General features: G+C 45.6%; 2 protein-coding genes across 35 annotated transcripts in view; both read right to left on the bottom strand.

Annotated features, from left to right (window-relative positions):
• CYFIP1 (cytoplasmic FMR1 interacting protein 1) overlaps nucleotides 1-481 on the bottom strand; it is a 120,247-nt gene extending 119,766 nt beyond the window's left edge. For all 3 annotated transcript variants that reach the window (XM_045395148.2, XM_073995246.1, XM_073995242.1), the window contains exon 1: nucleotides 376-481. The gene's annotated coding sequence lies outside the window, so the exon portion shown is untranslated. The remainder of the gene's footprint in view (nucleotides 1-375) is intronic.
• A 22,682-nt stretch (nucleotides 482-23,163) lies between these two features.
• Nucleotides 23,164-68,147, bottom strand: TUBGCP5 (tubulin gamma complex component 5). 32 transcript variants are annotated; one of them, XR_012414632.1, is made up of 24 exons: nucleotides 67,973-68,147; nucleotides 65,431-65,484; nucleotides 65,224-65,332; nucleotides 60,715-60,811; nucleotides 59,954-60,033; nucleotides 58,577-58,712; nucleotides 54,264-54,381; nucleotides 53,496-53,585; nucleotides 51,515-51,608; nucleotides 49,806-50,052; nucleotides 47,785-47,987; nucleotides 44,028-44,143; nucleotides 42,575-42,843; nucleotides 35,771-35,969; nucleotides 34,589-34,777; nucleotides 33,327-33,509; nucleotides 32,877-33,191; nucleotides 30,911-30,995; nucleotides 30,691-30,811; nucleotides 30,064-30,242; nucleotides 28,135-28,260; nucleotides 27,128-27,216; nucleotides 24,562-24,662; nucleotides 23,164-23,842 (listed from the first exon to the last, which is right to left on the bottom strand). XR_012414632.1 is itself a non-coding variant. In XM_005558905.4 (23 exons), exons 1-23 carry the CDS (start codon nucleotides 68,116-68,118, stop codon nucleotides 23,796-23,798), a joined length of 3,078 nt encoding a protein of 1,025 aa, XP_005558962.2. In that variant the 5' UTR covers nucleotides 68,119-68,147; the 3' UTR covers nucleotides 23,164-23,795. The 32 variants fall into 32 exon arrangements, 29 of the variants coding, with proteins under 29 accessions (XP_005558962.2, XP_045251076.1, XP_005558963.2 ...); XR_012414633.1 differs by having other exon boundaries at nucleotides 54,264-54,378; XR_012414634.1 differs by having other exon boundaries at nucleotides 60,719-60,811.
• Between the last annotated feature and the right edge of the window lie 3,098 nt (nucleotides 68,148-71,245).

Below are 71,245 nucleotides of genomic sequence, written 5' to 3'. Positions count from 1 at the left end.
TCCCGGGGCGGGGGCTCTCCCGGCTCGGCCTCTTCCTCCCGGCGCTCCTCCCTCCCGGCCGCGGCCCCGGCCGCTCCCTCCTCCCGGCGGGGCGTCCCCGGCCGGCCGCTTCCCCCACGCCGGCCGCCGAAGGTGTCCTCCCAGGCGGAGCGCCCCTGGCCACCTGCCGGCCGGCGCCACCTCAGCCTGCGCGGGACGACGGGGTCGGGGCGGAGCGGGCGTGAGGTCCTCCCGCGGGTCCGTCCGGCTCGGAGCGCGGAGGAACGGGGTCCGCACGCCGTCCCGGGGCTCCGCCGGGAAGGGGCTCAGGGGGACGCCCCGGGTGTCCTGTGGCGCCGCCCCGTGGCGTCGCCCCGCCTGGCAGGAGGCGCTCACCTGCGCCCGTCGGCGGTTCCAGGAGCGGCAGGTCGGCGCGCAGACCCAGCTGGGGACCCCCACCGGCCCCCGCGGGCCCGTCGCCCACGAGAGCCGGGGCAAATCCGAGCGCCGACCTGCCGGAACGGGAAGGAAACCCGATTTGAGCTCGTGCCAGAAAACAATCTTGAAAGGCCGGCGAAGTAACAGACCCTCACGCGGAAACGCTGAGTGGAGTGAGCCGCTCACAGGCGCGCTTAGGAAAACTGCCCTAAACCCCTGCTCGGCCCCAGCAACCTCACTGCCCTTCACCCGCGACCCCTGCTTCTCACGGAGAACCGTGAGGATGGGCATCAGGTATTCTAGTCCGGCCTCTAGATGATGAAGGTTTGGCTACGCCCGCCTGTGCTCTGCGTAAGGCAAAAAGCAGCAAACGACTCCTGACCAGCGGATTGAGACAATCTACCAGCTGACTCAATATTCAGATAACACTTTCTCACATTCCTGCAAAACGGGGGTTTGGATGACATTCTGGTTCCCAGTCCACACATTTTCAAATCAGCAGATTACTGCTTTTCTGTGCCTAGGGTGGAGTCTCAAAATTAGATTCCAAATGTTTTTACATTGTAGATGACAAGACAGAACCCAAATTCAAGTTATACTGTGATAATTTAAAATATGTAATCCCGGCCAGGCGCAGTGGCTCACGCCTGTCATTGCAGCACTTTGGGAGGCCGAGGTGGGCGGATCACCTGAGGTCAGGAGTTCGAGACCAGCCTGGCCAACATGGCAAAACCTTGTTTCTACTGAAAATACCAAAATTAGCTGGGTGTGGTGGTGGGCGCCTGCATTCCCAGCTACCCGGGAGGCTGAGGCATGACAATTGCTTGAATCCAGGAGATGGAGGTTGGAGTGAGCCAAAATCAGGCCACTGCACTCCAACCTGGCAACAGAGAGAGACTCCATATTAAAAAAAAAAAAAAGAATAAAAGAAAAATTTTTTTTAAAAAATGGTACTAGAATAACTGCATAACGATGTGGAAAAACTGAAACTCAGCCTCCTCCCCAACAGCATGTACAAAAAGTAACTGACTGTGTATGGATCACAGACCTAAATTTGAAAGCTAAAGATACAAAGCTTCTAGAAGAAAACATAAGAGAATAATTTTATAACTGTAGAGGTAGGCAAGATTTCTCAAAAATATAGGGTTAGTACCTTTAGAAAAAAATCATAAATTGATTTGATCGAAATTTAAAATTTCTCATCAAAAGATAATGTTAAAAGAGTGAAAAGGCATAGACAATATTACCAGACAATACTGCAGTACATGTGACAGAGAGCTTGTGTCCAGAATATGTAAAGAACCCGGGCAACAATACAATGACAATGCAGGAAAAATAGGTCCAAAGACTCACACTTTAGAAAGAAACCACTTTGGAAGTCTTTTATAAAATTCAACATATATTTATTCAACATATATATCTCCTATGACGGTGATTCTACTTCTCTCTCTTTTTTTTTTTTTTTTTTTTTTTTTTTTTTCACAAAGAATCTCGCTGTGTCGCCCAGGCTGGAGTGCAGTGGCGCGATCTCAGCTCACTGCAAGCTCCGCCTCCCGGGTTCACGCCATTCTCCTGCCTCAGCCCCCCTAGTAGCTGGGACTACAGGCGCCGCCACCACGCCTGGCTAATTTTTTTGTATTTTTAGTACAGACGGAGTTTCACCGTGTCAGCCAGGATGGTCTGGATCTCCCGACCTCGTGATCCACCTGCCTCGGCCTCCCAAAGTGCTGGGATTACAGGCGTGAGCCACTGCGCCTGGCCCGATGGTAATTCTACTTCTAAGTATTTACCTAATAGAAATACAAATTAATCTCTGCACAAAAACTTATATAATGACTATTCTTTTTTGTCTCTTTTTTTTTTTTTTTTTTTTTTTTTTTGAGACAGAGTTTCATTCTTTGTCGCCCAGGCTGGAGTGCAATGGCCTGATCTCCGCTCACCACAACCTCCACCTCCCGGGTTAAAGCAATTCTCCTGCCTCAGCCTCCCGAGTAGCTGGGATTACAGGCATGTGCCGCCACTCCTGGCTAATTTGCATTTTTAGTAGAGACGGGGTTTCTCCATGTTGGCAGGCTGGTCTCCAACTCCCCACCTCAGGTAATCTGCCCACCTAGGCCTCCCAAAGTGCTGGGATTACAGGCATGAGCCACCGCACCTGGCTGTATAATGAATATTTTTACCAGCTTATTTATAATCGAAAAAAACTAGAAACAACCCAAAGTGCACAAATAGGAGAATGGATAAACAAATACGGTTCATATAATGGAATATTACTCAGCAATAAAAAGGAAAGAACAAATCAAAAGGATTTGTTCTTGTGTTCTTCCATTTCACACTCACCAGGATGCCTACTATCAACAAGGCCAGGAGTAGTAGTTCATGCCTGTAATCCCAGCTACTTGGGAGGCTGAGGCAGGAGACTTGCTGGAACCCAGGAGGCAGAGGTTGCAGTGAGCCAGGATCCTGCCACTGCACTCCAGCCTGGGTGACAGAGTGAGACTCCATAATAATAACAATAATAATAATAATAAAATAAAAATAAAGTAACAAGTGTTGGCATGGATATGATTAAATTGGAACTCTGTACTCTTAGTGGGAATGTAAAATGGTGCCACTATGGAAAACAATATGTTTCCTAAAAAAATAAATAAGCAAGATACATACCAAAAAAATTGAAAACAGGATTTTGAAGAGATATTTGTACACCCATGTTCATAGCAACATTTTTTTTTTTAACAGAGTCTTGCTCTGTCACCCAGGCTAGAGTGCAGTAGCATGATCTTGGCACACTGCAGCCTCTGCCTTTTGGGTTCAAGTGATTCTCCCGCCTCAGCCTCCCAAATCCTGGGACAACAGGCATAGCAACAGTCTTCATAACAGCTAAAATGTGGAAGAAGCCAAGTGTCCACTGACAGGTGAATGGATAAACAAAAGGCAGTTTATCCATATGATGGAATATTATTCAGATTTTAAAAGTGGAGAAACTGTCACATGCTGCCACATGGACGAACCTTGAGGACACTGTGCGAAATGAAATGGGCCAGGCACAAACAGAGACGCACTGTGTGACTGCACTCAGATGAGGTGCCTAGGGAGTTACATTTGGGAGACAGAAAGTGGGATGGTGGTTGCCAGGGTCCGGAGAAGGGGAAATGGGAGTTGTGTAATGGGTACAGGGTTTCAGGTCTGCAGGATGAAAAGATTTTTGGAGATGGATAGCGGTGGCAGTTACACCACTATGTGTTTTTTGTTTTGTTTTGTTTTTTTAGAGATGGAGTCTCGCTCTGTCGCCCAGGCTGGAGTGCAGTGGCACCATCTCGGCTCACTGCAAGCTCCCTTCCTGGGTTCACACCATTCTCCTGCCTCAGCCTCCCGAGTAGCTGGGACTACAGGCGCCCGCCACCACACCCAGCTAATTTTTGTATTTTTAGTAGAGACGGGTTTTCACTGAGTTAGCCAGGATGGTCTTGATCTCCTGACCTCATGATCCGCCCACCTCGGCCTCCCAAAGTGCTGGGATTATAGGCATAAGCCACCGCACCCGGTCTACACAGCAATGTAAATAGACTTAACTATGCACTGAAAATGGCTAAGATGGTAAATTTTATGTGTATTTTACCACACAAAAATCAAAACATTAAATACTGAAAAAAAGTTTTTAAAAGGGGAAGAGAATGGATATACAAGTAGTATTATAAAACAGATGAACCTCAAAATTATTCTGTAATTTTCCACACACAAAAGACAACGTACATATTGTGGGATTCCATCTATATGAACTTCCATGACAGACAGCACTACTCACTGATGACAAAAGTTAGAAATTGGCCGGGCGTGGTGGCTCACCCCTGTAATCCCAGCACTTTGGGAGGCCGAGGCGGGCGGATCACTTGAGGTCAGGAGTTCCACACCAGCCTGGACAACATGGAGAAACCCCTTCTCTATTAAACACAAAAAATTAGCCGGGTGTGGTGGTGGGTTCCTGTAATCCCAGCTACTCAGGGGGCTGAGGCAGAAGAATCGCTTGAACCCAGGAGGCGGAGGTTGCAGTGAGCTAAGATCATGCGACCGCACTCTAGCCTGAGTGACAGAGTGACACTGTCTCAAAAAAAAAAAAAAAAAAAAGGAAGTCAGAAAGTGTTTGCTTGGGTGAGGTGGTCTGCAGGGAGTAGGATGGACTGAAAAGAGGCGTGTGGTGGACAGGCCAGGTGCAGTGGCTCACGCCTGTAATACCAGCACTTTGGGAGGCCGAGGCAGGCTGATCACGAGATAAGGAGATCGAGACCATCCTGGCTAACACGGTGAAATTTCGTCTCTACTAAAAATACAAAAACAAAACAAAACAAAAAAACTAGCTGGGCGTGGTGGCGGTACCTGTAGTCCCAGCTACTCAGGAGGCTGAGGCAGGAGAATGGCGGGAACCCGGGAGGCAGAGTTTTCAGAGAGCCGAGATCGTGCCACCGCACTCCAGCCTGGGCGACAGAGCAAGAGTCCGTCTCAAAAAAAAAAAAAGAAAGAAAAGAAAAATAAAAGAGGTGTGTGGGAAACTTCTGGGGACTTGGAAATATTCTGCATCTTTGTCAGGCTGATATTGACACAGGCATATTATGTCAGTCAGGGTTCAACCAGAAAAGCAGAATCAGTAGGAGATTTACTGCAAGGAATTGGCTTATGCACTATGGGGGCTGGCTCGGCCAGTCTGAAATCTGGAGGGCAGGCTCTCAGAAAGTTACTGTCCTGTGGCTGGGGCAGTGGCTCACCCCTGTAAACCCAGCACTTTGGGAGGCTGAGGCGGGTAGACCACCTGAGGTCGGGAGTTCGAGACCAACCTGACCAACATGGAGAAACCCCGTCTCTACTAAAAATACAAAAAATTAGCCGGGTGTGGTGGCACATGCCTGCAATCCCAGCTACTTGGGAGGCTGAAGCAGGAGAATTGCTTGAACCCAGGAGGCAGAGGTTGTGGTGAGCCAAGATCACTCCATTGCACTCCAGCCTGGGTAACAAGAGCAAAACTCCATCTCAAAAAAAAAAAAGAAAAAAGATACTGTCCTGTTTTTAGGTTTCTGTCATGGTCACGACAAATTACTACAAATTTAGTGGCTCTGGTAAACTGAAAAAGCATCCCCCAGGCTGGGCGTGTGGCTCACGCCTGTAATCCCAGCGCTTTGGGAGGCCAAGACAGGCGGATTACGAGGTCAGGAGATCGAGACCATTCTGACTAACACGGTGAAACGCCGTCTCTACTAAAAATACAAAAATTAGCCGGGCGCGGTGGTGGGCGCCTGTAGTCCCAGCTACAAGGGAGGTTGAGGCAGGAGAATGGTGTGAACCCGGGAGGTGGAGCTTGCAGTGAGTGGAGATCGTGCCACTGCACTCCAGCCTGGGCGGCAGAGCGGACTCTGTCTCAAAAAAACAAAAAAAAGCACCCCCGGCAAATACCTGTGTCAAATCCCTAGAACTTGTGAATGTTACTACTATGTTGAAACCCCATCACCAAGGTGATGGTATTAGGAGGCAGGGCCTTTGGGAGGTGACAGGTCACAAGGGTAGAGTCCTCATGAGTGGGATGTGTGCCCTTATAAGAGACACCCCAGAGAAATGCCTTGTCCTTTCTGCCATGTGAAGACACAGCCAGACAACAGCCACTGAGAACCAGACACTGGGCCCTCACCAGACACCGACTCTGTGGTGCTGTGATCTTGGGCACTCAGCTTCCAGAACTGTGAGTAATACATTTCTCCTGTTTATAGCCACCCAGTCTATGGTGCTTTGTTATAGCAGCTTTAACAGACTAAGACAGTTACCTTATATGAAGAAAAAGGGTCTTAGCAGATCTAACTTCTTGAGATGGGATCATCTTAGATTATCTGAAGGGGCCCTAAATCCAATAAGCAGTGTGCTTACAAGAGACACTCAGAGAGCAGACCCAGAGAAAGAGGCAGTGTGAACACAGAGAGGGGAGTGAAGCAGCCACACAGCCACAGTCATAGAATGCTGGCAGCCCCCAAAACTAAGTAGGTAAAGAATGGTGGAGGCAAGGCCCTATTGCTGCCTTGAATTTTGGCCTTCCAGCCTCCAGAACTTCAAGATAATTAATATCTAGTTTTTTGTTGTTGTTGTTTGTTTGTTTTTTGAGACAGAGTCTTGCTCTGTTGCCAGGCTGGAGTGCAGTGGCGCGATCTCACCTCACTGCAACCTCCGACTCCCTGGTTCAAGCGATTCCCCTGCCTCAGCCTCCCGAGTAGCTGGGACTACAGGTGTGTACCACCACGCCTGGCTAATTTTTTGTATTTTAATAGAGATGAGGTTTCACTATGTTGGCCAGGATGGTCTCGATCTCCTGACCTCGTGATCTGCCTGCCTCGGCCTTCCAAAGTGCTGGGATTACGGGAGTGAGCCACCACACCTGGCCTATCTGTTGTTTTAAACCACCAGGTTATGATAATGTGTTACAGCAGCCAGAGGCAACAGTGGCTTAAAATGATGCAAATTTATTCTATTACACTTCTGCAGTTCAGGAGTTCATCTGAGTCTTGCTGGGCCAACACTGACATGTCAGCAGGACTGCGTTCCTTTCTAGAGGTGTTAAGACCACGTCTGCTTCCCTGTCTTCCCCTTTCCCAGCTTGTTGTTGTTGTTGTTGTTGTTGTTGTTTTGTTTTTTGTTTTTTTTTTATTGAGACAGAGTCTTGCTCTGTTGCCCAGGCTGGAGTGCAATGGCTCAATCTCGGCTCACCACAACCTCTGCCTCCAAGGGTCAAGCGATTCTCCTGCCTCAGCCTCCCAAGTAGCTGGGATTACAGGCATGTGCCACCACGCCTGGCTAGTTTTTGTGTTTTTAGTAGAGACGGGATTTCTCCATGTTGGTCTAGAGGCCACTCACATTCCTGGATCCTGCCTCACTCCCTTGACTTTCTCCATCTTCAAAGCCCACAGTTGGCACTGCTGTCAGGTTGCTCTGGCCTCACACCTTTCTCTTGGACTGTGCTCCTGTCCCCTCTTCTACCTTTAGAAGTCTGTGTGACAACATCCCTGTCCCCCAGATAATACAGGGTAACGTCTCTATCTCAAATCAGTTGACTAGCAGCCTTAATTCCATCTGCAATTTTAATTCTCCTCTTGCCATGTAAACTGACATAGTCACACGGCCCAGGGATTACGAAGCAGACAGCTTTGGGGCTACCATTCCGCCTTCTCTCAGGAAGCTGGAGCTCTGCCTCAAGGTCCTCCAACTCATTGAATCAGGCCCAGCTGGCCTGTCTGGCATCATCTCCTTTACTTAAAGTCAACTGATATGAAATTTAATCACATCCAGTAAATACCTTCTAGCAACACGGGGTGTGTGTTTGATAGAACAGCTGGGACAGTAGCCTCACCAGGTTGACACAATAAAAAGACCACCACAACCCACCCTTTGTTAACTTGGCACCCATACATATCCCCTTAAATCACACTTGTCTTGGTCTGTTTTTTAAATTTATTATTTATTTATTTCCCTAGAGACAGGGTCTCACTTTGTTGTCCAGGTTGGCCTTGAACTCCTGGCCTCCAGGGATCCTCCCACCTGGGCCTACCAAAGTGCCGGGAGTACAGGTGTGAGCCATGTGCCCAGCCAACCAGGAGGAACTTTAATTCCTGCTCAGCTGATCCCGCCATTCCACAGTAGTATGATCTCAGCTGCTATATTTGTACAACCTGATCTCTTACTTCTTGCCACACCTTGTTCAAGCTGGAGTGGGCACCTGACCTGAGCTGACTCGCCCTGGGAACCTTGGTTGGGAGTTTAGAGTTGGAACTTTCTCACTCACATCACAGCCTATCTTCAGGACTTTGGTTTCTTCTGCAGTGAAAATACGTGGACTCCAACCAAGAACCCAACCGCAGGTCTCCCTGGTGCCCGCCTGGATCTCTCACCTCCTGCCCTGGGGCTTCCCTGTCACCAGGAGACACCAGAGTCCTCTGAAATCACACATGACCCATGCGGTTGTGCAGAGACTTAACATTCCCTGCACCTTTGACCAACGAGAGGCACTCACAGGCAGATTCCTCTTTCCTTCCTGATGCAGTCCACATGGCTTCTAGGGACATGCCGAGAGGCGGGGCAGGCACACTGAGCAGTGCCAGCTTACTGAGATGGCCCCACATCCATCAGCTCTCCCCCTCCTCCCCCTCCTCTTCCTCCTCCTCCTCCTGCTAGAGCACTCTCTGACTCCCACTACGGGCACCGCGCCCTATCTCGGAGTGGAGGCACCTATGGCTTTGTCTCAGGTTGTATTTCTGGGGAACCCAGGCCAAGGCTAGAGCCAAGAACTGGTCACGTGCGTTTGGAATCTGTGAGCATCCACCTTCCAACCACTACAGGAAAAGCACAGCAAGGAAAGGTGAGAAAGCAGAAGTAACAGGCAGAGAAACAAACACCAGCGGAACAGGGAGACGGCTCTCCTCCAGCGTGCAACACAGCGTGCATTTTTGGATTCAAATTCTCTCATTCCCTCACCAGACACCAACTCTGTGGTGCCGTGATCTTGGGTGCTCAGCTTCCAGAACTGTGAGTAATACATTTCTCCTGTTTATAGCCACCCAGTCTATGGTGCTTTGTTATAGAAGTCCTGACAGACTTAAGAGTTACCTTACGTGAAGAAAAAGGGTCTTAGCAGATATGACTAAGTCATTGAGATGGAATCATCTTAGATTATCCGAAGGGGCCCTAAATCCAATAAACAGTGTGCTTACAAGAGACGCGCAGAGAGCAGACCTAGAAAGAGGCAGTGTGAACACAGAGGGGAGTGAAGCAGCCACACAGTCACAGTCACAGTCACAGTCACAGAATGCTGGCAGCCCCCAGAAACTGGGGAGGCAGAGAATAGAGGGGGCACGGCCCTATCGCTCCCTTAAATTTTGGCCTTCAGGCCTCCAGAACTTCAAGAGAATGAATATCTGTTGTTTTAAGCCACCAGGTTTATGGTAATGTGTTACAGCAGCCACAGGCAACAGTATAAGGACTTCCTTATAATAAATTACTATTTTTTTTTTGAGACGGAGTCTCGCGTGGTCACCACGCTGGAGTGCAGTGGCACGATGTCAGCTCACCGAAACCTCCGCCTCCCGGGTTGAAGCGATTCTCCTGCCTCAGCCTCCTGAGTAGCTGGGATTACAGGCATGCACCAACATGCCCGGCTAATTTTCTATATTTGTAGTAGAGACAGGTTTCTCCATGTTGGCCAGGCTGCTCTCGAACTCCTGACCTCAGGTGATCCACCCGCCTTGGCCTCCCAAAGTGCTGGGATTACAGGCGTGAGCCACCACACCCGGCCAAACTACTCTTTCTTAAGGATGCCACGAATTGATATGGTGGCTTTGCAGCACGTGGAGCTGGCTAAGCTGACCTGCGTTTACTAGAGTTCTTCTTCCTGTGTTTCCGGAAGACCAGGAGGGAGGCATTGGCCGAGGCTTGGGGAGAGGCAGGGAGCTGTGGCTGTGTTTGTCCGACAGCTTACACTGTTACCACCACCATGGCCAGGACACCACTACCGCCGCCTTCTTCTTCTTTTGAGATGGGAGTCTCTCTCTGTCGCCCAGGCTGGAGTGCAGTGGCACAGTCTCGGCTCACTGCAACCTCCGCCTCCCAGGTTCAAGCGATTCTCCTGCTTCAGCCTCCCGAGTAGCTGGGATTACAGGTGCCCGCCACCACGCCCGGCTAATTTTTGTATTTTTAGTAGAGATGGGGTTTCACCTTGTTGGCCAGGCTAGTTTCAAACTCCTGACCTCAGGTGATCGTGCCCGGCCTACAGATGTCAAAGAACAGAGGTCAGTGTTCCAAAGTGTAGATGTTTGGGAATGCTTATTCAGACAAAGGTTAGGCAAGTGTACCAACATTTGAACCTCTCTCTCTGTCAGACTTCATGCACAGTTATGAGGATCTGATTAGTCAAGTTGGTCTTTTTCTTCCTGGCAAGGCGTATTTAACATTCCGCATGGAAGAGGTACTAGTGATAGCGTCTTGAGCACCGTCTGGTCCGCGTCAGATACAGGACAGGAAAGAGGCAGTTCATGTATAACAAAACTAGTGGTTGGAAGCGGGGAGGTCTGGTCTCTGGTCCCTCTTAGCCATTTACAGAACAAGAACAATGAGGAAGGGCCGGGCGCGGTGGCTCAAGCCTGTAATCCCAGCACTTTGGGAGGCCGAGAAGGGCGGATCACGAGGTCAGGAGATCCAGACCATCCTGGCTAACACAGTGAAACCCCGTCACCACTAAAAATACAAAAAAAATTAGCCGGGCGAGGTGGCGGCGCCTGTAGTCCCAGCTACTCGGGAGGCTGAGGCAGGAGAATGGCGTGAACCCGGGAGGCGGAGCTTGCAGTGAGCTGAGATCCGGCCACTGTACTCCAGCCTGGGGGACAGAGTAAGGCTCCGTCTCAAAAAAAAAAAAAAAAAAAAAAAAAGAACAATGAGGAAGAGAGTGAATCTGAGAACTGCAGTGATGCAACCTGACAGTCTCTAGGGCTCAACTTCCTCCCTGGCACAATAAATCAGACAGTCTGAAGTTTTATTTTCGTTGACTCTCTGGATCCTCTGGCTCCCGAAGGAGGCCTCTGGCTCGTCGTCACGATGAGAGGCCCTAGGCTCTGCAGCACCTCCACACTACCAAGGCCAGAAGCAGCAAGAACGGAGGCAGGTTTGGGTCCCGGCTGCGGGGCCCCAGCACACAATGGGCATGCCAGCTTGTTCCTTCCTCTCACTTTACATCCATCTTCCTTTCCTGACACAAGCCTTGTGGACAGCAGGCTCCAGCATCGAATGCAGACAATAGGCAGCCCTGTGGACACGGATTAATCAGTTTACACAATTAACTGTGTAAGAGCAAAGCCCGCAGCAAGTCCACGATTACCAGTATCTATGGGTGGTACATATACACACACATATACATGTATGTATGTCTCACACACATGCATATTAATGGCTCTGCTCTTGGACACACAGATTTCGGTACAGAGAGGAGATGCTGCTGCAGCAAAACCTAAGTGGGCGTGGCTCTGGGACCGGGTTTGAGGAAGTGGGCGTGGCTCTGGGACCGGGTTTGAGGAAGTGGGCGTGGCTCTGGGACCAGGTTTGAGGAAGTGGGCGTGGCTCTGGGGCCGGGTTTGAGGAAGTGGGCGTGGCTCTGGGACCGGGGTTTGAGGAGAGTGTTGATGACACGAAAGTGCTTTGAACACACTGTTCTTAGACTTTGGACTTTGAGGACATTGCTGAAGAAGGCTTAAAAGAAAGTGAGAAAAATGTTACTGGAAATTGAAGGAAGACTTTCACTAAGTAGCAGCAGAAATTTGAGCCCTGCTGTTATTTGAAGTTACGTGGATAGGACAGAATATACCTAATAAGGCCGGGCGCGGGGGTTCACGCCTGTAATCCCTGCACTTTGGGAGGCCGAGGCAGGTGGATCACGAGGTCAGGAGATCGAGACCATCCTGGCTAACACGGTGAAACTCCGTCTCTACTAAAACTACAAAAATTTAGCCGGCACGGTGGCAGGCGCCTGTAGTCCCAGCTACTCGGGAGGCTGAGGCAGGAGAATGGCGGGAACCCGGGAGGCGGAGCTTGCAGTGAGCTGAGATTGCGCCACTGCACTCCAGCCTGGGCGACAGAGTGAGACTCCGCCTCAAAAAAAAAAAAAAAAAGAATATACCTAATAAGTGGGGTGACCTAGCTAATGAGATTTTCCAAGCAAAGTATTGAAGATGCTGCCTAGTGTCTTCCTGCTGGTTATAGTAAAATGTGAGAGGAGTGCATTAACTAAGAGAAAGATTTTAACCAAAAAGGAGACAGAATTAATGGTTTCGAAATGTTTTAGCCTCCCCATATGGCAAATGATGCTAAAATAAGAAAATGACTGTCGAGCAAGGATAAACTATATGGCACTGCCAAGAAAATGTGTTCTAGAGACGATGCTCAGGATGTGATTGGAAACTTTTTTTTTTTTTGAGAGAGTGTCTCGTTCTGTCACCCAGGCTGGAGTGCAGTGGCGTGATCTCAGCTCACTGCAACCTCCACCTCCCAGGTTCAAACGATTCTGCTGCCTCAGCCTCCTGAGTGTCTGGGATTACAGGCGTGCACCACCATGCCTGGCTAACTTTTGTATTTTTAGTAGAGGCGAGGTTTCACCATGTTGGTCAGGCTGGTCTCGAACTCCTGACCTTGTGATTCGCCTGCCTCTGCCTCCCAAAGTGCTGAGATTACAGGTGTGAGCCACCGCGCCCAACTGGAAATTCTTTTTGTTTTGAGACATGAACTCACTCTGCCGCCCAGGCTGGAGTGCAGTGGCACAATCAAGCTCACTAGAGCCTCTCCTGGGCTTAAATAATCCTCCCACCTCAGCCCCCGAGTGGCTGGGACTACAGGTGTGCGCTACCAGGCCTAACTTTTATTTTCTCTTTAAATTGAGACGGAGTCTCACTCTGTTGCCCCAGGCTGGAGTGCAATGGTGTGATCTCGGCTCACTGCAAGCTCTGCCTCCTGGGTGCAAGCGATTCTCCTGTCTCAGTAGCTGGGATTACAGGCGCGCACCACCACGCCCAGCTAATTTTTGTATTTTTAGTAGAGACAGGATTTCACCACGTTGGCCAGGCTGGTCTCGAACTCCTGGGCTCAAGTGATTCTCCTGCCTCGGTCTCCCAAAGTGCTGGGATTACAGGTGTGAACCACTGAGCGTCTGATGTCAAAAAAATGGTGCCTCAGAGTACCCGTTAGCGACACTAAAGGCTCTGTGGATAGATTAAGGGTGTGTCTCACAGAATCTCTCCAACAGTAGGTTTTTTTCCTTCTTCTTTTTTAGGATGAAGTTTCGCTCTTGTTGCCCAGGCTGGAGTGCAATGGTGTGATCTCGGCTCACTGCAACTCTGCCTCCCAGTTTCAAGCGATTGTCCTGCCTCATCCTCCCAAGTAGCTGGGATTAGAGGTGCCCACTACCACGGCTGGCTAATTTTTTTTTGGTATTTTTAGTAGAGATGGGGTTTCACCATGTTGGCCGGGTTGGTCTCGAACTCCTGACCTCAAATGATCCGCCTGCCTTGGCCTCCCAAAATGCCGGGATTACAGGCGTGAGCCACCGCGCCTGGTCCCAGTCCATTTTACACACAGGATAGGGCAATATGCAGCATGGCCTTAGCTGTTCCATGCACATGAGCAAAGGAACAGCTTTGTTACATTCAGTGTAAAGATGTCTTCTCATTCAGAAAACTCAAGCAGTTTGAGACTCATCCAAGTTGTTACAAGGTCCTGTTTCCTTTCTGCGCAGTGTTCCACTGGGTAACTTGAAGCTGTTCATTCATTCACCAGTTGACGGTCATGTGGACCGTTTCTAGTTTTGGCACTTATTCGTAAAACCACTACAAACATTTGTGTACAGGTTTCTGTCTGAATATACATTTCATTTCTCTTGGGTAAACACCTAGGAGTGAGATTGCTGGGTGAGAAGTTGTTTAACACTGTAAAAATATGTTTAATACAGATATGTTTAACAGTGTAAAAAACTGAAAAACTCTTCCAAATTGGCTGTACCAAGGCTGGGCACAGCAGCTCACACCTGTAATCTCAGCACTTTGGGAGGCCAATGCAGGATTGTGCTTGAGCCCCAAAGTTTGAGACCACCTCGGGCAACATAGCGAGACCCCATCTATATTTTAAAAATAAGGCCAGGGGCGGTGGCTCACGCCTGTAATCCCAGCACCTTGGGAGGCCGAGGTGGATGGATCACTTGAGGTCGAGTTCAAGAACAGCCTGGCCAACATGGTGAGACCCTGTCTCTGTTAAAAATACAAAAATTAGCTGGGCATGCTGGCGTGCATCTGTGGTCCCAGCCACTCAGGAGACTAGGGCAGGAGAATCACTTGAACCCGGAAGGCAGAGGTTGAGGTGAGCTGAGATTGTGCCATTGCACTCCAGCCTGGGCGACAGAGCGAGACTCTGTCTCAAAAAAATAAAATAAAATAAAATAAATAAAACAAAAATTTTAAAAATAAAAGAAATACAAATTAAAAGATCATGCAGATGCTGTTTTACTTATTCAATTATAAAAGCAGAATTGACCCCTGGATTCTGTTGGGAAGCACCGTGCTGGTGTCCAGCTCCACTTTGTTCATGGCCCCCATCGGAGGGCACCTGGCCCAAAGCCACCTGCAGCTTTAGACATTGTGTGGCCTAAGAAACCTCCTGGGATGTGCTGCTAGGAAAAGTCATCCGAAAACACACTCCAGGTGAGACTGCACCACTGCAATCCAGGCTAGGTGACAGAGGGAGGCTCTGTCTCAAAAAACAAAACAAAACAAAACAAAAAAACAACAAAAAAACCCCAACAAAACAAAAACCAAAAAAAACCAAATTGGCTGTACCATCTGCATTTCCACCAGTAATGTAAGAAATTTCCAGTTGTTGCTGGGCGCGGTGGCTCACGCCTGTAATCCCAGCACTTTGGGAGGCTGAGGCGGGCAGATCACAAGGTCAGGAGATCGAGACCACGGTGAAACCCCGTCTCTACTAAAAATACAAAAAAAAAAAAAAAACTTAGCCGGGCGTGGTGGCGGCGCCTGTAGTCCCAGCTAGTCGGGAGGCTGAGGCAGGAGAATGGCGTGAACCTGGGAGGCGGAGCTTGCAGTGAGCTGAGATCGCGCCACTGCGCTCCAGCCTGGGGGACGGAGCGAGACTCTGTCTCAAAAAAATAAAAATAAAAATAAAGAAATTTCCAGTTGCTCCACACCCAGCCCCACCCTTGATAGAGTTCAATAGTTTTGTCACATGCATGTACCTGTGGAACCAATTAAGACACAGAATGCCCCCATCACCTGCAGAAATTTCCCCCTAACCCCCTTTCAGGTAACACATCATGGCCCAGAGACAACCACTGTTGGAATTTCTATCACTGGAGACTAGTTTTACCAGTTAAATAACGGATCCTTTTAAGTCTGGCTTTTTTTTCCGGCATAAAGTTCCTGGAATTCCCTTATGTTGTTATGTGGATTTGCTGTGCGTTTTCACAGCTGAATTGCATTCCACTGCGTGCATATACTTCATTGTTGATCCATCTACCTCTTCACGGTCATCAGAATGTTTCTAGCTTTTAGCTCTTATGAATATTCAGATACAAATCTCTGCGTGGACACATTAAAAAATTCCTCTTGGATAAATACCTAAGGGTGAACTGCTGCTTCTCAGGGGTAGATACATGTTAACCTTGGTGAGAAAATGCCATATAGTTTCCCCAAGTGCTTGTACCATCTTGTAATTTCCAGTTGCTCTAAATCCTTGACAATTATTTGACATGCCGGTCTTTTTTTTTTTTTTGAGACGGAGTCTTGCTCTGTCACCCAGGCTGGAGTGCAGTGGCCGGATCTCAGCTCACTGCAAGCTCCACCTCCCGGGTTTACGCCATTCTCCTGCCTCAGCCTCCTGAGTAGCTGGGACTACAGGTGCCCGCCAACTCGCCCGGCTAGTTTTTTGTGTTTTTTAGTAGAGATGGGGTTTCACCGTGTTAGCCAGGATGGTCTCGATCTCCTGACCTCGTGATCCGCCCGTCTCGGCCTCCCAAAGTGCTGGGATTACAGGCTTGAGCCACCGCGCCCAGCCACATGCTGGTCTTTTTATTTTAGCCATGCCAGAGGCTGTGGTGCTCGTGTGGTTTAATTGTGCCTTCCTTGACTCTTTGTGCTCATTAAAAAAATGTCTTGGGCCGGGTGCAGTGGCGCACACCTGTAATCCCAGCACTTTGGGAGGCTGAGGCCAGAGGACTACTTGGGCCCAGGAATTCAGATCAGCCAGGGAACATGGTGAGACCTCGTCTTTTTTATTTTTTTCTTTTTCAATCAGAGTCTCACTCTGTCACCCAGGCTATAGTGGTGTTGTGTGATCTTGGCTCACTTCCACCTCCACCTCCCAGGTTTAAGCAATTCTCATGCCTCAGCCTCCCCAGAGTAGCTGGGACTACAGGTGCCTGCCACCACACCCAGCTATTTTTTGTGTTTTTAGTAGAGTTTCACCATGTTGGCCAGGTGGGTCTTGAACTCCTGGCCTCAAGTGATCGGCCCGCCTCGGCCTCCCAAAGTGCTAGGATTACAGGCATGAGCCACTGCACCTGGCTGAAAACCCATCTCTTAAAAAAAAAAAAAAAAAAAAGAGAGATTGGCCGTGTATGGTGGTGCATACCTGTAGTCTCAACTACTCAGGAGGCTGAGGGAGGAGTGCTTGAGCCCGGGAGGTCGAGGCTTCAGTGAGCCAAGACTGTGTCACTGCACTCCAGCCTGGGCAACAGAGCAAGATCTTGCATCAATGAAAAAAAAAAAACGCGTGTCTTACTAATTTTAAATGCCTTCATACACTCTGAACATGGTTACTGCTGGATACCCTGGGCAACAGTGGTTGCCTCTGGGCATGACATGGTTCCTGAAAAGGGGTAAGGGGAAATGTTCTCTCCCAGTGTATGGCCTGTATTACCATTTTCCTAGCAATGTTTTTTGGTGATGTCTAATTCACCAATATTTCTTTTTTTTGAGATGGAGTCTTGCTCTGTTGCCCAGGCTGGAATGCAGTGGCGTGATCTCGGCTCACTGCAACCTCTGCCTCCTGGGTTCAAGCGATTCTCCTGTCTCAGCCTCCTGAGTAGCTGTGACTACAGGTGTGTGCCACCACACTTGGCTGATTTTTGTATTTTCAGTAGAGACAGGGTTTCCCCATATTGGTCATGCTGGTCTGGAACTCTTGACCTCAGGTGATCCATCCACCTTGGCCTCCCAAAGTGTTGGGATTACAGGCGTGAGCCACCGTGCTCGGCCCCTTTTTTGAATTCATGTAAGAAATCTTTGCCTACCCCAAGTTTGTGGTGTTACTTTCCCATGTTTGCTTCTAGAAGCTTTCTAGTTCTAACTTCCACATTCTGTTGTTTCCAGTTCCAGCTTTCATGTATTTTTTTTTCTTTTTCTTTTTTCTGAGACAGAGTCTCACTCTGTCGCCCAGGCTGGAGCGCAGTGGCACTATCTTGGCTCATTGCAAGCTCCGCCACTCAGGTTCAAGCAATTCTCTTGTGTCAGCCTCCTGAGTAGCTGGGATTACAGGTGTGTGCCACCACACCCGGCTAATTTTTGTTTTTAGTAGAGATGAGGTTTCACCATGTTGGCCAGGCTGGTCTCGAACTCCAGACCTCATGATCTACCTGCCTCGGCTTCCCAAAGTGCTGGGATTACAGGCATGAGTCACTGTGTCCGGCCCTTTTTTTTTTTTAAAAAAAACAATCTCACTCTTGTTGCCCAGGCTGGAGAGCAGTGGTGTGATCTCGGCTCACTGTAACCTCCACCTCCTGGGTTCAAGTGATTCTCCTGTCTCAGCCTCCCCGAATAGCTGGGATTACAGGCATACTCCCGGCTAATTTTGTATTTTTAGTAGACATGGGGTTTCGCCACGTTGGCCAGGCTGGTTTCGAACTCCTGACCTCAGGAGATCTGCCCACCTTGGCCTTCCAAAGTGCTGGGATTACAGGTGTGAGCCACCGTGCCCGGCCCCAGCTTTCACATTGAAGTCCATGGTGCATGTCAAATTAATTCTTGTTTATGGTATGAGGTAAAAGTTCACTTTTCTTTTACAGTTATCTAGTTCCAGCACTAGTTAAACATTTTCCTTTCTCCAGTACATTTTTTGGTGTCTTAGTAAAAAGAAAAACCTCAATTGACCGTGTATTTCTGGACTCTATTCTGCTTAATTGATCTATTTGTGTATCGTTTTGCCAGTACCATACTATATTGATTACTCTAGCTTTAAAAAGCCTTGAAATCGCCAGGCGTGGTGGGCTCACGCCTGTAATCCCAGCACTTGGGGAGGCTGAGGTGGGTGGATCACGAGGTCAGGAGAATCGAGACCATCCTGGCTAACACAGTGAAACCCTGTCTCTATTAAATACAAAAAATTAGCTGGGCACGGTGGCGGGTGCCTGTAGTCCCAGCTACTAGGGAGGCTGAGGTAGGAGAATGGTGTGAACCCGGGAGGCGGAGCTTGCAGTGAGCCGAGATCCTGCCAGTGCCCTCCAGCCTGGGCGACAGAGCGAGACTCCATCTCAAAAAAAAAAAAAAAAAAAAAAAAGCCTTGAAGTCAGATAATGTAAGTCCTCTAACATTGCTCCTGTCCTTCCAGATTACTCTGGCTACTCTAGGTCCTTCATATAACCATATATGGCTAATTTTTTTGGTATTTTTAGTAGAGATGGGGTTTCACCATGTTAGCCAGGATGGTCTCGATCTCCTGACCTTGTGAGCTGCCCGTCTCGGCCTCCCAAAGGGCTGGAATTACAGGTGTGAACCATCGCACCCGGCCCGGTGTTTTTTTTTTGAGACCAAGTTTCACTTGCCCAGGCTGGAGTGAAATGGTGCAATCTCGGCTCATTGCAACCTCCGTCTCCCAGGTTCAAGCGATTCTCCTGCCTCAGCCTCCCAAGGAGCTGGGATTACAGGTGCCTGCCACCATGCCTGGCTAACGTTTGTATTTTTAGTAGAGATGGGGTTTCACCATGTTGGCCAGGCCGGTCTTGAACTTCTGACCTCAGGTGACCTACCCGCCTCGACCTCCCAAAGTGCTAGGATTACAGATGTGAGCCTATTTTGGTCTTTAATCTCTGAGTAATGCTTTGTGGTTTTCTTCATAAAGGAATTGTATATATTGTACCAAATGCATTCTAGAAAATAGGTATTTCCAATGTCATGTTAATTTTTGTTTCTCTTCTTGGGAAGATGGGAATCACAACGTACAGGCTTCTTACATGCCTGTCTGGAAAACCACTTACAATTTTAAAAAAAGGTCTTTAGAAGGTCAAATAGAGCCATAAGAAAAATGGAGTGAGACCCAATCCATTTTACACATACGATAGGGCAATGTGCCGCACAGCGCCAGCTTCTCCAGACACACGAGTGACAGCTCTCGGTCAGATTCACTGTAAAGATGTCTTTTCACTCAGAAAACTCAAGTGGCACTTGATGAATGTAGCTGACATGATGATGTGACGTCCAGAGCCCTCCACGTGGGACTGCCAACCCCTCAGCCCCTCCGCTGCAGAGGCACACTCTTCCCAGGGCCCTTCAGCCAGTGACAGAATGAGGGGTAGACAGGCCTGGCCATCTCGGTCCTACACAGGACCACCTGATGGCCAGTTCTGCTCCCCTGCATTGTGGACACCCTCAGCTCCGGCCCATCGCTCTGTGCTGTCTGCAGGGCCCTGCTCCACATCTCATTCCATCTCAGCATTGGTGCCAGTGTGTAGTCTGTTCTTCCCCAGTTTAAACTTGCTAATCTTCACTTGAGAGCTCTAAGTCTCAAGAAAAGTGCAAATACAGGTACAGAATGAAATCTTAGTTGAGGTAACAACAAATTACAAATACTAATTTTTTTAAATGAAAATATTTCCTTTCCTCAAGCTGGGCGCGGTGGCTCACGCCTGTAATCCCAGCACTTTGGGAGGCCAAGGCGGGCGGATCACAAGGTCAGGAGATCGAGACCACGGTGAAACCCTGTCTCTACTAAAAATACAAAAAAAATTAGCCGGGCGCGGTCGTGGGCGCCTGTAGTCCCAGCTACTCGGGAGGCTGAGGCAGGAGAATGGCGTGAACCCGGGAGGCGGAGCTTGCAGTGAGCTGAGATCCAGCCACTGCACTCCAGCCTGGGCGACAGAGCGAGACTCCGTCTCAAAAAAAAAAAAAAAAAAAAAAAGAAAATATTTCCTTTCCTCAACATCCAGTAAACTTTTCTATCCCAGGTTTAGAAAACCCCGATAATTGCTTATGAAAGAATGTGTTTTGGTAGTTTGATGTGATGATTTTTGTTAAGTATAAAAAGCTTTACCAGAAGAGCCAGATTATCATTTTTTAAGTTTTTTTTTTGAGACACAGTCTCACTGTTGCCCAGGCTGGAGTGCAGCAGCACAATCTCGGCTCACTGTAACCTCTGCCTCCTGGGTTCAGGAGATTCTCCTGGCTTAGCCCCAAGAAGCTTGGATTACAGGTGCACGCCACCATGCCTGGCTAATTTTTATATTTTTAGTAGAGACAGGGTTTTGCCATGTTGGCCAGGCTGGTCTCGAACTCCTGACTTCAGGTGATCCACCCATCTCGGCCTCCCAAAGTGCTGGGATTTCAGGCGTGAGCCACCACGCCTGGCCCATTATTTAAAAGTTGACTCCCTCATGACGACAGTCTTAGAGGAATAGATGCTCCATCAATTCCCATAGGATTTGGACCTACAGGACCAGGTCACAAGTGACTTCATGTATCTTACAGCTGTTGGGCTATACAATGGTATTTTCCTGAGTCTTGGAAGCAGCTGTTCATTTGAAGGCCTTCCCAGTGAATTTCTCCTGAGACTTCTGAGTAAAACCCAGGATGTGAACGGGCTGAACTCCAGATTTTGCCTTCTATATGCAGGAAATGCTGATGCCACAAGAGATTGTGTCTAAGGGCAAGGGTGCCCTGGTTCTCTGCTGCTAGGGCTATTTGGAATTCAGTGGTTATTTTTCAGAAAGAAATAAATGGTAAGTATCGTACTGAGTCATAAGTGTTAAGAGACATGCTGTGATGGTTGCTGACTTTGTGTCACCTGACTGGGCCAAGGGATGCTGAGATGGCTGGGAAAACATTACTTGGGGCTGTGTCTGTGAGTGTTTCTGGAAGAGGTTAGTGTTTCAATTGGCAGAATGAGCAAAGATCACCTTCATCAATGAGGACGAGCATGATCAATCTGCTGAGGGCCTGAATAGAACCAAAAGGCAGAGACAGGAAGGGCAAATTTGCTCTCTGCTTGAGTTGGGATTCCATCTTCTCCTCCCCTCCAACACTGGCACTCTCTGGTTCTCCAGCCCTTGAACTCAGACCCGGGACACCACTGGCTCTCCTGGTTCTTAGATCTTCAGGTTTGACCGAGAACTATGCCACTGGCTGTCCCAGGCCTCCAGCTTGCAGACGGCAGACCATGGGACTTCTCAGCCTCCAGGACTGCATAAGCCACTACTTCACGAGAAATCTCTTTCTATATCTCTATCTATATCCTATTTGTTCCATTTATCTGGAGGAGCCTAATACCCATGCAAAAAGTATAAAAAGAAAATATGGAAAAATTGAATAGCGAGCATAATTTTATTCAAAATATAACTGGTTAGCTCATAAAAATTGCTCAGAAATATTGCCAGGTGCAGTGGCTCACGCCTGTAATCCCAGCACTTTGGGAGGCTGAGGTGGGTGGATCACCTGAGGCCAGGAGTTCGAGACCAGTCTGGCCAACAAGGCGAAAGAAACCCTGTCTCTACTAAAAATACAAAAATCAGCTGGGCGTGGTGGTGCATGCCTGAGATCCCGGTTACTCGGGAGGCTGAGGCAGGAGAATCACTTGAATCCAGGAGACAGAGGTTGCAGTGAGCCAAGATTGTGCCACTGCACTCCAGCCGAGGTAACGGAGTGAGACTCCATTTCAAAAAACAAAGAAATACCAAACAATAATATGTACCAACAGTTTGCCCTAAGTGAAGTTGGCCTCTTACATTTATCGCTATTGGTTGAAGCTATTTTCCACATGGAACTTCTCAGGCACATAAAACATATAAACATTTCTTTCTTTTTTTTGTTGGAGACAAGGTCTTGCTCTGTTATCCCAGCTGGAGTGCAGTGATGCAATCATGGCTCACTGCAGCCTCGATTTCCTGGTCTCAAGCGATCCTCCCACCTCAGCCTCCCAAGTAGCTAGGACCACAGGAACTGCAGCCTCGACCTCCTGGTCTCAAGGGGTCGTCCCACCTTAGCCTCCCAAGTAGCTGGAAACACAGGCACATGCCACCATGCTTGGCTAATTATTTTTTTTTTTTTTGAGTCTTGCTCTGTCACCCAGGATGGAGTGCAGTGGCGCAATCTAGGCTCACTGCAACCTCTGCCTCCTGGGTTCAAGTGATTCTCCTGCCTCAGCCTCCTAAGTAGCTGGGATTACAGATGTGTGCCACCACTCCCAGCTAAATTTTTTGTATTTTTAGTAGAGATTGGGTTTCACCATGTTGGCCAGGCTGGTCTTGAACTCCTGACCTCAGATGATCCGTCCGCCTCAGCCTCCCAAAGTGCTGGGATTACAGGCATAGCCACCGCGCCCGGCCCTTGGCTAATTTTTAAGTTTTTTTTGTAGAGATGGGGTCTCATATGTTGCCTAGGCAGGTCTTGAACTCCTGGCCTCAAGTAGTCCTCTCACCTCAGCCTTTCTTTTTTTTTTTTTTTTTTTTTTTTTTTTTTTTTTTTTTTTTTTTTTTTGAGACGGAGTCTCGCTCTGTCGCCCAGGCTGGAGTGCAGTGGCGCGATCTCGGCTCACTGCAAGCTCCGCCTCCCGGGTTCACGCCATTCTCCTGCCTCAGCCTCCCGAGTAGCTGGGACTACAGGCGCCCACAACCGCGCCCGGCTAATTTTTTTTGTATTTTTAGTAGAGACAGGGTTTCACCGTGGTCTCGATCTCCTGACCTTGTGATCCGCCCGCCTCGGCCTCCCAAAGTGCTGGGATTACAGGCGTGAGCCACCGCGCCCGGCTCACCTCAGCCTTTCAAAGTGCTGGGATTATAGGCTTGAGAGACTACACCCAGACAAAATATAAACATTTGTAGGAAAGCTAAATCTAAGACAACTTTTAGGGAAGACAACATGTAAAACTCTATATAAAAAGCTTCTGTGACTGAAGGACAGCAGCAAAAGGATAATAAAATAATTTTAAGTCCTTTATTTTGAATATCAGAATTACATTTTCAAAATATGATATAATTTATATTTAAAGATATCAGTACCATAAATCTGTATCTTACAGTAGGAAATATAGAGTAAACAGCCTGTATACACTTTGCACTGACACAATTTTATGTACACAACTCTATACAGTATCTACTAATCTCCAGAAAACCCACCTACAATCCATCTGTCTGGACTGCAGACAAGTGGTTCTTTTTGAGTCAGGATCTCACTCTGTCACCCAGGTTGCACTGCAGTAGTGCAATCATGGCTCACTGCAGTCTTGACCTCCTGGGCTCAAGTAATCCTCCCATCTAGGCCTCCTGAGTAGCTAGAGAGGCACACACCACGTCTGGATACATTTTGTATTTTTGGTAGACACAGGGTTTCACCATGTTACCCAGGCTGGCCTCAAACTCCTGGGCTCAAGTGATTCGCCTGCCTTGGCCTCCCATAGTGCTGGGATTAGAGGCGTGAGTGACTGTGCCCAGCCGACAGTGGACAAGTTTTACAAATAAACCAAAATTAAAAGATTCTCACTTTTCAGCTGCACATGGTGGAAATGTACATGTATGATGATGAAGTTGGAGATATTTCTCACACTGAAGACATTTAACTTTGTTCCATGCCAGCCATGAGTGACAGCGCTAGAGATTCCACTATGGGAAGAAAAAAAAATAAGGTTAAAACAACAGGTTTAAATGTTGAAAAAAAAAATTTTTTTTTTCAAGACAGAGTCCCATTCTGTCACCCAGGCTGGAGTGCAATGGTACAATCTTGGCTCACTGCAACCTCCACCTCCAGGGTTCAAGCAATTCTCCTGCCTCAGCCTGCTGTGTAGCTGGGATTTCAGGCATGTGCCACCATGTCCAGCTAATTTTTGTATTTTTAGTAGAGACAGGGTTTTGCCATGTTGGCCAGGCTCTTCTCCCAACTCCTGACCTCAAGTGATTCAGTTGGCCTCCCAAAGTGCTGGGATTACAGGTGTGAGCCACCGCACCAGGCCAGGAGCTTTAAATTCCTAAAAAAATTTTTAAGAAGTCTAGCTTTTGAAAAGAAAGTTACAAAAACTACACGATAGTGAAGTGTGACAGAAATCTATTCTGCCATCGACTTTATTTAATAGTTTTAGAAATCTGTTGTAATAAATGGCGTAACAGAAAGTAAGATCCTCAGGCTTACAAATATTCGACATGCACTCACCCTCACTGTAATGCTTAAAAAGCAATTCAAAGCATGGGACAACTGCTAAGGGACTTTTCAGTTTTGAAATGGTGAGAAATTCTAATTCTTCATGGGATCAGTAACAAAATAATGACACATACTCTTAGTTACAAGAAAATACAGAGGTAGAAACATTTTAACATGATATACTCACAATGGGGAAAGGATCCTCTACAGACGGCTTTGTTTAAAATGGTTACAAGAAACATATGGCAGTTTTTAAAATCAGACTCCATTTTCTCTATAGATTCCATTCTAGGAATAAAAGTAAATTTCAATTCAGTGAGTGCATTGGGGGTTTATATGTAGGCTTCAAGATATCTGTGGAGTAATTTCAAATGTGTTTTGGTTTGATGATTTAAAATCCTAAATCTAAAGATTATAAAATAAAACACATAGCGTCCTACCCTACTTTAAAATAAAAAATGTCAAAGTGTTTCAAAGGAAGGTTCATTAGGATATAAAGCTGTGCTGTGCTGTTTCCAGATAGTATCTAATTCTGGAACTAGGAGGACCAAAGACACTCCCTTTTCCTTTATTTATTTATTTATTTATTTATTTATTTATTTTTTTTTTTGAGACGGAGTCTCGCTCTGTCGCCCAGGCTGGAGTGCAGTGGCCGGATCTCAGCTCACTGCAAGCTCCGCCTCCCAGGTTTATGCCATTCTCCTGCCTCAGCCTCCCGAGTAGCTGGGACTACAGGCGCCCGCCACCTCGCCCGGCTAGTTTTTTGTATTTTTTTAGTAGAGATGGGGTTTCACCGTGCTAGCCAGGATGGTCTCGATCTCCTGACCTCGTGATCCGCCCGTCTTGGCCTCCCAAAGTGCTGGGATTACAGGCGTGAGCCACCGCGCCCGGCCCCTTTTCCTTTAAACAGTTCTGTTTTTATTGTTTACAAGCATACGTTCTCTTTGAAATAAAGAATACATTAAAGATATAAACCTTAAAATTTGAAATTATTTTTAAAAAGCCTTTTTTTTTTTTGAGACGGAGTCTTGCTCTGTTGCCCATGCTAGAGTGCACTGGCACGATCCACCTCCTGGGTTCAAGCAATTCTCCTGCCTTAGCCTCCTGAGTAGCTGGGATTACAGATGCCCACTATCACGCCTGGCTAATTTTTGTATTTTTAGTAGAGACGGGGTTTCGCCATGTTGGTCAGTCTGGTCTCGAACTCCTGACTTCAGTTGATCTGCCCTCCTTGGCCTCCCAAAGTGCTGGGATTACAGTTGTGAGTCACGGAGCCTGGCCCGGCTGCCTTTTTTTTTTTTTTTTTGAGACACAGTTTCGCTCTTGTTGCCCAGGCTGGAGTGCAATGTAGTGATCTCGGCTCACCACACCACAACCTCCGCCTCCTTGGTTTAAGCAATTCTCTTGCCTCAGCCTCCCGAGTAGCTGGGATTACAGGCGTGCACCACCGCGCCCGGCCAATTTTGTATTTTTAGGAGAGACGGAGTTTTTCCATGTTGGTCAGGCTGGTCTCGAACTCCTGACCTCAGGAGATCTACCCATCTTGGCCTCCCACAGTGCTGGGATTACAGGCGTGAGCCGCCACTGCGCCCGGCCTTTTTTTTTTTTTTTTTTTTTTTTTTTTTTTTTTTTTTTTTAGAGAAATATCAAACACATGTAAGACAGAACTTCATAAGGGGCTTCCATGGCCCACTGCCCAGCCATGGCAGGTGCCACCCATGTGCCAAGCTTACACCTCCACAGCCCCACCACAGTATTCGGAAATAAACCGGAGACATCAGAGCCACTGCAGTCATGAATATTTCGTAAGTATAAATGTATACTTTAAAGATTCCTTTCAAAACACAGCCACAACACCATTTGAGTCAGCAATATAAAGCAAGTAAGACTTCTATTTCCATCCCTGCAAGGATGGCTTCATCTACTATCTTAGTTTCTAGATTCAGAGTACAGCCAAGAGGAGATTTCCAATTATATTAGCACTCAAATGAACTCTTACCTACTTACTAACATGGAGTAAGTACAGGCTATTATAATAACCCAGTCAACCAAACATGTGCTTTTCTTTCATGGTAGTAATAGCAGAAGTACTGTGGCACTGACTTCACAAACAGGACAGGTAACAAAATATTGAGCTGTACACTGGAGTTCACAGTAGAGGACGGCAGTGCTGGAGGGAACTGCTCCCGCGTCCACTGTCCCTTGATTCAGTGCACTTGCCTATGTGATGTGTGTGAATAACGAACACTCAAAATACAGTATCTTTCAGAGCTCATCCAAAATACAACTTTGGAGAACCGTCTAGCATGATGTTCAGAATTCGGTTTAAAATAATTCAGCAAGTGTGACTGGGGAGATGGGCACAGACATGACAGAGCTGTCCTCACTGGTACAGCTGAAGCAGGTGCCAGCACAGCGTTCACAACTGTCCTTGCCACTTCTGTTTGAAGGTGTCCATGATAAAAATTAACAAAACCTACACAACATGAGTGTAATCTAAAAATGTTTGCCTGTTCAGTTAGAAGACCTCAGATTTTTAAAAATGTTTTACTTCTCACAAAAGACTTGCACTTTTTTTTTTTTTTTTAAACTCTGGGTCTTGCTATGTTGCCCAGGCTGGTCTTGAACTCCTGGGGTCAAGCAATCCTCCTCTCTCAGCCTCCTGAGAGGCTGGGAAGACGCTGTCTCTAAAAAAAAGGGAAGCTGAAGCTGAAATGATTAAAGCACAGATGCTTCAGAAGTCACATACTTACCGCCAAGTGCCCAGGCCTGCCTGCCAACCGTCTGCAAACATGAGGGCCAAGTTCAACACCTTCATGATAGCTTCTTTCACAAAGCTGACCTGGAGACCAAAGTCACAGAACACAAACTGTAACTAGGTTTGGACACTGATACCAGCACTTTTACCTATTTTAAATGAATCACAGAAAAAGCTCCTCACTACTGTGACTGCCTTCTATGTATATGGAAGGGTACTAGGCTCTGAACCATGCCCACTTGGGAACAGGCACATGCATTCACTGAATGGAACATACAGGCGGTATTAGCAGTAGAGCCAAACCAACAGAACAAACTGTTAAGACCTTTTCCTGGGATGGCCACTTAAATTCACCAATGAAACTAGGATAAAGAATTCCAATGGTTTTAACACGACGGAATTCCGTCTATTCACATGAAGTGGACATATTATTAACTGCAGACATGATTTTCCAACTGAATCCAAGAGTAACGCAGAGTGAGTGCTGACTATCAAACACGGTTCTCATGTTGCTCTTAGATACAACTTCTATGAATAGGGCACTCCTCCTTGGTTTTTTTTTTGGAGACAAGGTCTTGCTCTGTTACCCAAGCTGGAGTGCAGAGTGCAGTGGTGTGATCACAGTTCATTGCAGCTTCGAACTACTGGCCTCAAACAATGCTCCCACCTCAGCCTCGGAAGTAGCTGGGCCTCCAGGTGTACACCACTGTGTCTGCTAATCTTTTTAATTTTTTGTAAAGACAGAGTCTTCCTATGTTGTCCAGGCTGGTCTTGAACTCTTGGCTTCATAAGATCTGCCCGCCTCAGTTTCCCAAAGTGCTGGGATTATAGGCGTGAGCCACTGTGGCTGGCCTGGGGCATTTGTTTGTAACCTCATTTGATCTGGTTCTTCCTTAAAGAATATTCTACAGGACAGAAGCTTCATCATCATAAAATTCCAAAGCAGGCAGACAGCGCCACTCGCCCAGCAGGGGCCACATCTGCAAGAGACATCTCATGTACCTTTTCTCTCAGCAGACACCGGTCATGGATGGTTGACAGATACCTATAGTGAATTTTAATCAACTGATCTAAATCCTTGGCTTCCTCGACTTGATGTTGAAACTCCAGCCCTGTACTGTGGAGAATCTTGGAAGAGAAAGACAAAAAGCTTAATCAGCAGCCTTGAGGACTTGTGTGCTGCACACAAATCTTCACTAAGCTCTTCTACTTCTCTCAAATTCCTCCTTCAATAATCACATCTAGAAAGTTTCGTAAAGTACCATTCTTTTTTTTTTTTTTTTTTGAGACGGAGTCTCGCTCTGTCGCCCAGGCTGGAGTGCAGTGGCCGGATCTCAGCTCACTGCAAGCTCCGCCTCCCGGGTTTACGCCATTCTCCTGCCTCAGCCTCCTCAGTAGCTGGGACTACAGGCGCCCGCCACCTCGCCCGGCTAGTTTTTTTGTATTTTTTTAGTAGAGAAGGGGTTTCACCGTGTTAGCCAGGATGGTCTCGATCTCCTGACCTCGTGATCCGCCCGTCTCGGCCTCCCAAAGTGCTGGGATTACAGGCTTGAGCCACCGCGCCCGGCCAAGTACCATTCTTTAAAGGCTGGCTGGATATGCTGGCGTGCTGACCCAAAGAGGAGGCGGGGGTCAGTCCTGTAGGACACCCACTTGCACAGTGAATGAATGAACGCCAAAGTCTGGACTAACAGATTCCCTGGCAGGAAGGGGCAAGTACATTGAACTGTATATAAGACACATTGATTAAAAAAAAAAAAAAAGCCGGGCGCGGTGGCTCAAGCCTGTAATCCCAGTACTTTGGGAGGCCGAGGCAGGCCGATCACAAGGTCAGGAGATCGAGACCACAGTGAAACCCCGTCTCTACTAAAAATACAAAAAATTAGCCGGGCGCGGTGGCGGGCGCCTGTAGTCCTAGCTACTCAGGAGGCTGAGGCAGGAGAATGGCGTGAACCCGGGAGGCGGAGCTTGCAGTGAGCCAAGATCGCGCCACTGCACTCCAGCCTGGGCAACAGCGTGAGACTCCGTCTCAAAAAAAAAAAAAAAAAAAAAAAATCAAGCAAATGTGTTACTTTTATACAAATTACAGTGAATTTGTTTCTTAAGTTCCTTTTCTCATACACTGATCTTTCTCTAAAATGAGTATAAGCATACTTCAAATAAAAAACAAACTAAGAAAAAATTTAAACTCTTATCATTTACTCTTAACAATTAGGGGCTTAATGAAGGCCAACCTTGCGAAGGTCAGTAATGCAGTCAGGGGAAACATGGAGCCCCTCTGCCATAGCCTTCCCGTCCAAAACACAGGCTTCAGTGGCTCACTTCACCCAAGCAAGGTGGGTTTCAGAACTCACAGACCAGGTATAAACAGGTCTAAACAATTCAAACCCCAAATGCATACTGTCATCTAATAACACCGCTCTTGTTCCAATTTCTGAACCCTTCTTTCAAACTTCCTCTAGAACTGGCTATTAGATGTACCAGAAAAACCGTTTCATTTACTTTGTAGTGAGTTACCTCTTGTTTTTTAAGAAAAAAGTCTATCACCTGGCTGCATCTTCCTCCCAAACACCACAGTGGATTTTGGCTGTTACTAAACATTGGAGCCATTTTCTAGGGACAGCTGTCATCACTATTGAACACTAAAGGACTACGCGGCGCGTTCTGAAGGCAATTCCAGAAGAGGAGCTGTGGCTGTGCCTGTCCCCAGGGGCTGCTGGACAGGAGGGACAGCGGCCTCTGGATACACACATTCCGGTATAATTACAAAAACATTCCTCCCACTGCCATGTTATTTTATGATCAAATTTGCTACATGTCCCGTTTTCAGTCTGTAGGCATTTTGTATTTATAAACACATTATGAGAAATTCTCTATGAACAACTGTATAGATAAGGCGATAGCACTGAAGCAGATGGGAGAGGCACAAACCCTGGTCATGATGTAGTTGTGCAAGCTGTTCACGAAATGCATGAGCTTCACTCTTAAGAGGAACATGCGATGAATCTGCTGTCTTACTGGTTCTTTTTGTGGTCCGAACTGAGCAACTGTGTCTTGTTCACGGACAAGGCCTTCTTGAAGTCGTGGTTTTTCCGCAGTACTAACCAGTTCTATAAAAGATGGGAAGAGCACAGTGGACAGAAAGAGCATCAACTCAAGCCCCACTGCACCATGATGCCTGTTTTTGGCAGAAACTCGGAGGGATGTGGCCCTGGTACCACAGAAAGCAATGGCAGGGGTGGCAGGAACCGAACCTCAGTGCCTCTGGAAGAGTGGGGAAAGTTCCCTGTATCACTTTTCCTAACCAAGTTGTTGCATTTCAGATCAACTGTACATACAACTTCCTGATCTTTCTTTCAGGTATTTGACATCCGTAAACCCACTGCTGGAATACGCACCATTTTGGCATTTCTATACACATAAAAAAAGATCGACAACCACCAACCTCTTTTTTTTCTTTTTTCCAGATCTCCGTATGCTTCCCTTCCCCACCAACCTCTTTTATTAAGGGCTAAAATTAAATTAAATTACAATTTATCTGCTGAAAACAAATCTTACCACCAAAAAGTAAAACATCCAGACTATATTTTGCCCACTTTATTTGCAGTAAGAGAAGAAACACTTGATTATAAATTTTTTGACATTCCAAACTTATAACAATGTCCACGGGCCATGGGACCTATGAAACAAAAACACAATTAGAACAGAAATAACCAATTACTTGCATGTTTTAATTTTAGTAGAAAACACTGTTCATACAAATAATATAAGCATATACCTTGTAGCTGAGGGTCAGACCGTCTAAGATATGAACAGGCAGTTTCTTCTTAGCTGTGTCAACATTTTCAAAAGATATAGATAGACTAAAGAAAGAAATTTCAGTTTTAGTTTGTGAAAGCACTATGTCACACAAAAATCCTTTTAAAATAATTAGTATTTACACAATATTCCCCAAAAGATACTGCATTTCATAAAAGAAATGCAAACATTTCAACAAATGTATCTTTTCTAACATATATTCCAGAGCTGAAATTTGGATTTAGAAATAACAGAGAGGGGGAAAGCTTTTACATAATGAGTTTAGTTGTAGAAGAGACACAACAATGGTAGTAATTAGAAAAAAGATGAAGCTGAGGAAGACAGTAAACCTCAGGCAATGGCTGGGAAGATGAAGCCTCTGCTGAGGTTGGGGGTGGGCAGGGGAGGACGAGCAGAACAGCTCGAGGGAGCTTAGCATGCGGTGAGAGTATTGCTTTGAGAGCCCCATCAAGATGGGACGGGGTCTGCTTCTACACCAGAGGTGTTGTGCAGTGCTTCATCCACGAGTTCGAGACAGGTTTGAACATGACTCATATGGGAAAGCAAGCATCTAACATGGACATGAAAATGTCCAAGTGCCAGGCACTATTATGTGTCCTTAGCTCATTTAATCCTCAAAATAGTCCCATCAGTGGTTCCTGAGAAATGTCCTCTTTCACGGTCACAGAGGCACTAAGAGGGGATGCCTGCATGCATATGAAGAAGGTTTAAAGTGGGGAGTGAACTTCCACACCAGAGCTGTCAAAGGGCAGTGTGATTATGAACTGGCTGATTGTGACACAGGCACTAGTCAGAAATTTTAGCTCTCGGCCAGGCGCGGTGGCTCACACCTGTAATCCCAGCACTTTGTGAGGCCGAGGCAGGCGGATCACGAGGTTGGATCGAGACCATCCTAGCTAACACGGTGAAACCCCATCTCTAGTAAAAATAAAAAAAATTAGCCGGGCATGGTGGCGGGAGCCAGTAGTCCCAGCTACTCAAGAGGCTGAGGCAGGAGAATGGCCTGAACCCTGGAGGCGAAGCTTGCAGTGAGCCAAGATCGCACCAGTGCACTCCAGCCTGGGCGACAAAGCAAGACTCCGTCTCAAAAAAAAGAATTTTTAGCTCTTAATGGCCTGGTATGCACGCATTCACTCAGTGCTCAGTAGATATCTACCAAATTCAATACTAAGTTAGCTGCTGCACTGAGCAGGCAATAGAAAGCCACTCTCTCTTCCCTCCAGGGACTCCCAGCCCAGCGCAGCACATGAAGATGCAGGAGTGAGCAGACCTCTGCCGGGCCCAAGAATTGGAGAGTATGTCACAGGGAGGCGAGAGGACAGCACGTGCAGACACCAGAAATATTCTGAGATCCCTGAAATGCAAAGTGAGATAAGAGAGAGAACGTGGTGTGTATGGTGCAACACATGAGGCTGGGAAAACGGAGCCAGACAGTTAATAGCTTTCTCCCTTCTGAGACAAAGCTTAGTCCATTTGTTAGGAGGCACCCACGGCGAGCACACGCATGAGTGGTGGAAGTCACTGCTGGTGGTCTGAGGTCACTCTGGTGAGGGTCAAGTCTGTTTTGGTGGAAGGCAGTGAGGCTGAGAGAGACAGGCCATCGGGGAGGTCTGAGCCAGTTCTGTGAGGTCAGGGGCATTCTCTAGGAGGCGGGACTGATAAACCTCACGTGTGGGAGCTGAGAGAGAGGAAGCACTGGCTCCAGCCATGTGAAGGAGGCCACCAGACCCTGACAGGCTGGATGGTGGCAACTTTTTTTTGTAGGGACGAGGTCCCACTATGTTGCCCAGACTGGTTGCAAACTCCTGAGCTCAAGCAATCCTCCCAACTTGGCCTCCCAAAGTGCTAGGATTACTGGCATGAGCCACTGCACCTGGCCATATGGTGGCATCTCAACATCTTTTCTTGTTTAGCGGCAGACTCACTTAGCTGGCCTCTGCCTCAATTTTCTTTTTTTTAAAATGGAGTCTCGTTCTTGACGCCCAGGCTGGAATGCAGTGGCGTGATCTTGGCTCACTGCAACCTCTGCCTCCCAGGTTCAAGAGATTCTCCTGCTTCAGCCTCCCAAGTAGCCAGGATTCCAGGTGCCTGCCACCATGCTTTTGGTATTTTTAGTAGAGATGGAGTTTCACCATGTTGGCCAGGCTGGTCTCGAACTCCTGACCTCAGGTGATCCAGCGCCTCTGCCTCCCAAAGTGCTGGGATTACAGGTATGAGCCACCGTGCCTGGCCTCCATTTTCTAATAAGTAAAATAATATTAGTAAAACTCATAGGAATAGTATGAGAATAAAATAATCTGTGTAATTCATAGATGACTTATTGGCACACAGTTCATGTTATACTAATTTAAATAAAGGTGGCTTCCATAATTTACCGTGAACTATCCTCAGGATAACGCTGTCCTACTGCTTCTTGGAGTTGGACATTAAGAAAAGACACATTCTGCCATGTTTCCTTTTCTCTTATTTTATCAAAAATGGATGTGTAGAAGTCATACATGGTATCTCCTCCTTCCATTAAGAAAAAATTTCTCATGGCTTGCAAGTATTCTACCAACCTGCATGGAGATAAAATGAGTGACACAAAGATCTCTGGTGTTCGTAAGGCAGGATTCTGGATCAACACCAGGTTTTGTACCCTGTTTTTAGTGAAACAAGTTTACATTCTACATTTACTAAAATTAGAAATATTAACACCTCTTAGGCCGGGCGCGGTGGCTCAAGCCTGTAATCCCAGCACTTTGGGAGGCCGAGACGGGCGGATCACGAGGTCAGGAGATCGAGACCATCCTGGCTAACACGGTGAAACCCCATCTCTATTAAAAAATACAAAAAACTAGCCGGGCGTGGTGGCGGGCGCCTGTGGTCCCAGCTACTCGGGAGGCTGAGGCAGGAGAATGGTCTAAACCCGGGAGGCGGAGCTTGCAGTGAGCTGAGATCCGGCCACTGCACCCCAGCCTGGGCGACAGAGCAAGACTCTGTCTCAAAAAAAAAAAAAAAAAAAAAAAGAAATATTAACACCTCTTAAACCTGTTCCAGTAATAAAAACAGCACAGGTTTTCATCATCACAAAGGTTATCTTCTATAACTAAATGATAGAAAATTGGGCAGTCACAAAAATGTTAACAAAAAAAATCCAAATCCCATCATTCATGGTGGATTTCCATCATTAATATTTAATTTTTGGAATGTTTCTTTCCTGTCTTTTCTATGCGTTAAGAAAACCTAGTTCCTACCATATTATATATCCTGCTTTTAAATTGCCATAATTTTTATGAACTTTACGAAGTTCATACGTGGGTATGTATATGCCATATTTATGGATACGCCATAGTTTCAAGAACTAGTCATCTATCACTAAATAATTTAGTCTTTTTCATTCTGATAACAAACTTTGTAATTTTTGTACAAGCTTTTTCTGTATTTGTTTTGGGAAAGATTCTCAGAAATATAGAATTAAGTTTTACAACATAGTTAAGAAAATATTGATGGTCAATTGATTTCTCTTAAAAAATTGTTTACTGCATATCCATTTCCTACTCTAATAAAAATTGAATTGAAATAGATTTTAAAATAATCTCAACTGTTCAAGTACAATCAACTATTTACTACTTCCAAAATTAAATTACTCTTTTACCTGTAATCTTTTTTTAGAGTTTGCATGAGATTTCCACAGCAATCTAGATACTGCTTGTCAATATGAGGATAGAGGCAGGATCTCAGCGTTAACTCAAAAGTCTGGCATGTCACAGATTCCGATGATCTATCCACACATACATCACCACCAGCAAACTTCTCGTGAAAGTCACTCTGCTCCAAATACATCCTTCAAGATAAAAATGTGTCTTCTTTTTATGAGCTGCTGTCAACAGAATTCTCTTAAAACCCTAAAGTCCCGTTTTTACCTTTAGTCTTGAAGTTACCAACTACTACAGAAAGAGAAAAATCTTTCTCCCAAAAATATCCTTTGAGTGAACCAGTCTCTTGAAGTTGCCACTGCCTTCGGCTCAGGTACTAGAGCTGGTCTTCCTAGTGATGAGGGCTGGACACAGCAAATGCTGGCCATCAGACAACCCGGAACTGTGTGGGTATTAATGACTTACTCTAATGGACTAAGTGCTGAAAAGCAGCTTAAGCCCAGGACATACTATACGCCAATGGGGACCCTGACTCAATGAGTGTCAAGGGCCCACTCATGGCCCAGAGTTTCAGCATATTCTGGATAAATGATGACACTTCCAGGGGCCCGAGGGCACAGACAAAAGTGGTACCACATGGTGGCAGGGTCAAGCCTGCAGACTTCCACAAACGACATGGAATCCAAACTATACACCTGAAATAGGGAGGCACAACATCTTGCATTCTGCTTGTTATAAAGGATAGGCAGGGCGCAGTGGCTCACACCTGTAATCCCAGCAATTTGGGAGGCCGAGGTGGGCAGATCACCTGAGGTCAGGAGTTTGAGATGGTCAACATGGCGAAACCCTGTCTCTACTAAAAATACAAAAATTAGCTGGGCATGGTGGCACATGCCTGTAGTCCCAGGTACTTGGGAGGCCGAGGTAGGAGAATTGCTTAACCTGGGAGGCGAAGGTTGCAGTGAGCCAAGATCACGCCACTACACTCCAGCCTGGGTGATAGAGTGAGGCTCCATCTCAAACGAAAACAAAAACAAAAACAAACAAAAAAAAGAAAGGATAGCCTACATGCGTTTTTGTTTTTAGGCCTGGAAAGCCCTACCTGCCAGAAATAAACAGTTAGCAAACAAGGCACAAATTATGCCATTTCAATTCCTGATAACCCTGCGGGTGTGGATCACCTTGCAAAGTTAATGGCAAGCAGTGGATCATGAACATCATCCAGTTCAAGATGCCTTTCAGCAATGGACTGCATCTTCATTAGGTTCTCCTTGGTTGCCTGTTGCTCAGTAAGAACCTGTGGAGTGGAATCTTCTCCATGTCGAAGACGGGACTGTACAGATTCCAGAAAGAGAGTGTATAAACTTTTTCTTTCTGCATCTAAAACATAAAGAAATACGTAAGGTGAACTATGTTCTGCTTAATATTAACATTAAGTAACAACAACAACAAAAAATATATATATATATATTTCGAGACAGAGTTTCGCTCCTGTTGCCCAGGCTGGAGCGCAATGGTGCGACCCTGGCTCACTGCAACCTCTGCCTCCCGGGTTCAAGCAATTCTCCTGCCTCAGCTTCCCAAGAAGCTGGGATTACAGGCATGTACCATCATGCCCAGCTAATTTTGCTTTTTTTTTTTTTTTTTTTTTTAGTTGAGACAGGGTTTCACCATGTTGGTCAGGCTGGTCTCAAACTCCTGACCTCAAGTGATCCGCCGACCCTGGCCTCCCAAAGTGCTGGGATAACAGGTGTAAGCCACCGTGCCTGGCCCAAGAAATATTAAATAATATCATATCTGGGTGCGGTGGCTTATGCCTGTAATCCCAGCACTTTAGGAAGCGGTGGTGGGTGGATCACTTACGCTCAGGAGTTTGAGACCAGCCTGGGCAACATGGTGAAACCCCAGCTTTACAAAAAAATTAGCTGAGTGCAGTGGCATGTGCCTGTGGTCCCAGCTACTTGGGAGGCTGAGGCACGAGAATCGCTTGAGCACTGGGAGGTGAAGGTTGCAATGAGCCAAGATCAAGCCACTGCAGTCCAGTCCAGTTTCGGCAACAGAAGTGACAGCTGTCTTCAAAAAAAAAAAAAATTTCCCTTTCCTCTAGGAAGGTCTATCCCTGTTTCTTTACTTTTACAGTGTAGCAAAACTCAACATTTATATATTCTCTGTTAAACAACTGCAAAGTTCACACAATTACAACGTACAAGCTAATTTTTTTTTCTGAACAGAGTAAGGTCCTAATCAGAACACTTGAAAGTTCCTACGATCCTGCATAACACTACGCTAACACTGGTAAGAGTCAGTCTCACTGGAAAAAACACTTCTGACAGCAGCCCTGGTAAGCTCATTACATAAGAAGGAAATACTCCACAAAGTGAAAATAAGTGTTGCATCTACTTATTTCAAGTAGATACAGTAATATAATTAATATAACATTGAGATGATTGAGATGTATAAATAAGGTCACATCTTTATCTTCCAAGTTTTTTTTTTTTTTTTTTTGAGACGGAGTCTCGCTCTGTCGCCCAGGCTGGAGTGCAGTGGCCAGATCTCAGGTAACTGCAAGCTCCGCCTCCCGGGTTCACGCCATTCTCCTGCCTCAGCCTCCCGAGTAGCTGGGACCACAGGCGCCCGCCATCACGCCCGGCTAATTTTTGCATTTTTAGTAGAGACGGGGTTTCACCATGTTAGCCACAGGATGGTCTCGATCTCCTGACCTCGTGATCCACCCGTCTCGGCCTCCCAAAGTGCTGGGATTACAGGCGTGAGCCACCGTGTCCGGCCCTTCCAAGTCTTTTTAGTCAGTTGATAAAATTTTTTTTTTTTTTGAGACGGAGTCTCACTCTGTCACCAGACTGGAGTGCAGTGGTGCGATCTTGGCTCACTGCACTCTCCGACGCCCTGGTTCAAGCGATTCTCCTGCCTCAGCCTCCTGAGTAGCAGGGAATTATAGGCATGCACCACCATGCCCAGCTAATTTTTGTATTTTTAGTAGAGACAGGGTTTTACCATGTTGACCAGGATGGTCTCGATCTCCTGACCTTGAGATCTGTCTGCCTCAGCCTCCCAAAGTGCTGGGATTATAGGATAAAACTTTGAATATATTAAATTGCATCATTTTCTTAAAATTTATGATCGATTCTAAACTGCTCATAAAGAAATTCTTATCAGCCACGGTTCATGGTCCTCAAGGACTAATGCTGCACTGCATTAAGAAATGCCAGAAGGGTTGGGCGTGGTGGCTCACGCCTGTAATCCCAGCACTTTAAAAGGCAGGTGGATCACCTGAAATCAAGAGTTCGAGACCAGCTTGGCCAACATGGTGAAACCCCATCTCTACTAAAAATACAAAAATTAGCTGGGCATGGTGGCTCACGCCTGTAGTCCCAGCTACTGGGGAAGCTGAGGCATGAGAAATCACTTGAGCTCAGGAGGCAGAGGTTGCGGTGAGATCATGCTACTGCACTCCAGCCTGGGGAACAGAGTGAGACTTGGTCTTGAAAAAAATAATGAATAAAATAAAATAAAATGCCAGAGGGAGTGATGCCGGCAAGGCGGCTACCTAGAGACACCTGGTGCGCCTCCCCCAACAGCAAGATAGGACCAAATCAACGAATCAACAGTTAAGACCTGACTGGAGGCCGGGGCCGGTGGCTCACACCTGTAATCCCAACACTCTGGGAGGCTGAGGCGGGTGGGTGACGAGGTCAGGAGATCGAGACCATCCCGGCTAACACGGTGAAACCCCATCTCTATTAAAAATACAAAAAAATTAGCCGGGCGTGGTAGCGGGTGCCTGTAGTCCCAGCTGCTGGGGAGGCTGAGGCAGGAAAATGGCATGAACCCAGGAGGCCGAGCTTGCAGTGAGCCGAGATCCTACCATTGCACTAGAGCCTGGGTGACAGAGCAAGACTCCATCTCAAAAAAAAAAGATCTGACTGGAGTTGAAGGGCGAGTGCTGGAGCGCAGTGGGGGAGTGTGACAGTGCTGGTGACTGGAGGCCCAGGAGGGCAGCGTGGAGGCTCACAGCCTCTGCAGCCCCATCTTTTCTTCGCAGATCAGGCTGGTCTGGAGTTAAGAAGGACTTCCCATCGTTGGGTAAGGGTAAGCAGAAGAAACCCACCAGCCCCCACAAACACCTACAGTCCTTATCAACAGGAGGATTCCACAGTTCCCACGAGCTCTGAGCCCAGTTTGGAGGCTGCTGGCAATTCACGCAGCTGCCTTGCCCTGGGTTAGGGGCACAAGGTGTGCCTTCCCCACCCAACCCTTTGAGCCAAGCTGTTGCAGCACGGCACCATCTTAAGACCAGAGCTAGGGCCGGGCACGGTGGCTCACACCCGTAATCCCAGCACTCTGGGAGGCTGAGGCGGGTGGATCATGAGGTTAGGAGATTGAGACCATCCTGGCTAACACGGTGAAACCCCGTCTCCACTAAAAAAATACAAAAAACTAGCCGGGCATGGTGGCGGGCACCTGTAGTCCCAGCTACTCAGGAGGCTGAGGCAGGAGAATGGCATGAACCCGGGAAGCAGAGCTTGCAGTGAGCCGGGATTGTGCCACTGCACTCCAGCCTGGGCGAAAGAGCGAGACTCTGACTCAAAATAAATAAATAAATAAATAGAGACCAGAGCCATCTCTGGAGCACAGTAGCCACTCTGGGCCAGTAGCCATCTGCACCTCTCCTGCACCCCAGCCACTGGGGCTCCATCCTCATTCCACCAAGGCCACAGGGGTGGTTGAACACCACAAGCCCAGCTATGTGGAGCCTGGGCCCAGGATCGGCTGTGATTCTGGTCCTGCACAGCAGGAAAACCAGCCCCTGCCACTGCACTTCCAGCCAGAGGAACAGTCTGGTAGCCCTGAGAGACCGAACCCACCGCTGAGCTGGCCAAACTGCTGTGCCATCTCTAGAGGGTGGGAACAGGCCCCTGAGCTTCCTACCAGCTGACATGCCTCCAGGCTGGTGGAGCAGTTACAGACCTGTGCTCAGGAACTGAGAAACAGCCCCCTAGCACCAACCCCTTGCAGACAGGCCCGGGGCCTACCCAGTGGCCCTGGGCCAGCATTCAGGGTCTGAGAAACAGTTTCAGAGGCTGCCCTGGCAGGCATGTACCTAGGCTTCTTGAGCAGCCTTGTGCTGCATCCATTGCTTAAGAAGCCCCAGAGGCAGCGCCTGGGAGTCACGACCCCAGGTCAGCTGAGCAGCCACAGGCCTGCAAAGAGCCCTGTGGTCTGCCCTTGGTGGGCATGTTCTGAGCCAGCTGGCACCCATATCCCAAACCTGAGAAAGAACCTTGAAGACCACCCCCAGTAAAGACACCCTCAGGCCAGCAGAGCAGCTTTCCACCCACATGCTGGGCCTCCGAAGCAGCCTCCTGGGCTGCCACTGGCAGATACATACCTAGGGCTGTCCATAAGCCATGTGACCATGTCCCAGGACTGAAAAAGAGCCCCTTGAACTGTCCAGGCAGACATGCACCCAGGCTACCAAGCAGCCCTGTACCCACGTCCTGGGCCTGAGAAACAGGCCTCAAGTAATCCACCTGCCTTGGCCTCCAAAAGTACTGGGACTGGCCAGGCGTGGTGGCTCACGCCTGTAATGCCAACACGTTGGGAGGCCAAGGCGGGTGGATTGCTTGAGGTTAGGAGTTCGAGACCAGCCTGACCAACGTGATAAAACCCCATCTCTACTAAAAATAAAAAAATGAGCCAGGCGTGGTGGCACATGCCTATAATCCCATCTATTCAGGAGGCTGAGGCAAGAGAATCATTTGAACCCAGGAGGCAGAGCTTGCAGTGAGCTGAGAGCATGCCACTGCACTCCAGCCTGCGTAACAGAGCAAGACTCTATCTCAAAAAAAAAAGAAAGAAAAAAGTGCTGGGATTACAGGCATGAGCCACCACGCCCGGCCAGTTGTGCCACTGTTGCCACAAACCCCCTCAGTGTAGGCCACTGAGGCACTTGTAAACATCACTAAAGTGGATTACAACTGAAGAAAGTACATGGAGACTACACTACTGCATTCATCCAGAACCAAGGCCAATGCATCCCACTGAACCCATACCCCAAGACCCATTCACATGAATAACTCTTTACAAAACATACTCCATAAAATTGGAAAAGGTGACTTTCCCACCAGATGTGTAGAAATAAATGTAGAAATACATCAAACATGAAAAAGCAAAGAAAAATGACACCTCCCAAGAAAACCAGTAATTCTCCAGTAAGAGACTACAATGATATAGGAAATGCTGGAAAAATAATTCGGAATTAAAATCTTAAGGAGACTCAGTGAGATACAAGAGAGTACAAATAAACATTCAACAAAATCAGGAAAAGAATGATTTGCATGAGAAATTCAACAGAAAGAAATGTTTAATACCCAAGCAAATTTTACAGTGAAAGAATTCAATGAATGAGGCAGGGCACGGTGGCTCACGCCTGTAATCCCAGCACTTTGGGAGGCCAAGGCGGGTGGATGACCTGAGTTCAGGAGTTCGAGATCAACCCGGCCAACGTGGTGAAACCCCATCTCTACTAAAAACACAAAAAATTAGCCGGGTGTGGTGGCAGGTGCCTGTAACCCCAGCTACCCAGGAGGCTGAGGCAGGAGAATCACTTGAGCCAGGGAGGCAGAGCTTGCAGTAGCCAGAATGCACCACTGCACTCCAGCCTGGGTGATGGGAGTAAAACCCTGTCTCCGAAAAGAAAAAAGGGGGGAGGGTGGACAAATGATCTCAACAGACATTTCTCCAAAGAAGTCATACAAATGGCCCAGAAATAGATGAAAAAATGCTCAGCATCACTAATTATTAGGGAAAATGCAAATCAAAACCACAATGAGTTATCATTTCACCCAGTCAGGATGGCTACTTATCACGAAAACAAAAAACAACAAATGCTGGTGAGGACGTGGAGAAAAGGGAGCTCTCACACAATGTTGGTGGGAATGTAAACTAGTACAGATACTATGGAGAACAGTTTGGAGGTTCCTCAAAAAACTACAAATAGAACTACTATATGATACAGCAATCCCACTAGTGGGCATTTATCCAAAGGAAAGGACATCAGGACATCAAAGAGACATCTGCACCCCATGTTTACTGCAGCAGTCTTCACACAGCCAAGACACGGAATCAACCTAGGTGCCCAACAACAGATGAATGGGTAAAAAAACTGTGGTACATGTATATATATATAACTCAAAGATAAAAAAGAATGAATCTTGCTGTTTGCAGCAACACTGATGGAAATGGTGGACATTATGTTAAGTGAAATAAGCCAGGAACAGAAAGTTAAACACTGCTTGTTCTCACTCATGTGGCAGCTAAAAAATGTTGATCTCATATTAGTAAAAAGCAGAGCAGGATACCAGATGCTGGATTTTGTAGGGGGAAGGGAGGAAGAGGCAGATATTTGTTAAAGGACACAAATAGCTAGCTGGAAGGAGTAGCTCCAGTGCTCTGTATCACTATGGGATGATGACAGTTAATAATGTATTACAGAGTTGCACACAGCAAAGAGGACGATACTGAATGTCCCAACATAAAGAAGTCGTAAATGTTTGAGATGATGGAAATGCTAATCATCCCGATCTGATCACTGTATACGTATCAAAACATCACTATGTACCCCAAGAATATGTACAATTATCATGTCAATTTATAAAAATAAGAAAAGAAATGGCAGGGAATTACTTTTTAAAGTTCCAGTCCTAAGGAATCCGGAGTGAGGAAAATGCATGTGGAACTTACTGTCGCTGCCTTTTCAAACACAGCACTGAAAGTTTTCAATGAAGACAGTCTTTTAAAAAATCAAGAGCAGCATGATTATTAATTCAACCATGATGATAATTACCACTGACATAAGAGGATTCGATGACTTGCAAACTACAAAATAATTAGGTATCAGGATGACAAGAGCGAGTAGGGTCAGGTGTCCCAACACCGAGGGACACACAGGAAGACAGAACAGGTACCTCTGGCTCCTGCCTGGCAGGTGGTGCTCTCCGCACACTGCAGGTTCTTCAGCAGCTGCATCGACTTGCCAGCCATTATGATCTGCTTCAGGACAGGTTTGAGGAAGGACACCATGGTGTGCTGCCTGCTGGAGGGCCCCTGGTCACTGCCGGAACTCGCACTAGCATTATCACTCATTTTTTCTTCATTTTCTGTCTTTTCTGATACACTATATAGCGTGTAAGTTGCATACCAGAAGTCTCTGTGATTAACTGGAACATTTTTGTTTCTAAAGAGATTCAAAAGAATTTTAAACTCTTATTTCTCTTCCTTAAAAAACAGCATACTTGTTCTAGTTTATTGTCCAGACATTACAAAACATAGTATTAATTATTAGTAAATGGAAGCAATCTTTAGGCAAAATGGGGCAGTTTTAATCTCAGGTCAGTTTAAAGAGAAAAGGGAATAAATAGTTGGAATGGTATAAGTAAAATTTAAGTAAGCAGAAATAGTTTCTTGAACTGAAATTATTTAAAATATGACTAATTTGGTCCTCTTTAGAAGTAGAATAAAAATTTACCCATTTACCATCTCCTGTGAAACTAATTTGCAGACTTCTCTATCATTTTCCCTACAAAGATTCTTAACTGGACTACTTTTAACAATAAAATGATGGTCAATCATCACTCTAGAAGAACAGTCAGAGTCCCACTTGCCACAAAAATTCTCACATGAGATTGATGAATCAGAACACAGTGACAGACATGAGACTGAGTTGAAGGAAGGGTCAGTTCACTCACGTGAGCATTGCATACATATTGCTACCCTTCCAGAACACCAAGGACTTAAAATTATCCTTCCCGATGAGTTCAATTGATAGCTATCAATAGAAACCACATATCTAAATATACCACATAATTTAAAATTGGGTTAAAAGAGCACAAATAGCTCTACATTGTTTGTATGATTCCGTTCAGAAAAATCAATTAACTGAAGGGAAACTGTCATAAATGTAATAAGATTTTCCTTAATTGTTTTGTTAAATATTATACTAAGGTAAAAAATCAGTAGATAATTCAGAGAAATAAACATATTAAAGGCATATTTTATAATTTTCTGTTATCTCTTTACTGATAATTTACAATGAAAATAGCTCAAACCATCTAATATCCCCTAAACTCATTTTACAGGAAGCAGTGTTTACTAGCTCGCCATAAATTTACTATCATCCAAAAATACAGTTTGCTTAAGAAAAGTTGTGGAGTGACAAAACTTGGACAAAGATATTTTTAATCAGCTGGTATCACTGACATCTTCCATAAAAATGAAATAGAATTTGCCTATGATGACAAGTTCTGTGATATGAACTGTGCTCCCTCAGTACCGTCTGAAACTAATGAAAGCATTCGACTTTCACAGGGAGGAAACTGGTGATGGCAGCCCCCAGTGACCCTGTGCTCTGCTGCAGCTCACCTCTGGATGATGAACTCCCTGGCGCCATCCCACAGGTGCCCATGCACGATCCACTCGTCCACCGTCTGCAGGTAAGGCCGTACTGTTTCCACCCAGAGAGAGAACAGCAGGGAGACCTGAGGCAGAGAGGTGCACGGTCAGCTCTTGGGGTTCCCTGGTCACTAGAATAAAAGGAGGTTTAAACATTTCTGAATTGCCTTTAAAAAAGTGATCGGATTTCTACATTTTTTGGGGGCACAAAGAAATTAAAAATCCAAAAACATACACTATAAAATCCTTATGAAAAACTCACCTAAATGCCGGGCGCAGTGGCTCATGCCTGTGATCCCAGCACTCTGGGTGGTAGAGGTGGGCGGATCACCTGAGGTAAGAGATCGAGACCATCCTGGCCAACATAGTGAAACCCCCTCTCTATTAAAAATACAAAAATTAGCTGGGCATGGTAACACGCGCCTGTAGTACTAGCTACTCAGGAGGCTGAGGCAGAAGAATCACTTGAATCTGGCTGGCGGAGGTTGCAGTGAGCCAAGATCCCGCCACTACACTCCAGCCTGGCGACAGAGTGCCACTCTGTCTCAAAAAAAAAGAAAAGCTCACCTAAATATGGGATGATCATATTGTTTGTAGTGCAGACTGGGAAACTTGAGAGTGAAAATGACACAGAGGCAGCAGGTGTATCCTGAGACAGCCCAGGCAAGCGAACAAGGTTTCCCTATCGAAATCTTATTACTAGCAAAGCATCCATTAAGATTGAGGAAACTGGCTGGGCATGGTGGCTTACTCCTGTAATCCCAGCACTTTGGGAGGCTGAGGTGGGCAGATCACAAGGTCAGGAGTTTGAGACCAGCCCGGCCAATATGGTGAAACCCCGTCTCTATTAAAAAAATACAGCTGGGCGTGGTGGCTCATGCCTGTAATCCCAGCACTTTGGGAGGCCGAGGTGGGCGGATCAGGAGATCAGGAGTTCAAGACCAGCCTGGCCAAAATGGTGAAACCCCGTCCCTATTAAAAATACAAAAATTAGATGGGCATGGTGGCAGGTGCCTGTGATCCCAGTTACTCAGGAGGCTGAGGCAGGAGAATAGTTTGAACCCAGAAGGTGGAGGTTGCAGTGAGCCAAGATTGCGCCATTGCACTCCAGCCTGGGCAACAGGGCGAGACTCCATTTCAAACAACAACAACAAAAAAATCCAAAATTTTACTGGGCATGGTGATGTGCACCTGTAGTCCCAGCTACTCGGGGGGCTGAGGCAGAAGAATCGCTTGAACGCAGGAGGTGGAGGCTGCAGTGAGCCGAGATTGCACCATGGACTCTAGCCTGGGCAACAGAGTGAGACTCCGTCAAAAAAAAAAAAAAAAAAAAAAGGAGTGAGGAAATTACTTCATTCCACTAGTTCTCAGAGTACAAAAATGGCAGTGCTGAGAGAAAATCAACCTCCTTTTTACTGAAATGCAATATTGGCTGGGCACATGGCTCACGCCTGTAGTCCCAGCACTTTGGGAGGCCGAAGCAGGTAGATTGCCTGAGCTCAAGAGTTCAAGACCAGCCTGGGCAACATGGTGAAACCCCATCTCTAGTAAAATACAAAAAAACAAAAAAAATTAGCTGGGCGTGGTGGTGTGCATCTGTAGTCCCAGCTACTCGGGAGCCTGAGGCAGGAGAATCACTTGAACCTGGAAGGTGGAGGTTGCAGTGAGCCGAGATTGTGCCACTGCACTCCAGCCTGGGGACAAAGCAAAACTATGTCTTAGAAAAAAGAAAAGAGGCCGGGCGCGGTGGCTCAAGCCTGTAATCCCAGCACTTTGGGAGGCCGAGATGGGCGGATCACGAGGTCAGGAGATCGAGACCATCCTGGCTAACACGGTGAAACCCCGTCTCTACTAAAAAAAATACAAAAAACTAGCGGGGCGAGGTGGCGGGCGCCTGTAGTCCCAGCTACTCGGGAGGCTGAGGCAGGAGAATCGCGTAAACCCGGGAGGCGGAGCTTGCAGTGAACCGAGATCCGGCCACTGCACTCCAGCCCGGGCTACAGAGCGAGACTCCGTCTCAAAAAAAAAATAAATAAAAATAAAAAAAAGAAAAAAGAAAAGAAAGGAAATGCGGTATTAAATTGGTGTGAAAAAAAGTTATACCAACAAACTAGAAAACAGACCTAATATACATACCCAAGTAAGACTGTAGCATTCTAAATTACAACCTCTAGTTAGATTTTAATTTTTTTTTTTTTTTTTTTTTGAGACGGAGTCTCGCTCTGTCCCCCAGGCTGGAGTGCAGTGGCCAGATCTCAGCTCACTGCAAGCTCCGCCTCCTGGGTTTACGCCATTCTCCTGCCTCAGCCTCCCGAGTAGCTGGGACTACAGGCGTCTGCCACCTCGCCGGGCTAATTTCTTGTATTTTTTAGTAGAGACAGGGTTTCACCGTGTTAGCCGGGATGGTCTCGATCTCCTGACCTTGTGATCCGCCCGTCTCAGCCTCCCAAAGTGCTGGGATTATAGGCTTGAGCCACCGCGCTCAGCCCAGATTTTAATTTTTAAATCTACATACTGTTTGAGACAGTCTTGTTCTGTTACCCAAGCTGGAGTACAGTGGCGCAAACATGGCTCACTGCAGCCTCGACCTTCCACGCTCACTTTCTTCCTGCCTTAGCCTCTCGAGTACCTGGGACCGTAAGCACGTGCCTCCAGAGCTGGCTGTGTTTTTTGAGATGGAGTCTTCCTCTATTGCCCAGGCTGCAGTGTAGTGGTGTGATCTCAGCTCACTGCAACCTCCCGGGTTCAAGCGATTCTCCTGCCTCAGCCTCCTGAGTAGCTGGGCCTACACGTGTTCACCACCACGCTAGGCTAATGTTTGCATTTTCAGTAGAGACGGAGTTGCACCATGTTGGCTAGGCTGGTCTCGAATTCCTGGTGTCAGCACACCTGGCTACTTTAACAATTTTTTGTAAAGACAGGGTCTCTCAGTATGTTGACCAGGCTGGTCTCAAATTCCTAGGCTCAAGTAATCCTCTCAGCTCAGACTCCTACGTAGCTGGGACTACTGGCGTGAGCCACTATGCCTGGCCTAGATTTGTATTTTTAAAAATACAATATAAAATATATAACATAATATTTATCATCTTAACTATATATTTTTTAAAAATTTAATTTAACTTATTTTTTAAAGACAGGGCCTCACTATGTTGCCCAGGCAAGTCTCAAACTCCTGGGCTCAAGCAATCCTCCCGCCTTGGCCTCCCAAAGTGTTGGGATTACAGGCATGAGTCACTTTGCCTGACCCTCGCCATTTTTAAGTTTAGAGGTTTTAAGTACATTCACGTATTTGTGACAAATCTCCAGAACTTTTTCATGTTGTAAAACTGAAACTCTGTACCCATTCAACAACAGCTCCCCATGCCCCAGCCCTTGGTAACCAGCATTCCACTTTGTTTCTGTGACTGTGTCTACTTCAGATATCTCACATAATGTTAGTTACATGTTAGTTTTTATTTAAGAAAGCGTTATTGTAAATATCTATACACATCAGGTAGGTATTTCTCACATCTTGTTTTGTCCTTGCCTCATCCTTCTGAGGATCTTGGCAAGTAGAGCTGAAAAGCCAGTTTCCTATAGCCTCAAATTTGGAAGCCAATTTAAAAACTCTGAACTGTCCAACGAGTCACCATTCAAGTGTCATTGAACAAAGAACTACGATCAGCTGTCTACCACTCCTGTGCCGTGCAGAATGGAGTCACACACTTCAGGCAGAAGTCTCACATACGGTTTGCTCAGAGGCTTCTCCAACATCGTCATATTCAAGAATGGCCTTGTACAGGGTGTTGAGCAGGTGAGAGGCCCGGACAACATTTCGAGTATCAGGTGGAACTTCTGCTACTCCAGTACTAAACACTTTGTGCAAAACCTTGAGCTGAGCCAATCGAGGTGCCAACTTGTCCACCACTATTGCAAGAGTTATTGTAGCATCTGCAAATTTCAACAAATCAAACTCAATAGCAAGAAAAATACACGCATCTAAAACGTGACACAAATGCTGGCAAATCACCAGGCTTATGGACAGGCAGGGCAAAATGGAGGATGGTCAATTTTGATCTCACATCACAAGGACCTAATTTCCCTAAGGAAGAACTCCTGCAAGTCACGGAGAAAAAGAAAACTCAGCAGAAAACTGACATATAAAGGAACTGGCAGTTCACAGAAAAGGAAAGATAAGTGATTCTAGAACATACAGAAAGTCACTTGACCTTACTTAAAAAACTACGCCAGGTAAAACAGAACACCTCCAATGGGCTGATGTTACAGTGAGGGGTGAGAGAGGCTGTGCCTACAAAGGGCTGCAGAAGCAAGGTCCTGCGAGGTGGTGGCACAGCTGTGACCTTAACATGGAAGTGGCCATGTGGAGCTCGACAGGTGATAAAAAGACCCGGAACCATACACGAAGATACCACACCCACCCCTGCTCAAAGCAAGTTGCAAGTTCCTGCAATGCTGGTGAAGCCGTGTCAGGTCTGCAGTTTGGCTAATGTGCTGTGCCAATGTCAGTTTCCTAGTTTTGATTATGTACTGTCACTACGTGAGGTTTTCCCACTGGGGGAAGCAAAGTCATGGGAACACAGGGCCTCTCTGTACCATTTTTTGTGGTAGTTCAAAATAAAAGTTAAGGGGAAAAAAGCTACATGGGTTGCTATTTTACAGCTGTCATACTGGTGAAGACCAAAACCTCTGATAACACACAGATGGCAAGAGTGTGAGGAAACAGGTATTCATCTACATGGCTCACAAGAGTATAAATCTATTTACCTGCACCTCCCCATAAAGTGGCAAAACTTAGGAAAATCAACATGACCCAGCAATTCCATTTATAAGAACCTACCCCACATGGTTGGATGTGGTATAATCCCAGCTAACACCTGTAATCCCAGCATTTCGGGAGGCCAACGTGGGCGGATCACCTAAGGCCAGGAGTTATAGGCCAGCCTGGCCAACATGGTGAAAGACTGTCTCTACTGAAAATACAAAAATTAGCTAGGGATGGTGGCAGGTACTTGTAATCACAGTTACTCGGGAGGCTGAGGCGGGAAAATCGCTTGAACCCAGGAGGCGGAGCTTGCAGTGAGCCAAGATCCCGCCACTGCACTCCAGCCTGGGTGACAGAGGGAGCCTTCATCTCAAAAAAAAAAAAAAAAGAACCTACCCTACAGATAACTCACTGCCTGTGTACGATTACGGATATGTAGAAGTGATTATCACTGCAGCACTGCTAACAATAGCAAAAGCCTGGGAAGAACCTAAATCCATTAAGGGGACTGGGCTATGTTACAACCATATGATGAAACACTCAATCTGTAAAAAGGAAAATAGAAGCTCTTCACATTTGTGTGGTATTATCCTCAAAATTTAAATCAGAAAAATTTGAAGAGAGCAGTGTAATGACTGCTAGGTATGCGTATATGTATATGCACTGCTTGTGTATGTTCAAACTCTTTCTGGGAGGATGCGTAAGAAGCTGAGGACCTGGCTGTCTCTGGAGAGGAGAACTGACTGGCTGGGGTACTGGTGCAGGAAGAATAATTTAGATTTTTCACTCTAAATCCTCTGTAGATTTTTGATTTTTAGAGATATGAATGACTTAAAAATACAAATTTAAAATAATTTTAAAAATGAAGCATTCACGAGAACTACTTATTTGCTAGGCAACTTTCAATCTTACATGATGAAAAATCTAAATGGCATTCAAATTATAAGTTACGTGTAGCACGAGTAAAGATGAGGAACATTTAATACCATTATTGATGATGCACTTCTCGATTTCTGCAAGTTCCTCTTTGAAACTAATGAAATATTTGTACAGGGCCCACATGAAAGCCTGGTAGGTTCTAAAGGGGGCTTCAGTTGACTTCTTAGGAACAGACCCACTTCCAGGCAGCATGCTCTCGGAACTGTGTCCCATGACTTCATCAATGAACTGCTGGAGTCGAAACACAACCTGGCCATATGCTGCTATTTGTTCCAGCACAGATCGTAAACAGCTCTACAACAGAAGCAAACTGCAATTACTCAAAGGTGGTCTTCTGTAAACTTTCAAATTCATTTCCCTCTCGCTGTAAAATATTTCCTTTGCAATTATTTTAAACAGTATGTTTAGTAGAACACAAAGTAATAAAATGATTAATATTTAGGTTTATACGCAAAGGAAAAAGAGCAATAATTTCAATAGACTAGAGAATTCTGGCTTATATATATATATATATATATATTTTTTTTTTTTGAGATGGAGTCTTGCTCTGTCGCCCAGGCTGGAGTGCAGTGGCCGGATCTCAGCTCACTGCAAGCTCCGCCTCCCGGGTTCACGCCATTCTCCTGCCTCAGCCTCCCGAGTAGCTGGGACTATATAGGCGCCCGCCACCACGCCCGGCTGGTTTTTTGTATTTTTTAGTAGAGACGGGGTTTCACCGTGTTAGCCAGGATGGTCTCGATCTCCTGACCTTGTGATCCGCCCGTCTCAGCCTCCCAAAGTGCTGGGATTACAGGCGTGAGCCACCGCGCCCGGCCCAGAATTCTGGCTTATATCTTAAAAAAACATACATAAGGTAAATGTACTTAAAGCAAAAAAAAAAAATTACAGTATATAACTTTCACAATACAGAATGACAGAATTAAAAGCACAAAATGCAAATTGAAATTAAATATGTCCAGCCAGGCGTGGTGGCTCACGCCTGTAATCCCAGCACTTTGGGAGGCCGAGGCCGGAGGATCATGAGATCAGGAGTTCGAGACCAGCCTGGCCAACATAGTGAACTACCGTCTCTACTAAAAATACCAAAAATTAGCCGAGCCTAGTGGCGGCGCCTGTAGTCCCAGCTACTTGGGAGGCTGAGGCAGGAGAATGGCTTGAACCCGGGAGGCAGAGCTTGCAGTGAGTGGAGATCGTGCCATTGCACTCCAGCCTGGGTGACAGAGCGAGACTCCGTCTCAAAAGAAAAAAAGAGGCCGGGCATAATCCCAGCACTTTGGAAAGCAGAGGCAGGTGGATCATGAGGTCAGGAGTTCTAGACAAGCCTGGCCTATGTGGAGAAACCCTGTCTCTACTAAAAATACAAAAATTAGCTGGGTGTGGTGACACACACCTGTAGTCCCAGCTACTCAGGAGGCTGAGGCAGGAGAATGGCTTGAACCCGGGAGGTGGAGGCTGCAGTGAGCAGAAATCATGCCACTGCACTCCAGCCTCAGCGACAGAGTGAGACTCTGTCTCAAAAAAAAAAAAAAAAAAAAAAAGAAATTAAATATGTCCTAAACAATATTAAGGAACTCTCTAAGTACTGTAAAGATGCACAACTCAATTTTTCTTTCTGGATATTAAATATTTAAAACTTTTTTTCCATGTGAGGAAGCAAGAATGAGTTCAATAGTAATTTTAATATTGTAAAATGTTCTAAAATTATCAGTTTACATAAATCCTATTTCTTAAATTACCATAAATACAAATAACTTACATGTGTTAAATGAGTTACTATAATATTGTTTCTCACAGTTACCTTCCCATCTATCAACTGAAATATAAAGAGCTTTTTCACTCCTGAAAGTAACCTGAAATGAGACAAAAAAAAGACGAGTGTACTTTAAGTCTAGAAAAATATTCACGATACTATGCCCAGGGCATTGTTTTTTTGACAGGGTCTCACTTCGTCACCCACCCAGGCTGGAGTGCAGCAGCATGATCACAGCTCACTGCAGCCACAACCTCCTGGATTCCAGTGATTCTGCAGCCTCAGCCTCCCCAGTAGCTGGCACTACAGGTGCATGTCACCATGCCTGGCTACTTCCTGCATTTTTTGTAGAGATGGGGTTTCACCATGTTGCCAGGCTGGTCTTGAACTCCTGAGCTCACGTGATCCACCCACCTTGGCCTCCCACAGTGCTGGGTCTACAGGTGTGAGCCACCATGCCCCACCTCAGGAAATTTTTATTATTCAGAATTAGGGGACAAAAAGGTCAGATAATAAGAAAATGGAAGACATCAATCTTTCCATCTGACTACCTTAAGACTCAAGATATTTCAACATCTTAGAGAGAAGTCCAAAACATGTTGTCGGCCGGCGCGGTGGCTCACGCCTGTAATCCCAGCGCTTTGGGAGGCCGAGGCGGGCGGATCACAAGGTCAGGAGATCGAGACCACGGTGAAACCCCGTCTCTACTAAAAATACAAAAAATTAGCCGGGCGCGGTTGTGGGTGCCTGTAGTCCCAGCTACTCGGGAGGCTGAGGCAGGAGAATGGCGTGAACCCGGGAGGCGGAGCTTGCAGTGAGCCAAGATCGCGCCACTGCACTCCAGCCTGGGCGACAGAGCAAGACTCCGTCTCAAAAACAAAACAAAACAAAACAAAACATGTTGTCAAAGCATCTCCCCCATATACTTGATGACCCAAAAAGATCTTCCTATTTCTAAGAATGCGAGCATGTCAATATCATAGTTTATGGTGAGAGCACCAGGACCTGGAATTTCAGTAGTAACCACCATGGGCTGCATTAGATTCCTGGCTTCTAGGTACAGGCACAGGCCCTCATTGATATATTCTGCCTATTAAGAATAATCAGAAGCTGCCGGCACGGTGGCTCACACCTGTAATCCCAGCACTTTGGGGGGCCAAGGCGGGTGGATCACAAGGTAAGGGGATCTAGACCATCCTGGCTAACACAGTGAAACCCTGTCTCTACTAAAAAAAATACCAAAAATTAGCCGGGCGTGGTGGTGGGTTCCTGTTGTCCTGGCTACTTGGATGGCTGAGGCAGGAGAATGAAGTCAACCTGGGAGGCGGAGCTTGCAGTGAGCTGAAATGGAGCCACTGCACTCCAGTCGGGGCAACAGAGCGAGACTTTGTCTCAAAAAAAAAAAAAAAAGTCAGTAGGAAATCTTGCTTTGAACTCAGGTGTTAAAAGAAGTGTTGGGGCCGGGCGTGGTGGCTCAAGCCTGTAATCCCAGCACTTTGGGAGGCCGAGACGGGCGGATCACGGGTCAGGAGATCGAGACCATCCTAGCTAAAACGGTGAAACCCCGTGTCTACTAAAAAATACAAAAAACTAGCTGGGCGAGGTGCCGGGCGCCTGTAGTCCCAGCTACTCGAGAGGCTGAGGCAGGAGAATGGCGTAAACCCGGGAGGTGGAGCTTGCAGTGAGCTGAGATCTAGCCACTGCACTCCAGCCTGGGCAACAAAGCGAGACTCTGTCTCAAAAAAAAAAAAAAAAAAGAAATGTTGGACTAATCTACGTAAATCATATGCTAAATTATTTAAAATGAAAAAGAAGTGAATATATCAAACTCTCTCAATCTCCACAGTCAAATCTGGTCTGAACTGCACACCTAACAGTCCGTTTCTAGTCTGCATGTGAAAATGCTTGAACAGTTTCCTTTCATAAAAGTTTTGCTTCTCAGTAATCAAGCCTCATAAAGACTATTAATTAAGTGAATATATCTTACCATAGGGTTTCCCGAATAACCTGAGTCTCAGTAACCAAAACCCTGTCATCTGGAACATACAATGGATCACTGCTGTACAAGTGCTGGTCCCTATAAGACAGCAAACATAAATGTCAATAGAAAGGTTTCTAACTAAGTACATAACTTATCTCAAAGAATATTCGCAATTTAGTGCTAACTAGTCATCAATTAGCAAGTACATATAATAAATGGCTTAAATACCCCCTATATTGGCCGGGCGTGGTGGCTCAAGCCTGTAATCCCAGCACTTTGGGAGGCCGAGACGGGCGGATCACGGGTCAGGAGATCGAGACCATCCTGGCTGACACGGTGAAACCCCATCTCTACTAAAAAATAAGAAAACTTAGCCGGGCGAGATGGTGGGCGCCTGTAGTCCCAGCTACTCGGGAGGCTGAGGCAGGAGAATGGCGTAAACCCGGGAGGCGGAGCTTGCAGTGAGCTGAGATCTGGCCACTGCACTCCAGCCTGGGCAGCAGAGCGAGACTCCGTCTCAAAAAAAAAAAAAAAAAAAAAAATTAGTTGGGTGAGGTCAAGACTGCAATGAGCCAAGATCTCACTACTGCATTGCAGTCTGAGCAACTACAGTGAGACTCTGTCTCCAAAAACAAAGAAAAAAAAAGAATTCTCAAAACGAAAACAAGTTTAAATTTCAGGGAAGAACTTGATTTAAGTCACAAATCAAAGCCAAATGTCTAAACATCAAAGTTTCTTCTATCATCATATTAAATGAAAACTTTAGCTTCTTACCAGACAGCAGCTAAATTGGAGTGCAAATGTAAACTATGAGGAAACTGGGAGGGCCTGGCTGTCCAATACTGATGGACCACATGATGTTCCAGCCAGCTTCGGTCATCTGGCTCATCTGCTTGAAAGAAATGTAATCAGTTTGAGTTAACAACAACAACAAAATACTGGGTCAGTATATCTGGACTTACAGCTCCATTCAAACGTATAGTTGAAAATGACTTTTTTAAAATAACAGCTACCTAACATTAATGTATTATGATCATTTATTTTAAACCACATTTACCAGCTGGGTTCTATGGCTCACACATATAATCCCAGCCCTTTGGGAAGCCAGGGCAGGATGATCACTTGGGTCCAGGAGTTCAAGACCAGCCTGGTCAACAAAGTATGACCCCCACCTCTACCAAAAAAAGCAAAAAAATTAGCCAGGGATGGTGGCATGTGCTCGTTCTCGGGAGGCTGACATGGGAGGACTGGCTGAGCCAGGAGGTTGAGGCTGCAGTGAGCTGAGATCACGCCACTGCGCTCCAGCTTGGGTGACACAGTGAGACCCTATCTCAAAAAACAAAGTAAAATAAAATAAAACCACACATATAGAAACACATACTAACTTAATTAAATGTAATTGACTAGAAAGTAAAAAAAAAAAAAATTGCCACATACATAAAAAGATACAAATGGTATATGTTAATCGTCCAATAACCATTAAGGAAATTGAAACGGTAACCAAAGACCTTCCCAACCACTCCCAAAGCCTCGGGACTGGTGCTAAATTTTTTTTTTTTTTTTTGAGGCGGAGTCTCGCGCTGTTGCCCGGGCTGGAGTGCAGTGGCCGGATCTCAGCTCACTGCAAGCTCCGCCTCCCGGGTTTACGCCATTCTCCGGCCTCAGCCTCCCGAGTAACTGGGATTACAGGCGCCCGCCAACTCACCCGGCTAGTTTTTTGTATTTTTTTAGTAGAGACGGGGTTTCACCGTGTTCGCCAGGATGGTCTCGATCTCCTGACCTCGTGATCCACCCGCCTCGGCCTCCCAAAGTGCTGGGATTACAGGCTTGAGCCACCGCGCCCGGCCTTGGTGCTAAATTTTGAAGGATTAGATAACCTCTATCATATACAAGTTATGTGAAAAAGCACAAAAAGAGAAAGCCACCTAACATTTTATGAGGCTAATATAACAGTGATGCTTAAACTAGATAAAGGCATGATAAATACAATTCATCAAAGAATAAAGATGAAAAATCCTACATTAAAAAAGAGCTAACCTCCTGGGTTCGGTGGCTCACACCTGCAATCCCAGGCTGGACTGGTCTCAAACACAGTGAAACCTCATCTCTACGAAAAAGTAAACAAGTTAGCTGGGTGTGGTGGCATGCACCAGAAGTTCCAGCTTCTTAGGAGGCTGAGGTGGGAGGATACCTTGAGCCCAGGAAGTTGAGGCTGGAGTGAACTGTGATCATACTACCGCACTCCAACCTGGGTAACAGAGCAGGACCCTGTCTTAAAAAAAAAAAAAAAAGTGAATCCGAAATTGAACCCAATCTAATAATGTACTAAAAAATAACATGGTCAAGCAAGTTTAGATGAAGAATTCAAGGATAATTCAATATCGGAAAGTCTATCACTGTATTATTAGGATAAAAGAGAAAAGTTATGAGATTATCTCACAGATAAATAATAGCATTTAATAAAAATTCAACATTTATTTATTATTAAAGACTTCTAGAAGAAAAAAGGGATAGAAGGAAATTGTCTTTTTTTTTTTTTTTTTTCACACAGAGTTTCGCTCTTGTTGCCCAGGTTGGAGTACAATGGCACAATCTCGGCTCACTGCAACCTCTGCCTCCCGGGTCCAAGCGATTCTCCTGCCTCAGCCTCCCGAGTAGCTGGGATTACAGGCATGTGCCACCACGCCCGGCTAATTTTGTATTTTTTTTTTTTCTGTAGAGATGGGGTTTCTCCATGTTGGTCAAGCTGGTCTCCAACTCCCGACCTCAGGTGATTTCGCCCACCTCGGCCTCCCAAAGTGCTGGGATTACAGGCGTGAGCCACCGTGCCCGGCCGAAATTGTCTTAATTTGATAAAGGCCACATACCCTGAACTGATACCAAACAACCATCACACTTAACGGAGGAGTTTCAGGTATAACCCCCCCCTTACGATGAGACCGAGTTGTCCAGGAAGCCCACTCCTATGAGCTGTTGCTTCCGCTACGGACTAGTAGCGGCTGGGCTGGTAGGCCAGAAAAAGAGATTTGATCATCATGTCACAGAGAAGATACAGGCATAAGAACTAGCACGAAGAGATAAAACCATCAATATTTGCAGATGATACTAACGATCTATATAAGAAACCAAATGGAATCAACCATTATAATTAATATGAGAATTCAGCAAAAACGGTGCATATAAGGACAACTTACAGAAACCAGTATTATTTCTTTTACATTAGGAATAAAGAGGCATCATTCACAAAAATAAAAACTATAATGTATGTAGAAATTAATAAATGAACACTCGAGATCTTTAAAAAAAAAATCCAAACTCTAGTAAAAGATAAAAAATTATGATAAATGTAGCTATTATTATGTTAAGGCAATCAAGCCTCCCCAAATTAGATGTATAAATTCTCTGCAATCCCAATAAAAACTCCAGCTGGATTGTTTTTAAATTTTTTATTATTTTGAGATAAAGTTTTGTTCTTGTTGCCCGGGCTGGGGTGCAATGGTGTGATCTTGGCTCACCGCAACCTCCACCTGCCGGGTTCAAGTGATTCTCCTGCTTCAGCCTCCCGAGTAGCTGGGATTACAGGCATGCGACACCACGCCCAGCTAATTTTGTATTTTTAGTAGACGTGGGGTTTCGCCATATTGGTCAGGCTGGTCTTGAACTCCTGACCTCAAGTGATCCACCCGGCTTGGCCTCCCAAAGTGTTGGGATTACAGGCATAAAAGCCACTGCGCCTGGCCTTTTTTTTTTTTTTTTAAGTTTACCATCCTGCTTCTAAAATGTCTACAGAAGAATAAAAGTTCACAAATAGCTAAGCCATTTTGAAAAAGAGAAGTGTTTCACACCTGTAATCCCCATACTTTGGGAGGCAGAGGCGGGTGGATCAGTTGAGGTCAGGAGTTTGAGCCCAGCCTGGCCAACATGGTGAAACCCTGTCTCTACTAAAAATACAAAAATCAGCTGAGTGCCGTCGTGCACGCCTGTAATCCCAGCTACTAGAACCAGGGAGGCGCAGTTTGCAGTGAGGTGAGATCAGGCCACTGTACTGTGGCCTGGGCGACAGAGTGAGACTCAAAAAAAAGGGGGGTGGGGGGAAGAGCAAAGTGGGCTCGGCACAGTGGCTCACACCTGTAATCCCAGCACTTTGGGAGGCAGAGGCGGGTGAATTGCTTGAGTCTAGGAGTTTAAGACTAGCCTGGGCAACATGGTGAAATCCCGTCTCTACAAAAAAATACAAAAATTAGCTGAGTGTGGTGGCCCTCACCTGTAGTTCCAGCTACTCAGGAGGCTGAGGTGGGAGGATCGCTTGAGGCCAGGAGGCAGAGGTTGCAGTGAGCTAAGACTGTGCCACCGCACTTTAGCCTGGGCAACAGAGTGACACCCTTGTCTTCAAAAAAAAAAAAAAAAAGAGAAAGAAAAGGAGCCAAGAGATTCTCCTGCCTCAGCCTCCCAAGTAGCTGAGAGGAAACTTGCCATCTGTGTATTAAGACATAATCCTACAAAGCCACATAAATGAAAAACAGTCTGTCTGTTTCTGGGTCACACTGACACCAAGAGCACAGATTAGAAAGTCCAGAATAAATGCAGCTGTTCCTCAGTATCCACTGGGGATTGGTTGCAGGAATGCTGCAGACACGAAAATCTGCAGGTGCTTAAGTCCCTGATATAAAATGGCATAGTATTTGCATATAACCTATGCATGTTCTCCCTTTTTTTTTTATTTTAATTTTTTTTGAGACAGGGTCTCGCTCAGTTGCCAGAGCTGGAGCGCAGTGGGACAATCTTAGCAAAATCAGTCCTTCTCCAATTAAAAAAAAAAAAAGGAAACATTTAGGGCTAAGAAAGTTCTCAGAAGTATAGGAAAAAAATTACAAAATTACACTCTACATGTATTAGTTCAACATTAATTCTATAGTACTAACACTTAAGCATCATAAAAAAGATTACTAATGATTTTAAAAATTGGTTTTATAAGGATGGTAGAGCTTAGCCAACACCTTGATCACATGGAAGTGATCTCGAACCTTGCCTTTCCTTCTGGGGAATTTGTCTGTTAGAAAATGTCACCACCTCATAACACAAAGTACCTTTCCAACTGATACAAGGATCCAGTTTTCTGTTTTGGTCTTGTTCTTCTAACGGTGTCCTGTCTATCTGAATTCCAGAGTCCTCTCTGCTTAAGGGCAGCTGATCATTTTCCTCTTCACTTTCTTCAGACCAATTCTGATTTAAAAAAGAAATACACTTTAGCTTTATACAGTATAACATTTAAAGCTATTTACATTAAAAGACTAAGACTTTGAAGAAAAGCAAAAACTTTGAAGCAACATGGAACAGAAAAACAAATGAATTTTTTTTTCCTAAATCTCTTGGAAGTGCCTATTATAGGACTAGAAATACGATTATTACTTTTTTTCTATAATGTTGAAATAATAAGGAATGGAATCATTTTTTGTGGCTAAAAGTCCCACGATCACAGATCCTTAAGGGATACTTGTACTCACCCCTTTTAACTTTTTTTTTTTTTTGAGATAGAGTCTCTTGCTTTGTTATCCAGGCTGGAGTGCAATGGCACGATCTCAGTTCATTGCAACCTCCACCTCCTGTGTTCAAGAGGTTGTTGTGCCTGAGCCTCCTGAGTAGCTGGGATTACAGGCATGTACCACCATGCCCAGCTAACTTTTTGTATTTTTAGTAGAAGGGGTTTCACTATGTTGCCCAGGCTGCTCCCGAACTCCTGGTCTCAAGTGATCCACCTACCTTGGCCTCCCACAGTGCTGGGATTACAGGTGTAAGACACCGAGCCCAAACAACTTGTTTTTTTCAAATTTATTTTTTACAAACAGACGCAGATCTTGCTATGTTGCCCAGGCTGGTCTCAAATTCCTAGGCTCAAGCAATCCTCCCGCCCCTCAAAGTGCTGAGATTACAGATGTGAGCCACCATGCCCAGCCTCTTTTAACTTTTTTTTTTTTTTTTTTTTTTTGTTTTTTGTTTTTTTTTTGAGACAGAGTCTTGCTCTGTTGCCCGGGCTGGAGTGGCCGGATCTCAGCTCACTGCAAGCTCCGCCTCCCGGGTTCACGCCATTCTCCTGCCTCAGCCTCCCGAGTAGCTGGGACTATAGGCGCCCACCACCGCGCCCGGCTAATTTTTTGTATTTTTTAGTAGAGACGGGGTTTCACCGTGTTAACCAGGATGGTCTCGATCTCCTGACCTCGTGATCCGCCCGTCTCGGCCTCCCAAAGTGCTGGGATTACAGGCTTGAGCCACCGCGCCCGGCCTTAACTTTTTAATACTAATGATTTGGTGCAAAATCCTAACCAGGCTTCCATAATAAATGACTCTAGCTTAGTAAGAGTGTTCCTGTTTTAGCTAAGTTGACCTAGGGTGGAAAGACCCATTAAAATCATCTCTATCACCTGGCGTGTATTTAAATTTTCAACAGCAAAACTACTGCCACTTACTGGTGTGTCCATGTAAGGACCAATGTCCATTTCTTCACCTTCCATCAAGTATTTTCCCCAGTCAAAATCATCTTTCTTTTCTAAAAATGTAACAAAAGAACTTCATCAACTTTCTTATATCTACATTTGAAAAAAACCTCAAAACTAAGGAAAAAAGACTAACAAGACTCAAAATACTCAGGAAATAAAAATTTAAAAATATTGAAACATTTAGTAAATTTATATTCTAAAACATTTTACATTTTAATTAACTCATTCTCAAAGGTGAGTGTTCTCTTTTTACAAGTGAAGATAGTTTGTAAACGAATACAGTCATCCCTCAGTATCTGAGGGGAATTGGTTCCAGGAGCTACACCACCCTCCACAGTGCTCAAGGCTGATGATAGAAAATGGTGTAGTGTGTGCATATAACCTAAATACATCCTGCTGTATACTTTAAATAATCTCTAGATTACTTACAATACCTAACACCATGTAAATAGTTTTAAAAATTGTATTATTTTAGATTGTTGTATTATTTATTTATTTTTTTTGAATATTTTTGATTGGTATTTGGTTGAATCTGTGGGTATGGAGCCTGAGAATATAGAGGGCTGACTGCATTTTAAATAAAATTTTATAATTGTGATAGCATCTAAAACAATAGAAACACTTTAGTTTCACAGATTTTTGTAAGTTTCAATAAAACTCAATGTTTACTAAGCAAGTAATGAAACAATTTCTCTTTTACTTCTCATATGTTAAGGCATCTAGTAACATACCCACTTCTTTATCTCTTGGTGTCTCCACATAATTGCTGTTTGAAGGAGAGTCTGACAGACACAGAAGAAGTGACAGTATGGAATAATGTGCATCTGTCTTTAAAACAAAAAAATGAACAACATGAATCTCTGAGGTTGGGAAATGCTTTCGACACTAGACTGAGTAAAGATAACTCTATGACAGGTATGTCCCCACTTTTTTTCCTGGTTTGAGAAAACATGAGTTATATCTACATAATTCCTAACCTTCAAAGTTCTTCAAAGCTCAAACGCATATACATAAGGAACCTCAAAGCCATCTGAAGTCTGAGTTCTATATTTCTAACAAGTGTAAGATCTGAGTGGATGAGAGCTTTTATTTCTAAAATGACGGAAATGTCTTTAGAATGTAATATTATGGTTAAAAGTTATTCTCCTGTGGCAATATGTATCATGAAGCTTAAACATGGCTGATAGTTTAACTCAGATGTACCATATTTTATTTAACAAGTCCCCTATTAATGAAATTTACATTTTTTCACAATCTTTTGCTATCACAAACTTATGTTGTTTCATTTTTTCCCCCCCGAGATGGAGTTTCACTTTGTTGCCCAGGGTGGAGTACAATAGTGCAATCTCAGCTCACCACAACCTCTGCCTCCCCGGGTTCAACTGATTCTCCTGCCTCAGCCTCCAGAGTAGCTGAGATTATAGGTACACGCCACCACGCTCAGGTAACTTTTGTATTTTTAGTAGAGATGGGGTTTCACCACGTTGGCCAGGCTGGTCTTGAACTCCTGACCTTGTGATCTGCCTGCCTCGGCCTCCCAAAGTGCTGGGATTACAGGCGTGGGCCACCACACCTGGCTGTTGTTTCATAATTATGAGAGTTTACTTGTATAATAAATTCCTAAAAAGTGAAATGCTAACTCAAAGAGTGTTTGCATTTGGAATTTTGAGAAATAATGTCAAAATATCTTCCATACACATGACACAAACATACATACATATAGAATTACCTGCTTCCTACACCTTTTATTAATCAGATCAGTGAAAAATGTTATCTCAGTGTTGCTTTAATTTGCATTTATCTTATGAAATGGTAGGCACTTTTCCATAAGCTTAAAATTATTGATTTTCCTTTATTGGGTATTACTCTCCTTTGTTCAAGTTTCTATTTGATTGGCAGTCTTTCCTTATTTATATGATTGATTTTTAAATTGGGATATAAGCAGTGTGGGAAAGCATTAACTCAGGAAGCCCGAATTGCCAAAGCCTTCAGCATCCCCCAAAAGGGCTTCTTTTCACAAATAAGCCTTGGCCAGCTTGTGGTGACTGAGCTCTTGAAATATCTGAACTGGCAAAAGTGTTCTGTATGTTCAAATCTTGAACCATGTTGTACTAGTCTGTTTATACAGTTTGTGCAAACAGTGTGACTGAAGGTGAACACCTGCTTTCCTTTGAAGGCTCTGGAACTTCAGTAATTGTGGTCAGTCACGCAGGTCCTATGCCTAAGAGATAAGCCCCCAGTAAAAGCCCTGGAGTCCTGGGCTCAGGTATCCAGGTAGACAACACTGGCCACCTGGCAGTATGTCAGAAGAGATAGAGCAAGCATCCAAACCAGACTCATATACGGCAGGGATGTTGGAATTATCAGACTGGGAATTGAAAACAACTATGATTAATATACTAAGAGTGCTAATGAAAAATGTGGATAACGGCCGGGCGCGGTGGCTCAAGCCTGTAATCCCAGCACTTTGGGAGGCCGAGACGGGCGGATCACAAGGTCAGGAGATCGAGACCATCCTGGCTAACCCGGTGAAACCCCGTCTCTACTAAAAAATACAAAAAACTAGCCAGGCGAGGTGGCGGGCGCCTGTAGTCCCAGCTACTTGGGAGGCTGAGGCAGGAGAATGGCGTAAACCCAGGAGGCAGAGCTTGCAGTGAGCTGAGATCCGGCCACTGCACTCCAGCCTGGGCGACAGAGGGAGACTCTGTCTCAAAAAAAAAAAAAAAAAAAAAAAAAGAAAAATGTGGATAACAAGAAGAACAGATGAGTATATAAGTGGTGAGATGGAAACTCTAAGAAAGAATCGAAGTGTTCCAAATGAAAAACAAAGTGTCAGAAATGAAGAATGCTTCCGATAGGCTCATCCAGTAGACTGGCACGAGCTTGAAAATATATCAACAAAGAAGGCCGGGATGACTTACGCCTGTAATCCCAGAGTTTTGGAACAAAGGTGGGCAGATCACTTGAGGTCAGGAGTTCGAGACCACCCTGGCCAACATGGCGAAACCTCGTCTCTACTAAAAACACAAAAATTAGCTGGGCGAGGTGGTGTATGCTTGTAATCCCAGCTACTCTGGAGGCTGAGGCAGAAGAATTCCTTGAACCTGGGAGGCTGAGGCTGCAGTGAGCCGAGATTGCACCATTTCACTCCAGCCTGGGCAACAGAGCAAGATTCCGCCTCAAAAAAATAAAAATAAAAAAAAAGGAAAGAAAAAAAATTAACGAAATTGAAAACAGGAAACAATAATAGACAGCAAAACCAAAAACTGATTCGCTGAAGAAAGTAATAACATTAATGAATCTCTAGACATACTAACCACAATAAAAAGAGAGAATATACACATTACTAAAATCAGAAACTAAAGAGGGATCGTCACTACTGATCCCATGGACATTAAAAGGATAATAAAGAAGCTGGGCGTGGTGGCTCATGCCTGTAATCCCAGCACTTTGGGAGCCCAAGGCAGGTGGACTGCTTGAGGTCAAGAGTTCGGGACCAGCCTGGCCAACATGGTGAAACCCTGTCTCTACTAAAAATACAAAAAAATTAGCTGGGCATGGTGGTGGGACCTGTAATCCCAGCTACTCAGAAAGCTGAAGCAGGAGAATCACTTGAACCTGGGAAGCAGGAGTTGCAATGACTCAAGACTGCGCCACTGCACTCTAAGCCTAGGCAACAGAGTGACACTCGGTCTTAAAAAAAAAAAAAAAAAAAGAAAAAGGAAAAACGTGTGAAGTTATGGCTACACTATATAGCAATCTCCAACCTTTTTGGCACCAGGGACCACTTTTGTGGAAGACAATTTTTCCATGGACTGTTGGGTGGGGGGTTGGTTTCAGGATTAAACTGTTCCACCTCAGATCATTAGGCATTAGATTGTCATAAGGAGCATGCAACCTAGATCCTCACATGTGCAGTTTACAATGGGGTTTGCTCTCCTATGAGAATCTAATGCCACCGCTGATCTGACAGGAGGTGGAGCTGAGGCGGTCATGCTCACTCACCCCAGTCACCTCCTGCCGTGCAGCCTAGTTCCTAGCAGGCATGTCGGTACTCGTTCATCATGTGGGGGTTGGAGACCTCTGCTATAACAAACACATCTAAGATGCCACATAGCAAGAGAAAAGGAAAACCAATCCACCTTGTGTAAGTGGGTGGGGGCTGTGGACAGAGTGGGGATAGTGAAGCAGACAAGACTGCACAGATTTACTGATTCCTTCAACAAACATGCATTGTCCACTGTGCCCTAGGTGTCCGGGAACAAAGAGCCCTATGCCTGTAAAATGTGCATTTTAAAGGGGGAGACAAGAAAGGAACTATAAAGAAGTGAAATATGTAGCATGTGTGGAGACAGTGCTTAATATTAAAAGGGAAAAGGGAAAGAACTACGTAGGCACAAGCTGTGCCACAGCAGAGCTAGGGAATGTGGTCCCTCTGCGTTCAAGGAACCCACAGCTGTTTCCATATGCTTGCCATCTTTGGTTTGACCTCTAAGGGGCTAGAGACTGAGCAGATAAGGTCAGCCACACTGGGCTCTGCTTGCTTATGTGACCCACCCCCCAATAAAAATGCTGGTCACCAAGGCTCAGCTGAGTGGCCCTGGGGGGAGTGGAGGGGCAACATTTTGCACATGTTGTCATATACCGTTACTGAGAGAATTAAGTGCATCCCCAGGTGACTCCACTGCAAAGGAACATCTGGACATGCGTGCCTAGCTTCTCCTAGACTTTGCTCTAAGCACCTCTTCCCTCTGATGATTTTAATCTGTATCCTTTCACTGTAATAAACTATTAACAGTAAGGATAACAGCTTTTTTGAGTTCTGTGAATCCTTGGAGCAAAGCATTATGCCAAAAGGTGGTCTTGGGGAATCCCCCAAACAATATGAAAGTATACCAGGCATCTAGTAAGCATCTCCAGCCAGCCACTGCCAAGTGCTGAGAAACCATTTGACAGTTTTAAGATATCCAAACTATACTACTATTTGTATCACTCTCTGATCTGTCTTTCCATAGTAGAACTGAGGTGCAAAAATGATTAAATAAGAGCAAGCTCTTTCTTTCATCACGAACTGAGGTATATCTGGTTTGATGGCAATATTTAAATAAATTTCCAGGAGATCCTATTAGCCAGTAGATAATACTAAAATAGAATGTTTAAATAGTAACAGAAGCAAATTGACAATAATCACATAGGAAACAGTAAAATACACACTGGAGATCGCATAATTGAAGGCATACCTTTATTTCCTTTATGCTGGGAAGTGGTGCGTTTAGAAATTCCTCAGTTAATCTCTTCCAGCTAGCAGCTTTGCTGAGATCAGAATGAATGATAAATTTTTCATAAATTCTAAAACATAATAAAAACAATGATTATAAAGCTATCTTAAAAAGATCTATAAGAAAATACATGTATTTTAGGATGTGTACATACATACACTGACTTACCCTTCTATTGTTTTTTCTATTTTGTGGCTGTTCACATCCAAGAAACGATGAAATCTAATAAAGACAAAATGCAATTCTTATGCCAACTCTGTCACACAGGTAAGTGAACTCATCTCATGGCCCTCCACATCCCCCATATGCTCTGTACTCAGCTACACACTTCCAGAATGGAGTGTACCTTGTCTTCAGTTACCTCCACCAAGACAGGCAAATAATCACCATGTCCGAGACTGTGCAAGCAACCGTTCTCCAGCACACAGGTGCTTCCTGACCCTCCCAACCTTGGCTCTGGCTCCTCTGTCTTCCCATAAGACCCTGTATCTAAATCCAGCTGAACACATTCTACATCAGGTGGTCCCAATCTTTTTATGCTATAGTGAGGCCCACTGAAGCCTAAGGATCCCTTCTCTGAATAATGTTTTTAAATGCCAAAAACGAAATACAAAGGAATCCAATTATACTGGGGTACAGTTGTCAAATATTTCAAGAAGTTTATGATATGGCAAGAAATGTTATTTATGAAAGTATTAAATAACAAGATTTAGCAGTAGGTACAATAACTACCATTAAAGTAACAGTAAACAACATTTACAAATATCTACAACTCTGATGTGAAAACAGTATGTGAATTCTACTGGCGATAAAGTCACAGGTAGGCTAATACTACTATGGTTTGCTGCCTTCATTTATAATGGAAGGAGATGCTACTTTTCAGTTAGAGATTAGTATAATTTTTTCCTCATCCAAATTAACAAATATCTGAATTATATCTCCAGATCCCAAGGTTAAAATCCCTTTTATCTCTGTCTTTTTTTAAAGACAGAGGCTATATCTTACTCATCTTTGAATTTCTAGGGCCTAGAATTCTAAATGGCCACAATTTTTTTTTTTTTTTTTTTTTTTTTTTTGAGACGGAGTCTCGCTCTGTCGCCCAGGCTGGAGTGCAGTGGCGCGATCTCGGCTCACTGCAAGCTCCGCCTCCCGGGTTCACGCCATTCTCCTGCCTCAGCCTCCCGAGTAGCTGGGACTACAGGCGCCCGCCACCTCGCCCGGCTAGTTTTTTTGTATTTTGTAGTAGAGACGGGGTTTCACCGTGTTAGCCAGGATGGTCTCGATCTCCTGACCTCGTGATCCGCCCGTCTCGGCCTCCCAAAGTGCTGGGATTACAGGCTTGAGCCACCGCGCCCGGCCAATGGCCACAATTTTCAACAATGTAAACATGAACTATTCATTTTTCTGATGGTTTAAAGCATCATAAAATTATAGCATAGCCTATGCAACTAATGTATATGTATATAACATAGCCTATGCAAAAATTGTTTCCCATTTTTTAGTATCAAAGCCAGCAATCTGTACTTAAAAGAAAAAAATTACAATACTGAGAAACACATGAATCTAGTCCAGTAAATGGGTGAATGGTACACCACTTTACCTATTATAATTTAGTTCCTGAAACCTGTGAATGGAAACAGTAACCTCTAATGTCTCTCCCACCTCTAAAATGATGACCATCTGCCTACTGTCATTTAGAAATATTAGTAAAAAAAACTTGAATTTCAGCATTTAAGTTTTTGTGTTGTATAACCTATTTCACACATTGTTTATTTTTGTAAGTCACATTTAAGAATTCAGTTTATTACTTCGGAAACTCGGCATGCTTTAAAAGAATATGAAAGCCCCGTATTCCTATTATAAGCCAACTAGACACTTTATGACTATGATCATTAAAGTAACTAAAATTACGGATTTTAAAAAACTGTTCATTATTCAAGATTTTTACTGAAATTAAACAGGTAGAATATTAACATTAACATTCTCTTAGTAATTTCATTATGGGTAATGACTATAAAAGTATTGTTTAATTTCCCTCTCCCATAAAGAAAAATAGATCTCACTCCACGTATACATCTAAATTCTGTAAGTCTTTAAAAACTAGTTACAAGAGAAACTGCATTAGAAATTGCATTAGCTGACTAAGCCTGCTACGTTGTCAGGCGCTGTGCAGAGATGCAGCATTCTAGTTGGAGTGGAAGCGGAGGAGACAGTCATAACAGGTAAAATCAATGTCATGACACGCGTTTTGTAAAAAGGAGAGCAGGGTGAGAGAGACCTTACACTGGGCTGACCAGGGAGCAGGAGTCAGTGAGAATACAATCTCTTTAATTAAAATAAAATAAAATAAAATAAAAAATTATAGAGATGGAGTTGCTACGTTGCCCAGGCTGGCCTCGAGTCCCGCCTGCGGCCTCCCAGAGCGCTGGGTTGCAGGAGCGCGCCCCGGTGGCAAGAAACCCAGTTCCGCGCTTCCCCCCGTGACGATCAGGACGCGTTCCAGGTAACACACCGTGGGGTGCGCAGAGCACCGCGCCGAGGGCGCTGGCCGGGGGGAGTGGGCGGCGGCAGGGCCTGCGAGGGCTCTCTGAGACCGCGTCCGCCTCAGCCCCATGCCCCGCCCCAGCGCACCCCGACCCCGGGCTGCGCCGGACCCACGCGCGGGCTCCGGGCTGTGTCCCGGGACCCGCTCGCGCGCCGCGCCCCACACCTGAAGTTGGACCAGGCGAAGTTTAGGGCGAGCTGGAAGTTGGGGTCTGCTTCGTCCGGGAGGCCGGCGACACCCCGGACGAGCTCCCGCACGTCGCGCTCCTGCTGCGCGTCCAGCCAGCTCAACGGCGGCCCGTGCCGCGCCATGTTTCGCGCGCCTGCAACGCGCTTCTAACGAATTGGTTGCTGTCGCGCGAGAGTTCGAGGTCCCGCGGCAGTTGCCCCCGAAGCTGGCGGCCTTCTCGCGAGAGTTCGCCTTCCCGTGCCGGGCAACTAGCAAGCTGGCAGTTATTCTCGCGACAGTTCGAGCTCCTGCTGTGGTGGGTACTGCCTGGAGCAGTCCCATGGTGGCGGCTCGAGTGTGCATATTCTGGTCGCCCGACTGTGCATTTTCTACTGTACTCAGAGTTAGTTGGTGTCATCGTGAATTAGATACTTAAGGGTCTCTGGCCAGCCTCGGTGATAGTCAGTGCTTTTGAGAGCAGCCCGTTAGGTGCCCGGTCGGGAAATGCGTTGGGACCTGCCTTTCCAGGAACCCTGACCCGCTCAGCTGCTGAACTCTCCCGGCCATGCAGCTTCTCCTTGCAGTGATGGTCCCCGCGGATCTCAGTGCCCCCATCCACACAACACAATCACGCTACGCACATCCGTGCTACACAACCAGCATCAGCGAAGCAGCGGTCCCGACCGGCTAGCAGTCCCGGCTCGCTTTTACTCCGCCTGCTCCTCAGGGGCGGTTGGGGGGACTTCATAACCCCACCTGGCCGAAGGTACTGGGAATGGGGACTTCATAACCCCACTTGGCCAGAGCTGCTTGGGGGACATCACAACCACACCTGGCCAGAGGTGCTGGGAGGACTTCACAACCACACCTGGCCAGAGGTTCTGGGGGACTTCATAACCACAAATGGCGTGTGCCACCACGCCAGGCTAATTTTTGAATTTTTTAGTAGGGACGGGGTTTCGCCATGTTGGCCAGGCTGGTCTCAACTCCTGACCTCAAGTGATCCATCCACCTCAGCCTCCCAAAGTGTTGGGATTACAGGCATGAGCCACCGCACCCGGCGGTGTCCTGGAACTTTACTGAATTCATTTATGAGTGCTAACAGTTTTTTGGACGAATCTTTGGGTTTGTTTAAATATAAAGTCACATCATCTACAAACAACGACAGTTTGACTTTCTTTCTAATATGCATGCTTTTTGTTTCTTTCTGTGGTCCAATTGCTCTGGTTAAAACTTTGAGTACTATGTTGAATAAGTGGTGAAAATGAGTATCCTTGTTTTGTTCCAGATCAGAGAAAAGGCTTTCAGTTTTTTTCCCATTTAGTGTAATACTAGCTGTGAGTTTATTTTATAAGACATTTATTGTGTTGAAGTAATGTTCTTTCTATGGACAGTTTGTTCAGGATTTTTCTCATGAGAGGATGTTGAATTTTGTTGAATTTTTTTTTTTAATTTTTTAATTTTTTTGAGACGGAGTCTCACTCTGTCGCCCAGGCCGGAGTGCAGTGGCTCCATGTCGGCTCACTGCAAGCTCCGCCTCCCGGGTTCACGCTGTTCTCCTGCCTCAGCCTCCCGAATAGCTGGGGCTGCAGGCGCCTACCCCACGCCCGGCTAATTTTTTTTTTGTATTGTTAGTAGAGATGGGGTTTCACTGTGTTAGCCATGATAGTCTCCATTTCCCGACCTCGTGATCCGCCCGCCTCGGCCTTCCAAAGTGCTGGGAGTACAGGCGTGAGCTACCGCGCCCAGCCGAATTTCATTGAATTTTTAAAAGCATCTATTGGAATAATTATATGGCTTTTGTCCTGCATTCTTTTGATGCATTGTATCACGTTTATTGATTTCCATATGCTGAAGCATCTTTGCGTCCCTGGGATGCATCCCACTTGATCAAATTGAATGATCTTTTAAATGTGTTCTTGAATTTGGGATGCTAGTATTTCTTTGAGGATTTTTGTCTCTGCATTCGTCAGAAATATTGGCCTGTAGTTTTCTTTTTGGTTTGTTTTGTCTGGTTTTTGTATCAAGAGAATGCTGGACTTGTAGAATGAGTTTAGGAGTATTTCCTTCTTTTAAATTTTTTGGGTAGTTTGAGTAGAATTGGTATTAGTTCTTCTTTAGATGTTTGGCAGAATTCAGTAGTGAAGCCATCAGGTACCCAGCTTTTCTTTGATAGGAGACTTTTCAGCACTGCTCCTATCTCTCTGTATGTTATTGGTGTATTCATGCTTTCCATTTCTTCATGTTTCAATCCTGGTAGGTTGTATGTGTCTAGGAATCTATCAATGTCCTCTGCCTTTTCCAACTTTTTGGCTTATATAATAGTTGCTCATAGAAGTCTCTGAAGATAATTTGAATTTCAGTGATATCAGTTGTAATGTAGTCTCTTTGTCTGATTTATTTGAGTCTTCTCTTTTTTCTTAGTCTGTCAAAAGAGTTAGTCTATTTTGTTTATCTTTCCAAAAACTGACTTTTTGTTTTGTGATCTTTTGTATTTTTTTGTTTCGATTTGATTTCTGCTCTGATCTGCTCTGATGTTTATTATTTATTTTCTTCTCTTAATTTTGGGTTTGATTTGCTATTGCTTTTCTAATTCTTTAAGGTGGTGCATCATTAGGTTGTCTGAAGTCTTTTTACTCTCTCTCTCTCTTTTTTTTTTTTTGAGACAAGGTCTGGCTCTGTCACTCAGGCTGGAGTGTAGTGGTGTGATCTCAGCTCACTGCAACCTCTGCCTCCCAAGCTCATGCTATCCTCCCACCTCAGCCTCCTGTGTAGTTGGGACTACAGGCATGTGCCACCACACTCAGCTTTTTTTTTTTTTTTTTTTTTTTTTTTTTGTATTTTTGGTAGAAACAGATTTCATCATGTGGCTCAGGCTGGTCTGCAACTCCTGAGCTCAAGCAATCCACCTGCTTTGGCTTCCCAAAGTGCTGGGATTACAGGCATGAGCCACTGTGCCTAGCCTTTACTCTTCTAACGTAGGCATTTATTAGTATAAGCTTCCCTCTTAGTACTGCTTTTGATATATTTGATAGGTTTTGGTACGTTGTATTTCAATTTTTTAAAGTTTCAAGAAACTTTAAAATTTCTGTCTTAGTCACTGCATTCAGCAATGGTATTCAGGAGCATGTTATTTAATTTCTATGTATTTGAATAGTTTCCCAAATTTCTCTTGTTGTTCATTTCTAGTTTTATTCTATTGTGGTCACAGAAGACAACTGATATAATTTTGATTTTTTCAAATTTTCTTAGACTTGTTTTGTGGCCTAA

The sequence above is a fragment of the Macaca fascicularis genome, chromosome 7 (assembly GCF_037993035.2).
Source record: "Macaca fascicularis isolate 582-1 chromosome 7, T2T-MFA8v1.1".
Lineage (NCBI taxonomy): Eukaryota > Metazoa > Chordata > Mammalia > Primates > Cercopithecidae > Macaca > Macaca fascicularis.
This window is presented reverse-complemented; position numbering and strand designations above follow the sequence as displayed.

Excerpts from the sequence above, each read along its gene's own strand:
- TUBGCP5 (XM_005558905.4), bottom strand. The coding sequence starts at position 68,118 with ATGGCGCGGCACGGGCCGCCGTTGAGCTGGCTGGACGCGCAGCAGGAG. Across the intron at positions 44,144-47,784 it reads GAGAAGCCTCTGAGCAAACC|GTCTCCCTGCTGTTCTCTCT; the intron begins GTATGTGAGACT and ends TCTCTGCCTCAG. Across the intron at positions 30,996-33,326 it reads TATCCTGAGGATAGTTCACG|TCTATCTATATCTTTTGAAA; the intron begins GTAAATTATGGA and ends TTCTTTCTTTAG.